Genomic DNA, 72,089 nt, shown 5'->3' with positions numbered 1-72,089 from the left:
AAGCAATTACAAATTAAAAAATATAATGAATATAAGAATCATTAATTAATTAGATTTTGGATATATAAAATATTTTTCTATCTTATTTTAATAATTTTTATTTTCATTTATTTTTACAATTTCATTTTAAAGAAAAAATCATATAGGACAAGTATATATATGCACCCATAAATCATTTTCTTTGCAAATCAATATTTAAGCCATGATTGCTACAGTTCAAATATTCAAGCCACAATTTTTTTTTTTTTTTTTTTGCAAATCAGCCCTAATTCATTTACATAACCCTAAAAATTCCATAAAACAAAGTTATTTTTATGAAATCTGATGAATAAAAAAAATATAGTAGTAAAGACCCACCCGAATAGTTAAACTCGCAATGAGTTGAACAGGTGACTGGCATTTTGTTGGTTAACTGCTTTTTATCTGTTTTAATACTACACGAGTTTTGAGGATGAGCCAAACCATTTGAATGGCTTATTTACAAGTTTTGCAATTCAACTGGTTGGACCAGGCCGGGTTTCAAAATTAGGTAGGGCTTGAAAATAACCTACCGATCATGGAACACGTGATAACCAAATGTAACATATGCACTTTTACTAATTTTAAGGAATATTAATTACATCAGTTAATTGATTTGATTTTTGATTCACAAGTGGCTCTCTTTTTCACATTAGAATTTTAATTTTACATGCTTCTATGAAAATGTGTTTTATAAAATTGATTTATTTAGGATGAATTTAAAAAGGCATAATTTAGTTTCCTAGCTATACAAATAAACAGATGATTTAAGATATTAATGACGTTATTACTTCTCATTTGTCTATTCAGCTACTCAAAAGATGAATTTTCCTTCTTGCTAATTACATTTTGCAGTTTCTATACTCTAATTATTTTTATGTATATAAAGGCATTGCTAGATTATCATAGAATTAATAACATTTTTTTTTCACTTTGGTTGTGGTATAATACTCGAAATAGATTTAATTTCTGTGTCTTTGAAAGACTTTACTGGTTCAACAAATGTTCCATTGGAAACTTTAATGCTGCACCATGAATTTCTAGCTTTAGCTCGAGAGGAGAGAATTCAGAAAATAAAACTCAAGAGATATGTAGTGAGCCAACAATGTAAAGAGAAAGAAGAGGAATTTATGCGTTTGCAGAAGTAGAAGTACCATTATGCTAGATTGAAGCAAAAAATTGCTTTGATTTAAAAGAAATACAAACATGATGTTCATAATTAGCTATGTTGACGCTGTAATTTATCAATCTTTTCAAACAGTCATTCAAATTCAATAATAGCCATAGGACCCATAGACTGATTCATCAAAATGGTATGTAATTTCTCTAATTTTTTAATTAATTTTCATAAGCAAAATACTTAATTGTTATTGAAAAATGAAGAGCTCCAAAGAGGAAATAATGATAAATTTAGTCCTAATGGTGAATTTATGATCACAACACACACACACATATATATATAAAAGATATTGCACTTCCTATTAATTGAATTGAAGAATGTTGATATACTTTGCATTGTTTCTGTTGGATTTGTTAATTGGATAATTTTTATATATTCATCTTTTTGGTAACATGGTATAATGACGGTTCTGTTGAATAATTGAGATAAATTTGCATTTCTTTTTCCCTTTTTAATTAATGGATATTAGCTTTAAATTGTGTGAATTTTTTCCCTATATTTATATGGATTCTTTTGCGGTCTAATTGGTTGTCTAATACAAATCAGTCATTATCTTAGTTTTAGATGAATGCTAGCTTAATTAGTAATTGAAAAGTAGAAGCTCATATACTACATATTTTCAATGGGTCTGATCCATAATAGATATCCAATTCTGAAATATATGGAGATTTTTCCTTTAGATGTGTCTTTTTATTTAGGATTGCTATTAGGCCAAAAACACAATATGTCATTTTGTCACTTTGATTAACTCCAATATATGCTTTCTTATATGTTTGCAACTGGATAATATCATAAAAACTAATATTAGTTAGACATTTTTTTTTTCATTTATCTGAGGATCAAAACAGATTTTTTTTCCCTTTTCATTTTTTTCTTCTTTTTGGCTTTAAGAAATTTGCATTTAGTTTATTTGTTTTTAGGTAATGTAAGTGACAAGAAGTCGTATTGGGTAGAAGTTGGAAATTAATTTGATAAGACTTGAATTGAGTGTTCAAGTATATATATATATATATTAGAGTCCAAGTCCAATTGGAATTAGGAAGTATAATTAATTTAGAAAGAATAATTAGTTTAGGAAGTTTAGTAGAATTTAAATTATGAAGTTTAATCATTAGAGTTGTAAAAAGACTAGGTTTTAGTGGCCTATATATATGAATAGTTAGTTGGTCATTATATAGAATGTATTGTAGAGAGACCATAAAATGGAGAGATGTGTTGAATTCCGTGAGTTTTGTTTGAGTGATTTTGAGGGTGAGAAAAATAATTAGTGGTTGTAATTATTTTTTCTTGATAGTGAATTTGTTTGGTGGAGTAGGCTTATGCTGAACCACGTTAAATTTTGTATTCTTTATTTTTGTGAGTGTGTGATGTGTGATTTTACACAACAAGTGGTATCAGAGCATAGACATGATCTTAGTGAGTTTGGTTAAAGGTGGAGCTATTGCAACATGTAGAAAATCGCACATGCAGTAATGGTGATAGTGGAGAGTTGAATTTAAGGTGGAGCTCTTGATGCAAAATCAAGATGGTTGATGACGTGAAGATTTTTTGAAGAATAAAGCAAGTTACACCCAAGATGAAGATTAAAGAATTGATGATTTGAAGGGTTCAAGCTCAAGCACGAAGATGTGATGATTTGATGACACCCAAGAATTTGAGGTATGCAATGGTTGATGGATTTTGAGTTAAGGTGGAGATTGTTAGAATTATGACTCAAAATCTTAAGGGGATTTGGAGAGAGATCTTTTCCTAATTTGAGTAGGAGAAATATTCCTCAATAGAATGGAGGAATATTTTCTATAATGAGTAGAACTCTTATTTTAGTATTATTCCTAAATTGAGTAGGACTCCTAATTAGATAAGAATTGAATGAATTAACGCTACAAATAAGAGAATGATGAAAAAGGTTATTTGACTTTTTCCCATTGAAGAAAATGGCTTTCAGCTCATGGAGTGAGGCTGTCGCCTATTGTAGAGAGGGGCTCTGCCAATAGCTGTGAATTTGGCTGTCGCCCATTAAAAGTTAATTTGATAAGACTCGAATTGAGTGTTCAAGTGTATATATATATATATATATATATATATATATATTAGGTGAATAACAATGTAAGTGACAAGAAATTGTATTAGTAGTAAGTTGAAAGTTAATTTGATAAGACTTGAATTGAGTGTTCAAATATATATATATATATATTAGGTGAATGACAATGTAAATGACAAGAAGTTATATTAGGTAGATGTTGGAAATTAATTTTTGATTTTTATATTTTTTTTAGGTGAATAACAATGTAAGTAATAAGAAGTTGTATTGGCAAAAGTTGAAAGTTAATTTGACAAGACTCGAATTGAGTGTTCAAGTATATATATATATATATATATATATATTAGGTGAATAACAATGTAAGTGATAAGAAATTGTATTAGTAGTAAGTTGAAAGTTAATTTGATAAGACTCGAATTGAGTGTTCAAATATATATATATATATATATATATATTAGGTGAATGACAATGTAAATGACAAGAAGTTATATTAGGTAGAAGTTGGAAATTTAATTTTTGATGTTTATATTTTTTATTTAGGTAAATAACAATGTAAGTGACAAGAAGTCGTATTGGGTAGAAGTTGGAAATCAATTTTTGATGTGACAAGTAGTTGTATTGGTAGAAATTGAAAGTTAATTTGATAAGACTCAAATTGACTGATCCAACAATATATATATATATGTATATATATATATATACTACAAAAGTCCAACAAATATAATCGTAGTGCAAGAATTGGTCATTTCTCACAAAATCCAACCACAGGTTTTTTTTTTTTTTCGAATTATGTATTTATATTGACTTATTAATTAAGCATTATGATATGTTGTCTCTAATAGACTTAGAATTGATTGGCTGGCATAATAATTGACTATATATATATATATATATATATATATATATATATATATATATATATATATATTATTGATGAACTAATGTTTATAATATTTGTAACATTTCGATTTTTTTTTGAAGTAATTATTTTGTGTAATTATGTGAGAATTGATTGTTGGTAGGCTCAAGAGAGGCCATATGATATTGATGAGATATGGATATGGGACTTGTGATTATAGAAGTGTGATTTAAGCTACTTTGCAGGTTGAGTATGTCTTAGAAGGCTCTGCTGGATTATTGACATAAATTAGAGCATCTTTTACCTCTTTAAAGTTTTATTTTGAATTGATACTGATAAATTTGTAACATAATTGTTTAGGTGATCAAGGTTAGCTATCCCCCTCTGTTCAACCACTATAATGATTCCCAGTGTACTATGAGCAGATATTTATTTTATTTATAATTTCAATATTATTATATATTCAAGGCATGCTCATGTATCACTTATACATATATGTATGTAGTTAATTATTAGGAATGCCTTGTGTTATATTTTTATTTGATGAAATTATTATGTAGGTCACCTTTGGATAATTTAGAGCTGCGTGGGTGTGTCAGCGTGCGTGTGTTGTAAAGGTACCGAATATGGGTAGGACAAACAGATCGGCTTGCGCTAGTCTCGCTTGGAGCCTAGTCCTTTTTGTGATAAGTCGGGGTGAATACAGCTTTGAGTTAATCTCGCTAACCCCCGTATTTAGATTATTAAGAGAAAGTACAGCTCGATTTGATATCGCTAGCAGATGTTGAAATTAAAAGAGCTGTATAGAGGATCGGCTCCCATATGTGTGTGTGTGTGTGTTTGTGTGTGTGTGTGTATATATATATATATATATAGGATTGATGTGACATATAGGTGTGTGAGTGCTCTAAATTATTTTTTGTGCGATTATTGTTTGAAATTGGTTGAATGTGATGATATATATTGCATTTCATCTTAGGAATGCGTTAGTTTTAGATAGTTATAGAAATTGTATTTAAAATTAATATCTTACTTGAGTCGAACGCTCACTCTTATTCACCTTATTTTTCCCAGGTTATAGGAGGGTCCTTATTTGTGATTAACCTGCTTCCTTCCTCACAGGTCGACTAGCGGCAATTATTGTGTTTCATCTTATTGAATTGAAATCTAGAACTTTGTATGTGTTAGAATATTTTATTTGATTTGGGACTGTAATACACTATTTTTTAAATTGTAAACATACCATATATGTGTTAGGGTGGTGGGGTCATCGTGAGGCAAAATATCATCCACTAGAATTATATAAAATGCACCAGGTAATGCCCAGGAAAGATGGTGGAGTCACAATGGTCTCACTTAAGTACCACCTCCTTAGACAATATTTTCTAGACATGCACTTCATACAACCCTAATAGAATCAAACCACTAGTAAGTACCGTCTTTCCATAACACTACCACAGTACTAAGGATTTATGCCACGAAGGCATGGATAGATAGGAGTCGCAACCCAGGTAATAATCGAGACATATTCAGTGTTTCTTTCGAGGGTCTTGGATGGCAACTTACTCATCGCAGAGTTTCCACAACCGTCATTACCATAATCCAATGTCTAGGTTAGGGATACTAAGTATGTAAGGGGAAGGTATTAGGCACTACTTACGCTTGGTCTAACCTCATTAATTCGAGTGCCAGTCCTCTACTAATGTTTCTAAAAGTCTTATTTATTATTCCTCTATTAACTTTTATCCTAAAAATACAATTCTAATCCTACACACACAAGTAATTCACAAAGGGGATATTGTTTATAAATAGTTTTCATGCACAAGTAATTCCTATCTATGGGGTTGCTAATTATTTAAATGATATTTACCATATGACTAAAATTAATTTATTATTGAGAATTTAATTTACAAACAAATTCGATTTCAAACAATCCTAAATTTCTATTTAACCTAATTAATTAATTTCTTCTCCACGTTCTCCTGGATAATTAAACTAAATTAATCATGTATATGTGTAATTTATTCTAATACTACATAAGGCCCAAACAATCATACCCTAATGAAGATTTCTAACATGTTAATTTATTTTACAGTTACCAAGTATTTAATTAAATTTATTTTACATACCAAGGTTAGTTTAATTTACAAACAAGATTAATTTTAATTTATCAAGTATTTATTTAAATTAATTACATGCAAAAATCAATTAAATTAAAAAAAAAGTTAATTTTAATTTACCAAATAAAAATTCTATTATTACTACAATTTCATGCCAATGGTTATTTGAGAAATTTAGGGCTACTTATCTATTAGTAAATGCAGTTGCCATTGGGGCAAACTACCCTTAAAAAAGGGCATTCTCTTCTAGTATGGTAATGATATCCCTGACTTACTCCTATTTAACTCCACATAAGCTCCACGCAAATGCCCTCTTTGGTACTTACCGTAGGGCTACTTATCAATTTTGTTTGTAATAAAAATAAAGAAACTAAAGAAAATAAGAAAATACTACTAATAATTCATATTGGATTCTAACTCTAGTATTCTAAGGGGTTAAAATTTCTAATTAGTTATAACTACCTAAGGGTCCAGGTCTTCTAACATGATCCAAATACTTCATAACACTTCTTGAATTAAAGAGAACTCAGAAAAATAGATCAAATATCAATTACAACTTAAGAACACACAAGAATATACATAAATATATAATTCTCATATTCTAGTAGATTGATAGTAGCAAGAAATTTGATTTTTGAAAAATATTTAGACATGCCTAAAAATCATGAAAAAATTACAGAAGACAGCCAAAGATAATAAAACATCATAAAATTCATAGATCAAATAAAACCCTAGCCAAATAATCTACACAAATCATAAATTTTCCTAATGACAGAATCGCACTACTTTTTTATAAAATTCATAACTCACCAACCATAACAGATATGAATGCGAAACTAATTGGAAAAGATCCACAAGATTTCAAACTTAATTTTAGACACCAGATTACCAAAAATATTAAGAAACATAAGAGATATGGGCTCCACAAGTCAGGTATCATACAAATCAGATTTTCTAGGAACCCTAACTTCAAATAGCCACAACTAGGATTGGAGAATTTGGGTGAGACTGGGATATGGGTGAGGTGTTTCAACCAATAGGAAGAGAGGGAGAGGGGATGGCACCAATAGGGAGTGAGGAAGAGAGTGGAGCCAAGTGGGAAAGAGAGTTTGTATGGGAGAGGGAGAGAGAACAAAAAAGATTTTTTCTTATTTTAATTTTTTTTAGAGAAAAATAATGGGCTCTATTTAAAATTCCTAACCAAGCTTTCTTAGGCGCATGGAGCTTAATTAAACTTAATTAGGTCTATTTAAGAACTACCCATATTAAATTTAAATAAAACAAAATTTCATTTAAATTTAATTAAATTATTATTATTATTTTCAAGATCATGCCACGAAATTAATAATTCAGCTCAATGCTTCTAATTACATCTTGCAGTCATACAATTTTTTTATCATCAGATTCCCCACGATCTCAATGCACATACTCATAATAAATCAAAAAATAAAGGTCTACAATATGCATGTGTGGATAGATGGGATGGATGTTAGCTTGATTGAGGGAGCTGAGCTCCCATTTGAATATATGGTTATGTTGAGTATATAGAGAGTGAGTTGAGCTCGCCAATTTGATATATCTTGTGATTACAAGTCAGAGGAGTCATAAACTCGCCATTGGATAGTCTAATTTATAACTGCACTCTGTCTAGTGGTTTTCTTCAAATTGGACTAAAGTGATGGCCCTTAGGTTTGGGCTAGGAATAGTTAAGCTCACTATGGGCCTCGGGGGCTTTATGTCAGCCCAGGTCCTAGTACTGGTCCAGCCTAAAATTTGGATCATGACAAAGTTGGTATCAGAGCTTAAGCTCCAAATTCATGGGAAGTGCATGTTTAGGGTTTTAAGAAGAGTCTTGTTAAGGGGTTACATGTGGAGTATAGGATCCTGTTTCATCTTCTTTTGTAATTCTTGTTTCTATATTCTATGTTATTTCTTGAATAGTGTAAAAGTGCTTTAGTTTAGTATCTCAATTTTCATGGAATACATGATGATTTAAATTTGAGCTAGTAGACGTATTGAGGTCTGCCATAGGGATAATTACTCTAAGAAATATTATATTTCTATTAGGATGGGGCTAAGTGGTATGTCTATCTAATACAAGGCGTGAGTTCTTAAAGGTGAGTTATGACGGTGTAGTTGCCCTGAATTGAGGTGAAAGTGTCACTGCTGGCAGTTGTCAGTGGATACCTCAGTCAAAATAAGTTTATGATATTAGTGGTTTCAAGAGAATAAGAGATTGGGAGACCTGGTCTATTAGGACGTATCATAGTTACTATGTAATATTCTCGATATTTGTGCTGCTGTAGAAGATAGTACGGACATGAGATTATTGTGTAGAGCTGCGTGCTTCCCCATGGTATTCCTTGATGAGGGTGTTTGCATATGGCCTTTATTTAGGTACATTTATGCTAAAATAGAGTTCTATTTTTGTAGAAAAGTTTGAAAATCCTAGTTAGAGGTTTAAAACCCTTAAGCTAGGATATAGAAGGTTACAGTTGGATGGTAACCAGAGTTAATGACTCAGTCACTCTCACATGAGCTAGAGTTACATCAGGAGTTGCCATAAGATTAGAGGTTTCAGTATAGTCATAAAGCAAAGGTAATACCTACAGAGTAAGACCATTTGGTCTCCGATATGGGGTTTTGACAGTTTTGGCATTACAAAAGACATTTTTCCTAAAGTTTAATGAAAATACAATATTTTCTTTAAGTGACAACAAGGCACTGAGTATAACCTTACTTCGTTAGAAGGAAACCGGATGCTATGAATGATGTTCATAGCCTGCGAAATGATACTTTAAGGGCTTTGTAGTATGATAAGAGAGCAAATAGCTTAACATGATTATGGCAAGTTGGCAGATGCAGTACCTCTTTTGCAGTCGGTGTGATATAGGGTGGTCTTATCCTTTCAGGAGTGACAGAAAGTTACTACTAGTGATGGTGACCTATGAAATAGTATCCCAAATGGGACTGTAGAATGTGGTAGAGAGAAGTTAGCTTGGGTATCCTCAAGAGGATACTGGTTTTATTATAGGAATCATAAGTGATCAGATCATGATAGATGTAAAGCCCTTGAATTGAATGACGAGTTTGGGTATCCAGTATCTTAAGTTTTGGCTAGTTGAGTGAATATGGGAAAATAGAATTGCTATAGATTCCCTCCTCAAGGTAGTATGTAGTCTAAAGGATAGGAGCAGAGATCACACAATGAGTGCATGGCTGTAATTCCCTGACTTCCTTTTTAACCTCATATTGCTCAAGACAAGAATATACTCTAAACAGAATAATATTGAGGGCAATAAGTCAGCGAAGATAAATTACAGAATGTCAGTAAATAAAGGAGGTGTAGAAATGAAAATTTGGACTGTTGTAGATGCAACATGTATAGTGGCCTATAGTTAGGCAGAGGAAGACATATTATATGCTTTCTTGGATTAAAGGGTTAACTTGGGCATAATTTTTGGAGTTCATAAATGGATTTGTGCTAGAGGGTTTTAGGGATCAATAATAGTGGAAAGTTTTAAAGCAGAATGAAAGAATAGTTAATGAGTATGCATCTGAGTTCTTAGAGCTGAGCAGGTATGCCCTGATTGCTATAGTCACTGAGGCTGTGAAAGTGAAGAGGTTTTTGAAAGGACTAGATATAAGGTATGAAAATTAGGCTATGCTGGCAAATCAACCTTTTGATGTAGTTGTAAACTGAGCTTGATAGATAGAGATAAGCTATATGGGTAATGATGGAAGTAGACCTAAGAAGAGCAAAGCTGAAGGGTCATCGGGTGTGTCTCATATGAGTACAGTGGGTGGAGGCAACCAAAGCAATTATAGTAGCAGAATTAGAGGCAACAAGAAATGGGGACTTAGCCACAGATCTAAAGGGGTTGAGATTAGGATCTCAGCTCCAGCAATGGGCAAAGCTCTGGTTATAGCAGTTCAGCGTTTGGTCCGGAAACCTCTTTTGCACCATGTACTCAATGTGAAAGAGTACACTCAGAACCTTACATGGTGAGTATAGGAGGATGTTTTAGATGTGGCCAGTTGGGTCACTTTATTAAGGAATATGTTCAGTAAGCATCAGATGGGATCCCAAGGTTCTGTAGCCAATGTACCTCGCTAGCTACACCTTGGTACTTTTAGTATGGTAGGCAGCCAGTTTAGTGGCCAACAGGACCAGGGTCAGGGAGGACACAGTTTTAGGGGTAGATCTAGTGGAAGGAGTTAGTTTCAGAATTCTGCATCTCATGGCAGAGGTTAGGCTCGGGTTTTCACCTTGACACACCAGGATGCTCAAGCTTCGAATACAATGGTGGCAGGTATCCTTCCAATCTATTCTTTTAAGGCATGTATTTTAATAGACTCGAGTGCTATACACTCGTTTGTTTTCCCTATGTTTGCTCTAAGATTAGGTAGAAATGCTATGGCTTTAGAGTGTTCCCTGTCTATAGCTACCCCTCTTAATGATAATATAGATGTGAATATGGTACTTCTGGACAATCGAATGATTATAGAAGGAAAGATCCTCCTGACAAATTTAGTTCTCTTACTGATGATGGACTTTGATATGATTTTGGGCATGGATTAGTTGTCAACTCATTATGCCACTCTGGATTATAGAAACAAAAAGGTATACTTCCATATTCCTGGGGTGGAAGAGTTCAGCTTTGATAGTGATAGGGGTATAGCTCCATACAATCTAGTGTCAGCCATAAATGTCAGAAAGATGTTAAGACATGGTTGTTAAGGTTATTTAGCATTAGTGAGGGACACCTATGTTGAAAGTACTGATGTGAAAAATATACCTATGGTTAGGGAATTTATGGATGTGTTTCTTGAAAAGCTTTCTGGATTGTTAGTGGATAGAAACATAGAGTTCTACATAGATATTGTGCCAGGTACAAACCTCATTTCTATGCCACCCTACAGGATAGCACCTGCAGAGTTAAAAGAACTAAAGGAGCAGCTACACGAGCTTCTGGACAAGAGTTTCATCCGGTTAAGTACTTCATCTTGGGGTGCTCCTATTCTATTTGTGAGGAAGAAGGATGGGTTATTGAGGTTGTGCATTGACTACAGATAGCTGAACAAGTGACAATTAAGAATAAATATTCGCTTCCTTAGATTGATGACCTCTTTGATTAGCTGTAAGGGCAAGATATTTCTCGAAGATAGACCTACAGTCGGGCTATCACCAGCTAAAGATCAGGAGCAAGGATGTGCCAAAAATGACATTCATGACTAGGTATGGTCATTATGAGTTCCTAGTGATGTCTTTTGAACTCACTAATGCACCAGTGGCCTTTTATGGATCTGATGAACATGGTTTTTAAGTCATTCCTGGATTGCTTTATCACTTTCTTCATAGATGACATTTTGGTGTATTTCTAAACCGGAGAAGAACATGCTTGGCATTTAATGATGGTGTTGCAAATCTTGAGGGAGCATCAACTATATGCTAAGTTTTCAAAGTGCGAGTTTTGGCTGGAGAGTATATCATTCTTGGGACATGTGGTCTCTAGTGGAAGTATTCAAGTGGATCCCAAGAAAATTAAAATAGTAACTGATTGGCTTAGGCCCATTACAGTCATTGAGGTGTGAAGTTTTCTAGGCCTAGCAGGTTTTTATGGGTATTTTGTGTAGGACTTTTCAAGGATAGTAGCTCCTTTGACACGATTGACTCAAAGGAATTTCTTATTTTTCTAGTCAAATGAGTGTGAGGTAAGCTTCCAAAGCTTAAAGACTATTTAACTATAGCTCCTGTGTTAACTTTGTCTATTAGTGGAGGTGGATATATAGTGTGCTATGATACTCCTAAAATTGGATTAGGATGTGTTTTGAAGCAGCATGGTAAGGTTGTGGCTTATGCTTTGAGGCAGTTGAAGAAGCATAAGTAGAACTAACCCACTCATGATCTGGAAATGGCAGCTATAGTCTTTGCACTAAAAATCTAGAGGCACTATCTGTATGGTGAAGTATGCGAGATATATACTGACCATAAGAGCTTAAAGCACATCTTTCAATAGAGGGATTTAAATTTAAGCAAAAGAGATAGATGAAACTTCTGAAGGATTATGACTATACTATCCAGTACCATCCCTGTAAAGCAAATGTTATGGCAGATGCCTTAAGGAGGAAGTCTTCTGGTAGTTTGGCACATTTCAGGGTAAGGTCTGATTTGTGGGATAGGATTAGGTTTTTCCAGCATAGAGACTCACAATTAATACAGATTCTGAAAAGGGCACAATAAGGAGAAAATTGTGAAATTGGATATGATGGAGATGGTACCTCTATGCAAGGCTCTAGGGTATGTGTGCTAGATGTGGACAACCTGAGAAATGAGATCATACAGGAGGCAAACTATACATCCTACAGTGCTCACTCTGGGTCTACAAAGATGTACCATGATGTGAAAGATGGGTACCGATGGAATGGCATGAATGGAGACATAGCAGACTTTGTGTCCAAGTGTTTGACTTGTCAGAAAGTAAAGTTTGAGCATCAAAGGCCAATAGGGAAATTGCAGGAAATTCCCATATCAGAGTGAAAGTGGGAAATGATCGCTATGGACTTTATGACTGGATTGCCTCGTACTACCTGAGGGTATGATTCCATATGGGTAATTATAGACCATCTAACCATGTCAGCTTACTTTTTTCCTGTACGGACCACCTACTCTATTACTTAGTATGCCAGGTTGAACATCCGTAAGATACTCAAATTACATGGAGTTCCTACTTCCATAATGTTTGATAAAAGGTCTTAGTTCACTTCTAGGTTCTGGAGAAAACTTCAGGAAGCACTTAGCACATAGTTGAATTTTAGTATTGCTTTTCACCCACAAATAGATGGGCAGTCAGAAAAGATAATTCAGATATTAGAGGATATGCTTCACATGTGTGTCCTGAATTTTGGAGGTCAATGGGATAATTAGCTATCATTGGTAGAGTTTGCTTATAATAACAACTATCATTTCAGTATTGGATTGGCACCCTATGAGACATTGTATGTTAGAAAGTGTAGAACCTCTTTGTGTTGGATAGAGATTGGAGAGGCGAGAGTTCATGATGTAGATTTGGTGCAGCTCACTTCAAAGATGGTTACTTTGATTAGGGAACATTTAAAGATAGTTTTTAGCATATAGAAAAGTTATGCAAACCCAAAGTGGAAAGACGTAGAATTTGCAGAGGGTAACTATGTCTTCTTAAAGGTTTTTCCCATGAAAAGGGTTATGAGACTTGGAAAGAAAGATAAGTTGTGACCCCATTACGTAAGACCTTTTGAGATCACAGACAGAATGAGAATAGTTGTCTACTAGTTGGAGTTACCACTAAACCTTACTAATGTCCACCTAGTGTTTCATATTTCCATATTTAGGAAATATGTTTTTGACCCTTTTCATGTGCTGCAATTAAACATAGTGAAGTTAAATAAGAACTTGACCTTTGAGGAAAAACCAGTGGCTATAGTAAGCTATCAAATGAGACAACTTTGATTAAAACAAATTCCTATGGTTAAAGTTTTATGGAGAAGTCAATCTATAGAAAAATGCATTTGGGAGTCAGAGTTGGATATGCGCAATAAGTACCTATACTTGTTTAGTGTGTAAAGCTTATCTCTTGAAGCTATGTAACTTAGTGATTTTTTTCTGCCTTGTATAAAAAGAAAAATTCAAGAATGAATTTTCTATAAGGAGAGAAGAATATAACATCCTGAATTTTTTAAAATAATTATTTTGCATAATTATGTGAGAATTGATTGTTGGTAGGCCTAAGAGGGGCCATATGATGTTGATGAGATGTGGACATGGGACTTGTGATTATAGAAGTGTGATTTGAGCTACTTTGCAGGTTGGGTAGGTCTTAGGTATAGGGGAGGCTCTGCTAGATTTTCGGTATAAATTAGGGCATTTTTTGCCTCTTTAAAGTTTTATTTTGAATTGATACTGATAAATTTATAACATAATTATTTAGGTAATTAATGTCAGCTATCTTTCTCCGCTCAGCCACTACAGTAATTCCCAGTGTACTGTGAGTAGATATAAATTTTATTTATAATTTCAATATTATTATATATTCAAGGCATTCTCATATATCACTTACACATACATGTATGTAGTTAATTATTAGGCATGCCTTGTGTTATATTTTTATTTGATGAAATTGTTGTGTAGGTTGCCTTAGGGTAATTTGGAGCTGTGTGGGTGTGTTGACGTGCATGTGGTGTAAAGGTACTGAATATGGGTAGGACGGGCAAATCAGCTTGAGCTAGTCTCACTTGGGTTCGGTCCTTGTTGTGATAAGTCGATGTGAGTACAGTTTTGAGTTAATCTCACTGGCAGATGTTGGAATTAAGAGAGCTGTGTAGGGGATCAGCTCCTGTGTGTGTGTGTGTGTGTGTGTGTGTCTATTAATGTAACACACGGGTGTGTGAGTACTCCAAATTATTCTTTATGTGATTATTGTTTGAAATTGGTTGAATGTGAAGATATATATTGCATTTCATCTTAAGAATGTATTAGTTTTAGAACTTTATAGCAATTGTATTTAAAATCAATATATTATTCTATGAGTCGAACGCTCACTTCTGTTCACCTTATTTTTCCCATGTTATAGGAGGGTTCCTTGTTTGTGATTAACCTGCTTCCTTCCTCACAGGTCGACTAGTAGCAATTATTGTGTTTCATCTTATTGAATTGAAATCTAGAACTCCACATGTGTTAGAATATTTTATTTGATTTGAGACTATAATACACTATTTATTTTGAAATTGTAAACATACCATATATGCACATGTGTGGATAGAAGAAATGGATGTTAGCTTGATTGAGGGAGTTAAACTCCCATTTGATTATGTGGTTGTGTTAAGTATATTGAGGGTGAGTTGAGCTCCCCAATTTGATATATCTTGTGATTACAGGTTGGGTGAGTCATACTCTGTTAGATATATCTGTTGGATAATCTAATTTATAGTCAGACTCTGTCCGTTTGTTTTCTTGAGATTAGATTAAAGTGATGGGCCTTAGGTTTGGGTTAGGAACAATTAGGCTTACTACGGGTCTTGAGAGCTTTATACCGATTCAGGTTTTAGTGCCGATCCGGTCCAGAATTTGAGTTGTGATAATATTAATATAAATTTATAGATAAAAAATTAATATTTTATATAATTAATTACATTTAAAAAATTAAAATTTACACATTAAAAAATGATGAAATTAAATCAATAATATTCTATTAAATAAAAAAAAATACTAAACGGTTGAATTAATTGAAGTAGAGAAAAGTGGCAGCAGAGATGCTGAATTGTGGCAGCCAACCAAAAATTGAGGTGCGTATCTTCAGATGACAAATGAAAAAATAAAAATTACATATGCTCCTTCGTATCTTTCCTTTGGTGGGCACTGTAGCTATGATTGTGTACGGTTTTTTAGCAATATAATCATTTTATCAAACTAATAGAAATTATATCAGATTGAAGCTATTTTAATATCTTAGTTTGATTTTAATTTTTTATTAAAAATTAAATTAAAATTATATCAAATTAAAAACGAATTGACAATCGAATTTATACATATATTTTTTATATATTTTTAATATAATTATATATACAACCTAATATTATATTATATTTTTTTATTTTTACCATATATCAAGAAAGAGACAATCGTTTAATTTTATTTTTCGGCCTCTTCACTGCACGCCCTTTTTTTTATGTTTATTTTATTTTTCAATCACTATAAATTATCATCATATGTCTTGAAATTATAGGTTATTTAAATAACAATTTTTAATTTATTAATATATTTTTACAACATAATTTAGTTACACAAATTATTTAATTTTTAATAAAATAATATAAGTAGATGGTATATTTGAAAAAAAAATTAAATAAAATTTATTACTTTAATTATATTAATTATATATTTTTTAATTTATTTGAAAATGGAAATATATTTCGATATAGGAAGTAATAATTACAACTCTTTCTTGTTATCATATTTCATGTGCTCCTGTTTATTAAAATTAAAAAAAAATTCCGAGAAAGAAAATGGTAAAGTAAAATTATTGTATTTTTTAATATATTTAATTTCAATTGACTTGAAAATTTCATAAATTTGAAAATAATTTCAATACAGCTGACTGTATGATTATTGTGCTTTTTAATTAAAGTTGGGGCTTGAAAATTAAGAGATTCTAAATTCTGTTGTTATTTATACGTTGGGCTAGCATTTTGATAATATATACTTATTTAATTGATTATTTTAGCTTTTGTAAAAACATGCATTAATTATTCCTTTCAATAAAAAAGCATTAATTGGCGCTGCTATGCCATCTATGTTAGGAGCAGGTAAAAATAAATATCTGTGAATGAATTAATCTCTTTTAATATAATAGAACAGAGTCTTGACTTTTATATATATATATATATAGAGAGAGAGAGAGAGAGAGAGAGAGAGAGAGAGAGAGATGTAAATGGAACAGTGTGGTTCTTGTTTCACTATATAAAGGAGGGTGATATTGGCACTCCGGCCACACCCTTCTAAATAGCTTCTTTCCCATATATAAAAGGATAATTTCTCATCCTTTTGATTACAATCATTTGGATCTGGTAGCCCTTGCTTTAACTGGTACGTACCTTTCAATATGCGGTAAACTGGTTAACGAAGACGACGGAGAATTGTACGTTTAAAAGAAATACAAGTTGAGGAAATTAAGGAACCATGGCTAGCAGCTATAAACTTCCTACTGCTTAATTTCGATACCTTATATATATGTATGTATGTATATAGTGATTATTAGCCTTTTCATGTGCAGCAAATCTATCCACACAAAAGAAAGCATATACAAAATATATTTGTTATTCAAGTGAAAGGAAGAAGAAGAAGAAAATGTGGAGGTAAAAGATTGCAGAGGGTGGGAATGAACCATACTTGTACAGCACCAACAACTATGTAGGGAGACAGATATGGGAATTCAATCCTGATGCAGGCACTCCTGAGGAGCGTGCCCAGGTGGAAGAGGTTCGTCAAAATTTCTACAAGAATCGCTATCAGGTAAAGCCCAGCGGTGACCTTCTCTGGCGCATGCAGGTAATTAATTATTTAATAATTCCCCCTCTAATTCCTTTTATATTAACTCATTTGTTCCTTAAATCATTCATCTTCGTGCGTGCTGTTTAATTTTATTTTCTTTTGAACAAAGAAATATATGTACTTTTATTTTATTTTCATCTTCGTGGTGAAGCTTTAATTTTCTCCACAGCATGCATCAAATATCATTAATTTCTTTCCTTGATCATCCAGAAATGCCCTCTGTGTATTTTCTCCTTTAACTACTTATGTATGCGTCATAGATCTTCAATAATTACTCAGTCGTCCACCACTTCTTTTTACTCTTAAATACATAGTAATCTTATTTTCATCGTCATATATGTTTTATTTTCTTAATATTATAAAAATTTCAAATTTAAATTTAATTTTGCATATATAAAATTCATCCCATCAAGCTGACTATTGATTTATACGCCTTTCACATTTACTGGGCCCACATATCCAACAGTTCCTGAAGGAGAAAAACTTCAAGCCCAAGATACCAGCGGTCAAAATAGAAGAGGGCGAGGAGATAACATACGACAAGGCAACATCAGCATTAAGAAGGGCAGTCCACTTCTGGTCGGCACTGCAGGCTACCGATGGGCATTGGCCAGCAGAGAATGCAGGGCCCTTGTTCTTCCTTCCTCCATTAGTAATGTGTGTTTACATAACAGGTCACCTGGACACTGTTTTCCCTGCTGAGCATCGTAAGGAAATCCTTCGCTACATCTACTACCATCAGAATGAAGATGGTGGTTGGGGCCTTCACATCGAGGGTCACAGCACAATGTTCTGCACCGTTCTCAGCTACATTTGTATGCGCCGTCTCGGCGTTGGACCTGATGCTGGTCAAGACAATGCTTGAGCCAGAGCTCGAAATTGGATTCGTCGACATGGTGGCGTCACATACATTTCCTCCTGGGGAAAGACCTCGCTTTCGGTACTTCCTCCATCAACAAATTAATACAACCTTTTCTTTTTTCCTCATCCAATTAATTCACTCATCATTTTCCTTTATTCTTCTGTTATAGATCCTGGGTGTGTATGATTGGTCTGGAAGCAACCCAATGCCTCCAGAATTTTGGATCCTCCCATCATTTCTTCCAATGCATCCTGGTGAATAAATGCTATCATTTCATACTCTGGTGTTTTGGTTTAATACATTCTTCTTATATTGATCTTGGAAATGCAGCAAAAATGTGGTGCTACTGTCGGTTGGTTTACATGCCCATGTCTTATTTATATGGAAAGCGGTTTGTTGGCCCCATTACTCCTCTCATTCTTCAGTTTAGACAAGAACTCCACGCTGAACCGTACCACCAAATCAATTGGAAGAAAACGCGTCATCAATGTGCCCCAGTAAGTTGTGACATCAACTTGATTAATTAAAATTTCAAACCCAAACCACTCTTCAAATTTCTTATTATCCTCATGATTAAATTGCTTCTGCAGGAGGATCTCTACTATCCCCATCCTTTGATTCAAGATTTAATATGGGACACTCTATACATATTCACTGAGCCTTTTCTTACTCGTTGGCCCTTGAACAATATAATCAGAAAGAAGTCTCTAGAAGTGACCATGAAGCACATTCACTACGAAGATGAAAACAGTCGTTACATTGACATCGGATGTGTGGAAAAGGTATTTCTCGCTATTAGCTTATTCTTTCTGCATATGACGGTCTCTAACGCTTCTTTTCCACTTCAATTTTACTCTACAGGTTTTACGCATGCTTGCTTGCTGGGTTGAAGATCCACAGGGTGACTATTTCAAGAAACAGCTTGCTAGGATCCCCGATTTCTTTTGGGTTGCTGAAGATGGAACGAAAATGCAGGTAATTATTACACTTGTATTCTTTTAAGCCATTTGTAATTACACTGTACCCCTAACACTTGTATTCTTTTAAGCCATTTGTAATTACAGGTAATTATGACTATTTCAAGAAGATCACATGTAGATTAGTTAGATAATTACTCTTTAGTTTGTTAGCTTTCCCACCACTTGCACAAAACTTGTATATAGAATCTTCAATCTTGAGTGTTCAATGAAAAGTAGTTGAATTTTCTATGCAATTTCTTTTCTTGTTATGGTATCAGAGCAATTCATTGTCACTGCTCTCTGGTTCTTGTGAATTTTTAGTTTTCTATCTGTTTCTTTTCAATCCTTGCTTGCTACTCGTGGTAGTTGTGAATCAGTTACTAGATCATTTATCAAGTCCATCTAATCCCTATGAGTGAAAATCCTGCACTTTTGTTGGTTTCTTCAGTTCTTACTGGACCAAACTATCACTCTTGGGTGTGAGCCATGACTATGGCTTTGCAATCAAAGAACAAAGTGAGATTTATTGATGGAACCCTTAGAATGACGGTCAACACTAATCCTCAGTTTACTGCAAGGGAAAGGTGCAACACTATAGTTTTATCTTGGATCACTCATTCATTGTAACAATTGATAGCTCAGAATATTCTTTTGATCGACATAGTAGCAAAAGTTTGGAAGGATCTTAAAGATCGATTCTCTAAAGGTGATATTTTTCACATCTCTAATTTACAAGAAGAGATTTATAGTTTTAGGCAAAGAGATCTATCAGTTACGGATTATTTTACTCACCTGAAGATAATATGGGATGAATTAGAGAATTTCAAGCCTATTCCTAATTGCACTTGTGCTATTAAATGTGAATGTAATGCACTCACTATGTCAGAACGTATAGGTAGAATGACTATGTCATTATATTCTTGAAGGATTTGAATGAACAATTTAATACTGTGAGATCTCATATCATGATAAATGATCCTTTGCCATCAATTAACAGAGTTTCCTCCTTGGTGGTTCAGCAAGAAAGACAGTTAATGCTAGGGATTATTACTAAATCTAAGGCTTTTGTGAATAAGTCTAGTCCAGGCAATTATCAAAGATTTGCATTTGGAAGAGGAGATGATGAGGGTAATAGAAGATATGGCGTTCAGAATAATAATAAAGTTTGTACTTTTTGTGGAAGGCCGAGACATACTGAAACAACTTGCTGTGGAAAAGCATGGTTTCCCACCTGAATTCAAGTTCAAGTGTGGTGCCACTACTAACAATGTGTTTTCTAGTCTCATTGAGAAACCTGCTGAAGTTGTCATATTGAGTGGTGATCATGAGAACTTAAGTAATGTTTTCACTCCATAATAGTATCAATAACTCATGGCCTTAATTTAGTAGTCCAATCTTACAAAAGAAATACATTCCACTAACCAAATAAGTACTAATTCTGTAATTCACTTAGATTCCAAACTAGATTTCAAACTAAATTCTGCATTACCGTTTGCTTCAAGCAATTCTTTTATTTTAGCTTGTTCCTCAAAGTCCCTTCTTTGGCTTCTTGATACATGAGCTACTAATCATATCAGTTCTTCTCTTTCTTCTTTTATTTCCTATAAGAGAATTAAACCAATTTCTATTAAACTTCCATATGGTTTTGTTCTTATTTCACATTTTGCTGGTGCAGTTCATCTTTCTTCTTTCTTTGTTCTCACAGATGTTCTTTACTTGAATTCAAGTTCAATCTTATTTCTGTCGGTAAGCTTGTTAATACCTTATCATGTAATCTAATCTTCTATCATGATCAATGCTATATTTGGAGTCTGACATCTTTGAGGAGGATTGGTTTAGCTAAAGCTCAAGCGGGCCTATATGCTATGGTAGATCTTATAGTTCCTACATCAACATTACCACCACCTGCTATCACACCTTCAATTATCACACCAATAGATCTTTCTTCTGCCAATGGTCACAATTAGTTCAATCGGCATTTCAGATTAGGACATCTCTCTACTGCTAGATTAGCCATTATACTAAATAAATTTCCTTTTGTTGATTCTTCATTGACTAAATTTGTATATGGCATATGTCATTTTGTTAAACAGAAGAAATTACCTTTCTACTCTAATGTATCTCAAACCAGAGCTATATTTGATATTATACATGTTAACATAGGGGGCCCATATTTTGTTACTGGTATACATGTTCATAGATATTTTCTTACCATTGTAAATTATTTCTCTAGACATACTTGGATTTTTCTCTTAAAACATAAATTAGAAACACCATCTCTTTTTTAGTCATTTACTGCTCTTGTTTTCACTCAATTTTCTGTTAAAGTAAAAGTTATCAGAAGTGACAATGGCCTAGTATTTTCTATGCCTTCATTTTATTCATTGCAAGGTATCATACATCAAACAAAATGTGTTGGAACCCCCCAGCAAAATGCCAAAGTAGAAAGAAAACACCAACATATCCTCAATGTAGCAAGAGCACTCTTGTTTCAAGCTAACCTACCCAAAACCTTTTGGACCTACGTTGTTCTTCATTCTGTTTACCTTATTAATAGAATTCCCACACCATTATTGAAAAATAGATCTCAATATGAAGTATTATACAATTCTCTTCTTGATTTGTCCAATTTGAAAGTCTTTGGCTCATTGTGATTTGCTTGCATTTTAACTACTCATAGAACAAAACTAGATCCCGGAGCAAGAAAATGTCTTTTTCTTAGATATAAAAATGGTACTAAAGTTTATGTTCTTTTTGATCTTGTCACCAGAGAAATTTTCTTATCTAGAAATGTCATTTTCTATGAATCTATTTTTTCATATTCTTCCTCATTTCGTGTCCAACCTTCTTCATTACTTCCTGTTTCTTTACCACAAGATATCACTATTTCCACTTCATATTTTCCTCTTCCACATTCATTTTCACCTTCTTCTACATCATCTTTATCTCCACCAAAACAATCACACAGACATCGAAAACCACATTCTTACCTACAGGACTATCACTATAACATGGCACCTTCAACTATAAAAACCATTTCTCCATGTATTCTTTATCCACTTTCTGCTTTCTTATCTTATAGTTCCCTTTCCTCAATATATAAACATTTTGTTTTAAATTCTTCTAGCTTAGTTGAACCTCGGACATGTTCCTAAGCTATTAAACAAGACTATTGGAAAAAAGCTATGATGACTAAAATAAAAGCTTTGGAGTAAAACAACACTTGGGAACTTATTGATCTTCTAAATGGTAAGACACTTATGGGTTATAAATGGTTCTATAAGATTAAGTTGAAATCAGATGGATCTATATAAAGCAAGATTGGTAGATGAGGGATATACCCAAACTGAAGGCATTGATTATTTTGACACATTTTCTCTTATTGCCAAAATGACAATAGTGAGATTGCTTTTAGCCATGGCAACTGCAAATAATTGATTTTTTTTAGCAGCTGCAAATAATTATTTTTTTCAGCAGCTGCAAGTAATTGGTTTCTTCGGCAGCTGAATGTGAATAATGCCTTTTTACATAGGAACTTTGTTGCACTCATTTCATATAGGCATTTTAGGGTAATTTTGTATCCATTTTGCCCTTATATTTTAGTATATTTTATATTTTTAGCTTTATTTTAGCATATTTTCTTAACTTTAGTTACTTTATATTTGATTTTTGTAATTTTATTATTTTTAATAGGTTTTTGTGGCAAATTGAGGATTAATGAGTGCATTAGGAAGTGATTTGAAGAAATTTGGAGTTCCCTAAGTATGGAGGAAAGTTGAAGAAATCAAGCCTTGAAAGATCAAGTTAGCCGAAATTTGCTTGAGACTTTACTTATGATGCTGCTCAAGGTATGTCATATTGCTTAACCTTAAGCCTGGGCAAGCCGCAAGTCAAGCACAGCTTAAATCATACACATTCAAGCTTTCATCCCAAAACCTGCTGAAAATTGCTTAAGATCCTGCTTGAGATCCTGCTTAGGGTAACCAGCAGTGCTTAAGGTGCAACACAGGTCAAGCTAAAAGTCAAGTATGAGTAGAAAAACTCATTTTATTCCAAACCTGCTGAGATTTGCTGAGGGACTACTTAACCTTAAGCAGACAGTACAACCACAAGCCGAAAATTATTGAAGAAGCTGCTTAGGGTAAGCAGTACCCGAAGCAAACTGTCCAAAACATGAATAACTCTGCTAACTTGGATATTTCTACACCTTATTTCCTATCCACTCCTTGACTCTTATCTATTTCTAGGGAAACTTTTGAGACCATATAAAAGGATCATTTTCTAGTTTTTGCCATAAGAGGAAACAATAAGGAAAAAAAGGAAAGAAAATTTACAAATATAGGGAGGAAGGAGGACGCCATCATTTCTGAGGAAGAGGAGCTACTGCAATCATCTCTAGAAGCTCCAAAAATCAGAGTTGTGGATTCTTTTACCTGGGTTTTTCTATTTCCTATCCATTCCTTGACTCTTATCTATTTTTAGGGAAACTTTTGAGACCATATAAAAGGATCATTTTCTAGTTTTTGCCATAAGAGGAAACAATAAGAAAAAAAAGGAAAGAAAATTTACAAATATAGGGAGGGAGGAGGATGCCATCATTTCTGAGGAAGAGGAGCTCCTGCAATCATCTCTAGAAGCTCCAAAAATCAGAGTTGTGGGTTCTTCTACCTGTGTTTTTCTACTTTTAGTCCTCTTATTATGTTTTTCTTTACTTTTCCATCAATTTCTCTTGTAAATACCAACATGAGTGAGTAAACTCTCTAGATTTTAGAGTTGGAAAATATGTTTTAGATTAATTTGTGGATTTGGAATTGTTATTTCCATATTTTATATAAATATGAGTTTTGATTCCTTCCTTGTGTGTTTGATTTACTTGCCTAATTTTAATACCCATTGGGTATTGTGTTAATCTTTGATTGAAAGACCAAAAGGTGAAGGTCATTGATAGATAATCAAGGATTGAAACTTAAAATTACCTAGATTTAGAAATAAACTAGGGTTGTAAGACGAATTAGTGATTGGTTATAAAACTTAATGGGTTTTAAAGTAATCAAATATAATACGAAAGTAGGTTTGGTTATTTTAGAACACACTTTGGTTCACTTGAAAAAGATATCAAAGGAATTTAGAATCAATCATCTTGAAACTCTATTTTCCCTTAAAATTGGAATACCCAAGACAAATCCCAATTAATTTATGCATAAACCCCCAACTCTGGAATCATTTTTATCATAATTAGACTTTAATTTAAATTACCCGCTATTAATTTAGTTCAATTGCATCTAGATTTAGATTTTATTTACTTGCTCTTTACTCATTCCAATTAGATTTATCAATTTACTTTGCTCGTTTACATTTACCATTTATTCATCAATCATTAGCCCAAATAATCGCTTCATTCATAGTTTAGTACTCAAATTGCAAATTCTTGTAGAAACGATACTTGACTTATCACTCTATTACTTGATACAACCCGTATACTTGTGGATACAAGCATCAAGTTTTTGGTGCCGTTGTTGGGGATTTGATTTTTGTTTGATATTGAATGATTGTTTTTTTGGTTAATTTGAGCGCTTTATTTATTTTTAATTTCTTTTACCATTTTACTTTGATATTTTGTTTAATTTGTTTTTCAGGTATTTTTATTTTATGAGAAGGATAAAAAGTAAAGAAATTAATTTATTCTTTGATCCAGAAATAGAAAAGACAGTAAGAGCTTTAAGAGCAAAAGCTAAGAGGAGAAAAGCTAAATTTAAAGCTCAATAATAGCAAGAAAGAGCACAAGAGCAAGGGCAACTACAAGAAGAAATGGCCAACAACAATAACAACCATTTTGTGAAGGATCACACCTATCCTAGCATTGGGGATCTCATGCCAAGTATCACAAGACCAAAAGTAGAAGCTAATAATTTTGAATTGAAGCCTGCACTATATCAGATGGTACAACAATCACAATTTGGGGGAAGTCCAAGTGAAAGTCCACATGTTCATTTAGCACACTTTCTTGAGATCAGTGATATGTTGAAGATAAATGGAGTTTCTGATGATGCAATTCGTCTAAGATTATTCCCTTTCTCTTTGAAGGACTGAGCTAGAGAGTGGTTACATTCTATGCCATCGGGTTCTATCACAACATGGGATGAACTTTCTCAAGCATTTTTAGCTCAATATTTTTTACTAAGCAAGACAACTAAGCTAAGAAATGAGCTTACTTCTTTCAAACCTAGAGATGATGAGAGCTTGTATGAAGCATGGGAGAGGTACAAGGATTTGCAAAGGAGATGTCCACATCATGGGATTCCTAAGTGGATGCTTGTTTAACACTTTTTCAATGGAGTTTCACCAGCTATTAGAAGTACAATTGATGCATCTTCTGGAGGTGATCTTATGGAGAAATCTAAAGATGAAGCTTTTTCTACTCTAGATAAAATTGCTTATAACAACTACCAGTGGAGTTGTGAGAGGAATGAGATCAAGAAATCAGCTGGTATGTTTGAGCTTGATGCCATGAATATGATTAATGCTAACTTTGATACTTTGACAAGGAAGATGGACAAGCTAAGCATGAAAGTAGATTCTTTAGTTGGAGGTTCAAATAATTTAGTAGATGTTGAAGCTGCAAATGTCAACTGTGCAACTGATTTTTCTACACTTAGTCAAGACTTTTCAAGTGAGCAAGTGGATTATGAGGGGAACTATAATCAAAGACCAGGTGGTAACCCATTTTCTGCAACTTATGATCTAGCATGGAGAAACCACCCCAATATCTCTTGGGGTGGTAGATAAGGACAACACCAAAATTTTTAGCAACCTTCTAGGTATCAACAACATCAGCATTTTTAGCAAAATAGAGGTCCTCCTCCTAGAATTCCTAAACCTCAAAATGCACCTGCTCCACCACAACCACAACAACCTCCACCACAACAAGCACAACTAGACAAGATAGCTAGATTGGAAGCCATAATTGAGACACTACTAGTAAGCCATCAAAGTCAACAAGAAATGATTCCTCAATTAGCATCTAAAGTGGATCAAATGGCAACACACAACAAGATGTTGGAGAACCAAATAGCTCAACAAGCTAGCTTTTCAAACAATAAAGGATTTGGGAAGCTTCCTAGCCAACCAGAAAAATCAAGGGAGCATTGCAAGGCTATTACATTGAGAAGTGGAAAAATTTTAGAGAGTGGAGATAAAAAGATTGAAGAGAAAATTGAGGAAGAGAAAAATAGAGAAAGAGATGAAAAAGCTGAAGCTAAGATTAGAGTTGAAGTTGAGAAAGAGAGTTCAATGGAAGAAAAAGGAAGTAAAGAGAGAGAGTGAAGAGGAAGAACCTAAATATGTAGTACCTAAAGCCTAAATGCCACCTTTACCATTCCCACTAAGGTTCCATAAAGTAAAGTTGGATAAACAATTTGGAAAGTTTTTGGACGTATCGAAGTCTTTGCAAGTGACTATTCCTTTCACTGATGCCTTAGCACAAATGCCTTTATATGCTAAATGTTCCATAAAGCAAAGTCGGATAAACAATTTGGGAAGTTTTTGGAGGTATTGAAGTCTTTGCATGTGACTATTCCTTTCACTGATGCCTTAGCACAAATGCCTTCATATGCTAAATTTTTGAAGGAGATTTTGTCTAACAAGAAGAAGTTGGAAGAATTTGAGACTGTAGCTCTTACAAAAGAAAGCAGTACTATCTTGCAAAATAAGTTTCCACCCAAACTAAAAGATCTTGGTAGTTTTTTCATACCATGTCACATTAGAGATATCAGTATAGATAAGTCTTTATGTGATCTTGGAGCTAGTGTTAGTCTAATGCCATTATCTATCTATGAGAAAATAAAGATAGAAGAAATGAAGCCTACCACCATTTCACTACAATTAGCATTAGGTCTATTAAATTTCCAATTGGGGTGATTGAGAATGTTCCTCTGAAAGTTGGAAAATTTTTCATACCGGTGGACTTTATAGTATTGGAAATGGAGGAGGATGTACACATTCCTATTATTCTTGGTAGACCTTTCCTTGCTACTGCTGGAGCTGTGATTGATGTAAAGAATGGAAAGCTTACATTAGAAGTTAGGGAAGAAAAATTTGAATTTAATCTGTTTCAAGCAATGAAAAAGAAAGATGATTCAAATTCATGCTTGAGAATTGATGTGGTAGATGAAATGGTCAAAGAAGTGTTCAAAAAAAAAACATCCTAAAGATCCCTTAGAAGCTTGTTTAGTTCACAACATCAAGAAGGGGGATGAGATTGAAGAAGCTGAAGAATATGCTCAAATTTTGGAAGAAAATTCACCGTTGCCTATGGCTAGTGTTGAGAAGATTGGAGATTTAAAGCAAGACGCAACTTCACCACCATTGCTTGAAAGAAATGAAGCATCAAATGTAGAGTTGAAACCTCTTTCAACAAATCTCAGGTATGCTTTTTTTGGTCAAAATTCAACATATCCTGTGATTGTAAGTGCTAAACTAAATGATTGTGAAGTTGAAAATTTATTAAGAATTCTTAGAAAGCATAGAAGAATAATTGGTTATACCAATGATGATATTAAAGGAATACATCCTTCTGTGTGCATGTATAGAATTTTGTTGGAAAATGATCACAAAGCTTCTAGAGAGTCACAAAGAAGATTGAATCCAAATATGAAAGAGGTTGTGAAAAAAGAGATCTTAAAATTGCTTGATACAAGTATCATTGACCCTGTTTCTGATAGCAATTGGGTAAGTCCAGTTCATGTTGTACCCAAAAAAGGGGGCATCACAGTAGTGAAAAATGAAAATGCTGAACTAATACCTACTAGGATTGTAACTGGATGAAGAATGTGTATAGACTATAGGAAGTTGAACAATGCAACTAGAAAGGACAATTTTCCATTACCATTTATAGATCAGATACTTGAGAGATTAGCTCATCATTCTTATTTTTGCTATTTGGATGGCTATTCAGGGTTCTTTCAGATCCCTATTCACCTGGATGATCAAGATAAAACCACCTTCATATGTCCCTATAGTACCTTTGCATATCGAAGGATGCCATTTGGATTATGTAATGCCCTAGCTACATTTCAAAGATGTATGATGTCCATATTTTCGAATATGATTGAGGATATTATGGAAGTGTTCATGGATAATTTTTCTGTGTATGGTAAATCTTTTGATGATTACTTATCTAACTTGTCTAAAGTTTTGCACTACCTCAGAGTGCCATCCTTTTTCTTTACAAATAAAACAGGAGCTCTCCAAGGTGATACACTAGGCCTTATAAAGCCCTTATCAAGCAATTCTTGCAATTGTACTTGTAACTCCCTTAGTTCTACTGGAGCCATCCTATATGGTGCCATTGAGATAGGGGCTGTACTAGGATTCAAATCAATGGAAAACTCAATCTACCTATTAAGAGGTAATCTAGGAAGTTCATTAGGAAAAACATCAGGAAACTCACATACAACTGGAATGTCCTCCAACTTAGGCACTTTTAGGGTAGTATCAATCACATGAGCTAGGTATGCTTGACAACCCTTCCTAAGCATCTTCCTAGTAGTCATAGTAGAAATCACAAAAGAAGGAAAAGGACATCTTTCTCCATAAAACATAAACTTGAACTCCCCAGGACAATCAAATACTACAGATTTCTCGAAGTAATCAATTGTGGCATGATGGCGGGATAACCAATCCATGCCTAGGATAGCATCAAAATCCTAAAGATTCAAAGGGATTAGATATGCTAGCAACTCATGACCACCCACCTTAATCACATAATCATTGTACACATGCTCACAAATAACAGAATTCCCAACTGGAGTATCATCAATTAGTCCACAATCTAAAAATTTTAACTTTTTATCAGCATGCACAGAAAATGATTGTGACACAAAAGAATGAGTGGACCTAGGGTCTATTAGAATGTGTGCATCTTTACCAAATATGTTCAACATACCCATCACAACTTCTGGAGATGCTCATGCCTCCTGCTGTGTTATGGCAAAAACTCTAGCTTAAGTGTGGGGTCTACCAAGCTGTGTTACAGGTCTAGATTGGGCAGTTGAAATAGCTCTACTGGCCTTACTCATGTTAGATCCAGTATCTATTATGGATCTACCTCGTGGGGATGTTGTACCAATTTGCACACTCCCAGGTGCTATTGAACCTTGCCCAGAAACACTGTTTTTAGCTACAAGTAAAGGACAATTTCTTTTAAGGTGTCTTGGATCACCACACTCAAAACATCCTATGTCAAACTTTCTACATTCCTCTTCGTGGTGCTTGCCACAAGTGACACATTGTGGATATGATCTTTTCTTCTAATTTAACCCAAAACTATCTCCCTATACTTGTCTCTATTTCTGTGCCCCAGAAGAACCACCCATTGACTGTACCACTGATCTCTGACTAGCTTGGGGTCTAGCAATCTGTTGCCATGTACTCAAGTATGAACCCCTACCACTGCCACTATACTCCGCCCTAGGCTGAAATGAACTACCTCCTCTCTTAGCTGATCTCTCCCAAAAGCTTTGTGAGGAACCCTGGCCATGTTTCTTACTTAGCTTTTACTCATATTCCTTCTCTTCTTGCTTTACCTTTTCAACATTTAAAGTAGCTTCTACTAATTCACGAAAATTGTTGTGCCTAAACCAAGTCATGGATGCTCTAATTTCAACATGCAATCCCTATCTGAATCTATCACACTTAGCCTCCTCAGAAGGTAAGATATCAGAAATAAAGTAATACAGATCCTTGAACTGATCAACATATTCCCTCACTGTAAGACTACCCTGTATTAATATGAAAAAGGCATCTTGTTTCCCTTTTCTATAACTCTCTGTCAGATATTCCTGCTGAAACTCAAATATAAATCTATCCCAAGTCAAGTTAACTCCATATCTACAGCGTATGCTATCGATCCAGCTATATGCCCTTCCTTGCAATAATCCATGCACATTATTCACTCTATCTGCATCAACTAGCTTCATCAGATTAAACACCTTTATTATCATCCTTAACCAATTTTTTGCAGCATCTGCATCTAAAGAACTGTCAAAATCATATGCACCCAAACATCTGGCTCGTTCTACTACCTCCCACGGATCCCTAAGTTTGGCTGTAAGAGCTACAGTAACCACTTATGCGATAAATGCACCCAAGTTAGGGTTTAGTTAAAAAGGAACAGCTGGGACTGTAGGTGGTATAAGAGTTGTAACTACTAGAGGAACAAGACGTACTGTTGGTGGAACAGGAGGTGCTACTAGTGGAATAGGAGGTGATGCTATAGGTGGAATAGGTGGTGCTACTATAGGTGCTAGTGGATGTGGTGGTGCAAGAGCCACATATGCACCTGATACAATGCCATGAGAAGCAGAATCACCATTCTCATCTCTGCCCTCATGTAACTCATCATGATCTGCCACCTCTTCTAGAGGCAGAGGTGGGACTGCAGGATCCCTATGAGGTCGGCCAACATCTGATAATCTAATTCTACGAATACCATGGCCACGGTTAACACAATGGCCTCTACTAGCAGCTGTTTTGGGCGCCATTGTCCTATAAAACAAAGATAAGGAACCGAATATCAGGATATATAATTAACAACACTAACACTAAATATAGAAGGGTCTACAAAACTTATAAACCTATGCTCTGATGCCACAAAATGTCACACCCATCTCTAACCTATAGAGATTAATGTAACTTGAAAAACTGACAGAGTTTTCCCTAAATCTATAGCTAAATGAACATGTGAAACCTGTTAAAATACATCTGGCATATAAACAGGGCTCCATGCCCATCAAACATATTTAAATACACAACTACAAATACATCCTCTTTGTGAGGATCAAAAGAGCATATATACAATTCAAACTTCTAGCTGTCTATACATATGTACAGCAAACTATAACAAAATAAACATCCAAAAGAAGCATATTGGCCCGACCTCCTCTAGATTCTATATTTGGTGAAGTGGAAGACAGGAAAACATTGAAAGGGAGGCTGTTATTAATGGAATCAGCAAAAGAATCTAAAATATTAAAAATTAAGAGAGAGAATACAACTATTCAGTGAGCAGATAAATAAATAACAAAGGGAAACATATAATGTTTTGGTACTTAATAGTACCAATTCTGCTATATTAGAATAGGTCAGCTGAATAAATATCATTTAATCTAGATCATATTGCTAAGCTAAAACACAATTCATGCTGTAACAATATTACTGAAATAAATGTATTAAAATCATAAAATCTATAATATCCTTATACGCTCGCAATATGCTTCCTGTAGATAATGTTGGCATCTCAGGCACAATAATAAACTCTGGTAGTCTGAGAGCAATGCTAGTATCTTGAGCTCTATAATGATAAATATATTCCAAGAGTGATAAATATACTGGTCATACACATTTGCAGAGCTACCCCCAAAGGGTGACTACCTGATATACACCCCAAAGGCTATATGTATATCAAGTGTTGTCCCAAAGATAGTATAAATATATGCTGAGCTAAAATTAAATCACCTGTCATCAAAGTGTTATATATTCAATGCATATATTGAGTGTATTCGGTCATTTATTCAACTATAATTATAAATTTCATTTTATTTAATAATAAAACATGAAATTACCATTTTCTATTCTCATTTATATAATTGAAATTAAGAATAATATAAATAATTTACAGTTAATAAAATACTAGTATTATATATTTATCCACTCACCTGTACTGAAGACAGACCGAGACCTAGACCGTTGGAGCACCTCTAGTATCTACTATAGGAGCTGGATCATCGTCTAAAGTTAAAAGATAACAATGCATCAAGAAAGGAATTTAAATCCTATTTGAAATTGTAAAATATAGAATGTATAATCTATGTACGAAAATTTTAAAAGAAAGTTGGCAGTATATCGGCATAACTTGAACGTTCCCCAAAATTTCAATAGCTCAACAAGCCTTCAACCATTTACCACATATCACAAATAACTTTAAAACATCTTCTCAAAACCTACACAAAATCATATAATATATTCTAACTTTTCTTCATTTATTTCTCCTCCTCCCTTTAATATTGTTGGAATTATGACTCAAAATCCTAATGGGATTTGGAGAAAGATCTTTTCCTAATTTGAATGGGAGAAATATTCCTCAATAGGATAGAGGAATATTTTCTATAATAAGTAAAATTCTTATTTTAGTATTATTCCTAAATTGAGTGGGACTCCTAATCAGATAAAAATTGAGGGAATTAACACTATAAATAGGAGAATAATGAAAAAGGTTATTTGGCTTTTACCCATTAAAGAGAGTGGCTTTCAGCTCATGGAGTGAGGCTGTTGCCCATTGTAAAGAGGGGCCTTGCCAATTGCTACGGATTTGGCTCTGCACATTGATGAGGGGCTTTTGCCCATTACAGTGGAGAGAGGCTTCGGCCTAAGGTGGTGAAAGGACATAGAATTCAAGAGGAAGGGATTCTTATCCATTGGTGAGAGGGCTCTTGCCCATATAGTTGAAGACACCCTTTATGGTGTAGTGTTGTAATAGTAAATATATTGGGTTATGTCTAGAAGAGATTGAGAGGGACTAACTAATGTATTTACTATGAGCTGTTTGATGGAGTGTGGGTTCTCTTGGGTGTAATTGGGTTGATGGGTAGTATAGCTATGAGCTTGTAATGATGATTTATTATTATTGATAGTAGAAGATAGCATGCCCACGGATGTAGCCCTATGTTGAGAGGGTGAACTACGTAAACATTAGTGTTTTATATGTTTGCTTTGTTTCTTTACAGTTTGCACGCTTCCGCGGTGCACAACAAATTGGTTTCAAAGCATGGGGATGATCTTTGTGAGTTTGGTTGAAGATGAAGCTGTTGCAACATGTAGAAAATCGCACATGCAATAATGGTAGTGGTGGTGGAGAGTTGAAATTGAGGTGGAGCTCTTGATGCAAAATCAAGATGGTTGATGACGTGAAGATTTTTTGAAAAATGAAGCAAGTTACACCCAAGATGAAGATTGAAGAATTGATGATTTAAAGGGTTCAAGCTCAAGCATGGAGATTTAATGATTTGATGACACCCAAGAATTTGAAGCATACAATGGTTAATGGATTTTGAGTCAATGTGGAGATTGTTAGAATTATGACTCAAAATCCTAATAGAATTTGGAGAGAGATCTTTTCCTAATTTGAGTGAGAGAAATATTTCTCAATATAATATAGGAATATTTCCTATAATTAGTAAAATTCTTATTTTAGTGTTATTCCTAAATTGAATAGACTCCTAATCAGATAAAAATTGAGAGAATTAACACTATAAATAGGAGAATAATGAAAAAGATTATTTGGCTTTTGCCCGTTGAAGAGAGTGGCTTTCAACTCATGGAGTGAGGCTGTCGCCCATTGTAGAGAGGGTCTTGCCAATTGCTGTGGATTTGGCTCTACCCATTGATGAGGGGCTTTTGCCCATTACAGTGGAGAGAGGCTTAGGCCGAAGATGGAGAAAGGACATAGAATTCAAGAGGAAGGGATTCTTGTCCATTAGTGAGGGCTATTGCCTATATAGTTGAAAAAACTTTTTATGGTATAGTATTGTAATAGTAAATATATTGGGTTATGTCTAGAGGAGATTGAGAGTGACTAACTAATGTATTTAATATAAGCAGTTTGATGTAGTGTGGGTTCTCTTGAGTGTAATTGGGTTAATGGGTTGTATAGCTATGAACTTGTAATGATAATTTATTATTATTAATAATGGAAGATGGCATGCCCGTGGATATAACCCTTGAGAGGGTAAACTACGTAAATATTAGTATTTTATATGTTTGATTTATTTCTTTGCGATTTACACGCTTCCGTGGTGCACAACAAATATATATTTATTTCTCCTTTAACATTTCATGCCAAAATTTCTTTCCCTTAATACATCAAAATTGTTGCTAATTTGAATAAAATTAATCTCCATTAATAGCTCCACAATAATCATATCATACTTTAAATACTTCATTATCCACCTGGCAATTAAGATATAAACTTAAATCCACCTCTCCACTTACAATTTTTCCTATTTTTAATAAGACTTGAAAATTTTCACTAGCTTATAATTTCCAATAATACTAGAGATATAATATTTAACTCTATTTTTTTTCATAACATGCTAAATTTCTTGCATATTTCTATATTATTAGTAATTTAATATATTTTTATTATATCAATAATAAAAATTATATTTATATATTTTTTAAATAACATTATTTTCTTATTAATCTAATATATTTTCTGTAATCTAAATACATAAATTATGATATAAAATATAAAAATTTTATGAAATTTAAATTATTTTTTGAATAAAGTAATTTTATTACATTTTAATCGATTTAATAATAGAAACTACTATTAATTTATGTATAAAAAGAATTAAATAGGTATTTTAATTCATTACATCATATATTAATTAAAAATTTATTATTATAACATCTAAACATTTTTTTCAAATTAAATCAAATAGGAGAGAAATTTTAGTTAAAAATTAATTTAATAGTAATAATTTATCTTATTTAGAATATAATTAAAAATAAAATAAAAAAATAAAAATTATAAATTATCTATGAATAGCATGAGCATTATGCTGGTTAACGCATAAAGAGTTAGTCTTCGCCTCTAAAGAAGTCCACGTCCACAATAATTATTTAATACTTTTTTGGTATTTACCAAGTTCAATAATTAATTAATATTTTTTAGGTGATATTAAAAATGCTAACGCATTTAGAATATTATAATGCCTTTAGTAGAGTCGAACCATGATATTGATAAAAGAATGAAAATTATCACTCTTACCAACTGCAGAATTAATATTTTTTTTTAATTATTAAAAGGTTTGAAATATATGAAAATAATAAAAAAAAACTATTTCTTATTTAAATTTCAGTATATATAAAATAACAAATTAAAAGATAGCAAGTGATTAAATCGAAAGGATCATGGAATGAAATTTGATGCAAAGCTTATGAAATTGTAAGAGAATGTATGTTGATGGAAATAATTTCCCAAATTTAATATGAAACCGGCCAGGAAGAATCTTTTACGAGTGTCATCTTCTAGTGTGTATGTGCATTAATAAAAATCAATTAATCCTTGCAACTGGGAAAAACTCTATCATGCGATCGAATAATCAATTACGTATTTGTCTTGTATTGCTAGAGAGAGAGAGAGAGAGAAAAGGATGAGATTTGACTATTATTGTATAAATTGAAAATTAATTTTCAATAAAAAAAATCTAGTGGGAAGTTAAAAGTTTATTTGATGAGTATTTAGGTAAATAATAATGTATTACTTTTTTTATTTTTATTTGTTATATTTAAATTTTTTTTATTAAAAATTATTTATTGTATTTAAAAAATTAATGTTTAAAAAATCAATGAATATTAACTATTTTTTCTTAATTTTACTTTTTATCTCTATTAAATATAATAAATATTTATATAAATAATAATTATGTGAGATAAAAAAAATTTAGCTAATTATTAATATGATTTTATAAAAAAGAGGTTATATAATTATTTTCTTAATTATCAACTGGCATATAAAAATAAACAGAAATAATAACTGACAAGAGGGAACGTCCAATGTGTATTTATACCATAATTGTGATTTAGTGTGAAGTCGTATTGGATAGAAGTTGCAAATTAATTTTTGATGTGATAAGAGGTTGTATTGGTAGAAGTTGGAGTTCAATTTAATAAGACTTGAATTGAATATATATATATATATATATATATATATATATATATATATATATATATATATATATATAACAATGAAAGTTACAAGAAGTTATATTGGGTGGAAGTTGGAAATTAATTTTTAATGCTTATTTTTTTATAGGTGAATAATAATGTTAGTAACAAGATGTTGTACCGGGTAGAAGTTAAAAATTAATTTTTACTATTTATATTTTTTATTTAAGTGCATAACGATGTAAGCGATAGGAAGTCGTATTGGATACAAGTTGCAAATTAATTTTTGATGTGATAAGAGGTTGAATTGGTAGAAGTTGGACTTTAATTTAATAAAACTTGAATTGAGTGTTCTAATATATATATATATATATATATATATATATATATATATATATATATATATATATATATATATATATAATTTTTAATGCTTATTTTTTTTATAGGTGAATAATAATGTTAGTAACAAGAAGTTGTACCGGGTAGAAGTTAAAAATTAATTTTTACTATTTATATTTTTTATTTAGGTGCATAACGATGTAAGCGATAGGAAGTCGTATTGAATACAAGTTGGAAATTAATTTTTGATGTGATAAGAGGTTGAATTGGTAGAAGTTGGACTTTAATTTAATAAGACTTGAATTGAGTGTTCTAATATATATATATATATATATAACAATGAAAGTTACAAGAAGTTACATTGGGTAGAAGTTGGAAATTAATTTTTAATGCTTATTTTTTTAAGGTGAATAATAATGTAAGTAACAAGAAGTCGTACTGGGTAGACGTTAGAAATTAATTTTTAATGTTTATATTTTTTATTTAGGTGCATAACGATGTAAGCGATAGGAAGTCATATTGGATACAAGTTGGAAATTAATTTTTGATGTGATAAGAGGTTGTATTGGTAGAAGTTGGAGTTTAATTTAATAAAACTTGTGACGCCCCTCACCCGTTTACAGTGTAGCCGAGCGATGAGTGCTACATTCGGTGTCGGAGCACCCTATCTTATCTTGTCACGTCTATTGTAAATTTTAATGTCATTTAAATTAGGTAATTTATGTGTAGAATTTTTTTTATATATATATCTTATTTCTGTGGAGACCTGGATAGATCTTCCTCTGTTTTATTAGCATCTGGCGGGTTTCACTATCACCTGTTAACATATTCATAGTCATCTCACATATTTCTATATCATATTCTCTTTTATCATATCATTCACAACTATTTTTGAGATCTCAAAATGAAGTACCATCTATTGCATTCATATGGAAATTCATAAATAATAAATTACAAGTTTTCATTTCAATCTCAAGTTTAATTTCAAGTCCAAAATGAAATACATCATAAACTAGTAATTACATCATGACTAAACATAATGAACCAAAATACCAGTCTATACATGGGCCCTACCAAAATATAACTATAGAGGTGACTTGTAAACACTGGCAGATCTGATCGGTCTCTGTGTGAGCACTACTACTGCTGCTGCTGTGGCTGCTGGGACTGATCTCCAGCAACTACGCGATGGAAAGCCAACGCGCTAAGCATAACGCCTAGTGGTGCATAATTTATAATAACAATAATTTAACAATTGAAATAATATCTGCAAATCATAATTCCTGGGTTTTTTACTTTTTTTATTGCTCTTTGAAAGCAATTAACGTTATCGGGATCTTTTATGATTAATTATTGTATTTTAAGTCTTAATTAATTTTTATCAATGCCCAAGAAACCTATAACAAATTATAAAAGCTGGATGCATGGGTGTATACTGGTTAGATAGCCATATGTCTATCCAAAGATATCGTCACATGCTGCACGAGGCGGTCACGAGACGACACGGACATTGTCGGGCTTGTAAAGCCAGAAATAAAGTAGGCACAATGGCCAGTAAGTAGGCATATAGCCTGTAGAACAATCATACCAGACATATATTATCAGTTTATGATTTTCTCGGTAGGCAGTACTGTTATCTGTAGTCCCTAATTGGTATACCAATTTATCTAAACTAAATAAATAAGTCTAGGTATACTATGGGCAATTAAACATTTTTAATTATTTTAGCACTATTCACTGTTACTATTTTCTGGTACTGTTCATTGGTATCATTAATTTCATATTAATAGGACATTAGTCCCAATTTACATATTCATATCATTTTTAATATTTAATTATCCTTATGAGTATTTTAATTATCATATATAGCATTTTTCCCATGAACCTTTCTTTAGGTTCATTTTGATGTGTTATCTTTTATCTAGGAATTTGACTAGGTTAGTATGTCTATTTAGTCACACTTTCTTCTTAACAATTGCTCCTCTATGTTTAAACTTGAATTTCAGTTTTTGAATCACTGAATTTGGGGTTATAGAACTCAAGTAATGGTTAAAATACCATAACTGGTCCCTTTGCCTCTAAGCTGTCCAGAATTTACAATTTCTGGTCAATAAACTTTGATCAGTCATTTGATCATTTTATGGTCATTTTTAGACTTAGGTTCCTTCACAAGATATGTTCCTCTATGTCTTAGGGACTTCCAAGTACAATTTCATAATTTTTCAAGCTTGGTATAGTGAGTTATAGTCAGTGTATTAACCTGGACTCTCAGTCCTATAAGGGCACTAGCCAACTTCAGGGTAACATGTTTGACCCTCTTTTTAGGGTCTTTACACTTAGAATTTGGCAAAGGTGTCTAAATCAATGTTGTATCCCTAAGTATCATGTTTCCATTGATGTAATTTTAGGTCATTTAAACCAGTATAGAGAGAGTTATGACCAAATGAACACGTACTGTTCATTTGGTCATTTTCTGGGTTGGCAGTTTTTTAGTGACTCAACTTATGCTAATAATTTGATTTGGTTAAAAGCAAAACTGGGTCAAGTGGTCTTCATGAAAAGTGTAGCCCTATGTCTAACCTTTTCATTGATGTAATTTTAGGTCATTTGGACTAGTATAGAGAGAGTTATGACCAAATGAACACGTATTGTTTATTTGGTCATTTTCTGGGTTGGCAGTTTTAGTGACTCAACTTATGCTAACAATTTGATTTGGTTAAAAGCAAAACTGGGTCAAGTGGTCTTCATGAAAAGTGTATCCCTATGTCTAAGCTTTCCATTGAGTAAATTTTAGGTCATTTGGACCAGTATAGAGAGAGTTATGACCAAATGAACAGGGTTCATTTGGTCATTTTCTGGGTTGGCAGTTTTAGTGACCCAAATTGTGCTAACAATTTGAATTGGTTAAAGGCAAAACTGGGTCAAGTGGTCTTCATGAAAAGTGTAGCCCTATGTCTAAGCTTTCTATTCAGTAAATTTTAGGTCATTTGGACTAGTATAGAGAGAGTTATGACCAAATTCATTTAGTCATTTTCTGGGTTTCAATGTTTGGTCATCCAGGTTTGGGCAGAGAATTGGTCATGATTTTGGCAAAATTTGGGCATGGTGTCTGCATGAAAAATGGGCTATTTTGAGTCTATTTTCACCTTCAATTGGCCTCATACCAATTGAAGTCACACATTATCAGTTATGGGTCAATAAACCCATTGGACTCATTGAGTCCAAACCTGCAGAAAATTGAACACTCCCAATATCTCAATTCCTTCAACTTCCTTACTTCAATTTGCATGCAATACACTTCTATAAGCAACAATTTCAACTCAATAGGTCAATTTCAACATTTACACCAAGTCCTCAAGCATTTACACAAATCCTAGTTTTCAAAGTTTTAAATTTTCACAAACACTACACAATCAAACACCCAAACATTTCAACTCATCACACATTCTCATTGAACCATTTTTCATCACTTAAAAGCAATAAACTTCAAGTTTCATGGCTGCCAAAAATTCAAGGGTTCTTTCCTCTAGATTTTCTTTTTGTTTTAATGATATTTATGCTTGGCTAAACATGCTTTTCATGTTTAATAAAGAGAAGAAGAGGGATTAGTGTACTAACCTTACTTGAGCTTCCCAAACCTCAACTTTCTATGGCTTCCTTATGGAGTTGGGAGTATTTTTTTGTGAATGGTGCTAAAGGTTTTGATGGGTAGAAGCTTGGGAAATCAAGCTTGGAAGCTTGACAACAATGGAGGAAATGAGGGAAAGAGAGAGAGAAGAAATTGAGGAAGAAGATGGAAGTGGGTTGGAGTTTGTCCTCTAGTACCTATTTATAATTTTTTTTGAATTTCCTAAGCTTTTTCTTTTCTTCTCTTTTCTTTTCTTTTTTTTTCTCTTCTCATTTTCCTAATCTATTTCATAAATTTTAATTAATTTTAATTATTTTATTCTCTAAATTTTGTTATTTTGACATTTAGGTCAAAATTCACCTTTGGGGGTGAAATAACCAAAATGCCCTTAGTAGTGCATATTGGGTTATTTTTATTATTTTTGTATCAATTTATAAATTCTCTAAACTTTAATTTATTTTTTTTCTCTACATTTTTCCTATATTTTTTTAATATTTATTTCATTAATTTATGCCTCCTCACTATAGTTTAAGTGTAGTTTTAGACATCTTGACTGTCCGAACAGACATTAGTCGTCGGAACAGTGAAATGTACGGACTACCTACAGTGAGGGCGTTACAAGACTTGAATTGAGCGTTCCAATATATATATATATGTAACAATGAAAGTGACAAGAAGTTATATTGGGTGGAAGTTGGAAATTAATTTTTAATTCTTATTTTTTTTTAGGTGAATAATAATGTAAGTAACAAGAAGTCGTACTGGGTAGACGTTAGAAATTAATTTTTAATGTTTATATTTTTTTTTATTTAGGTGCTTAACAACAGTAACGAAGTTAAAAAATTCATTTTGAAGGATCAATTAAAAAAATATGTAATTTATAAAAATAATATAAATTTAAAAAAAATTAAAAATAAAATCTACTTGCTAAAAATTAAATGAAATTATTATTAATTAAAAAAATAAATACTTAACATTAATAATTATTGTAATTATAATATATATATATATATTATTTTTACCATAGAGCAGGAAAGGGACAATCGTTTAATTAAAAATTTTAATGGGTTTGGGAGTAGGGCCCTAAAAATTATGCACTTCTCAGTTCCAGTGTTATTATTCGGCCTCTTCACTGCACGCCCTTTTTTTTATGTTTATTTTATTTTTCAATCACTATAAATTATCATCATATATCTTGAAATTATAGGTTATTTAAATAATAGTTTTTAATTTATTAATATATTTTTACAACATAATTTAGTTACAACATAATTATTTGGAGGTCAATGGGATGATTAGCTATCATTAGTAGAGTTTGCTTATAATAACAACTATCATTTTAGTATTGGAGTGGCATCCTATGAGACATTGTATGGTAGAAAGTGTAGAACTTCTTTGTGTTGGATAGAGATTGGAGAGGCGAGAGTTCATGATGTAGATTTGGTGCAGCTCACTTCAGAGATGGTTCCTTTGATTAGGGAACATTTAAAGATAGCTTTTAGCGAATAGAAAAGTTATGCAGGCCCAAGGTGGAAAGACGTAGAATTTGCAGCGGGCAACTATGTGTTCTTAAAGGTTTTTTCCATGAAAAGGGTTATGAGACTTGGAAAGAAAGATAAGTTGTGACCCCATTACGTAAGACCTTTTGAGATCACAGACAGAATGAGAAAAGTTGTCTACTGGTTGGAGTTACCGCCAAACCTTACTAATGTCCACCTAGTATTTCATATTTCCATATTTAGGAAATATGTTTTTGACCCTTTTCCTGTGCTGCAATTAAACATAGTGAAGTTAAATAAGAACTTGACCTTTGAGGAAAAACCAGTGGCTATAGTAAACTATCAAATGAAACAACTTTGATTAAAACAAATTCCTATGGTTAAAGTTTTATGGAGAAGTCAATCTATAGAAAAATGCATCTGAGAGTCAGAGTGGGATATGCGCAATAAGTACCTATACTTGTTTAGTGTGCAAAGCTTATCACCTGAAGCTATGTAACTTAGCGATTTTTTTTTGCCTTGTATAAAAAGAAAAATTCGAGAATGAATTTTCTATAAGGAGGGAAGAATATAACATCCTGAATTTTTTAAAATAATTATTTTGCGTAATTATGTGAGAATTGATTGTTGGTAGACCTAAGAGGGGCCATATGATGTTGATGAGATGTGGACATGTGACTTGTGATTATAGAAGTGTGATTTGAGCTACTTTGTAGGTTGGGTAGGTCTTAAGTATAGGGGAGACTCTGCCAAATTTTTGGTATAAATTAGGGCATTTTTTTGCCTCTTTAAAGTTTTATTTTGAATTGATACTGATAAATTTATAACATAATTATTTAGGTAATCAATGTTAGCTATCTTCCTCCGCTCAGTCACTACAGTAATTCCTAGTGTACTGTGAGTCGATATAAATTTTATTTATAATTTCAATATTATTATATATTCAAGGCATTCTCATATATCACTTATACATACATGCATGTAGTTAATTATTAGGCATGCCTTGTGTTATATTTTTATTTGATGAAATTGTTGTGTAGGTTGCCTTAGGGTAATTTGGAGCTGTGTGGGTGTGTTGACGTGTATGTGGTGTAAAGGTACTGAATATGGGTAGGACGGGCAGATCGGCTTGAGCTAGTCTCACTTGGGGTTCGGTCCTTGTTGTGATAATTCGATGTGAATACAGCTTTGAGTTAATCTCACTGACCTCCGCATTTGAATTATTAAGAGAAAGTCTGACTCAAGTTGATCTCGTCGGCAGATGTTGGAATTAAGAGAGCTGTGTAGGGGATCAGCTCGTATATGTGTGTGTGTGTGTGTGTATATTAATGTAATACACGGGTGTGTGAGTGCTCCAAATTATTCTTTATGTGATTATTGTTTGAAATTGATTGAATGTGAAGATATATATTGCATTTCATCTTAAGAATGTATTAGTTTTAGAACTTTATAGAAATTGTATTTAAAATCAATATATTATTCTATGAGTCGAACGCTCACTCCTGTTCACTTTATTTTTCCCATGTTATAGGAGGGTTCCTTGTTTGTGATTAACCTGTTTCCTTCCTCACAAATCTACTAGTAGCAATTATTGTGTTTCATCTTATTGAATTGAAATCTAGAACTCTACATGTGTTAGAATATTTTATTTGATTTGAGACTGTAATACACTATTTATTTTGAAATTGTAACATACCATATATGCACATGTGTGGATAGATGAAATGGATGTTAGCTTGATTGAGGGAGTTGAACTCCCATTTGATTATGTGGCTATGTTGAGTATATTGAGGGTGAGTTGAGCTCTCCAATTTGATATATCTTGTAATTACAGGTTGGGTGAGTCATACTCTGTTGGATATATCTGTTGGCTAGTCCAATTTATAGTCAGACTCTATCCGTTTGTTTTCTTGAAATTAGATTAAAGTGATGCGCCTTAGGTTTGGGTTAGGAACAGTTAGGCTTACTACGGGTCTTGAGGGCTTTATAACGATTCAGGTCTTAGTGCCGGTCCGACCCAGAATTTGAATTGTGATAATATTAATATAAATTTATAGATAAAAAATTAATATTTTATATAATTAATTACATTTAAAAAATTAAAATTTTTATATAATTAATTACATTTAAAAAATTAAAATTTACACATTAAAAAATGATGAAATTAAATCAATAATATTCTATTAAATAAAAAAAATACTATACGGTTGAATTAATTGAAGTAGAGAAAAGTGGCAGCAGAGATGCTGAATTGTGGCAGCCAACCAAAAATTGAGGTGCGTATCTTCAGATAACAAATAAATAAATAAAAATTACATATGCTCCTTCATATCTCTCCTTTGGTGGGCACTGTAGCTATGATTGTGTACTGTTTTTCAGCAATATAATCGAGCTACAAAATCGTATCAAACTAATTGAAGTTATTTTAATATTTTAGTATAATTTTAATTTTTTATTAAGAATTAAATTAAAATTATATTAAATAAAAAATAATTAAAAATTAAATTTATATATATATATTTAAATATTTTATATATTTTTAATATAATTATATTACAACCTGATATTATATTATATTTTTTTATTTTTACCATAAATTAGGAAAGAGACAATCGTTTAATTTAAAATTTTAATGGGTTTGAGAGTAGGGCCCTAATAATTATGCACTTCTCAATTCCAGTGTTATTATTCGGCCTCTTCACTGCACGCTCTTTTTTTATGTTTATTTTATTTTTCAATCACTATAAATTATCATCATATATCTTTAAATTATAGGTTATTTAAATAATAATTTTTAATTTATTAATATATTTTTACAACATAATTTAGTTACACAAATTATTTAATTTTTAATAAAATAATATAAGTAGATGGTATATTTGAAAAAAATTAAATAAAATTTATTATTATTAATTATTCCTTTAAAAAAAAAAAGCATCAATTGGCGCTGCTATGCCATCTATGTTAGGAGCAGGTAAAAATAAATATCTGTGAATAAATTAATCTCTTTTAATATAATAGAACAGAGTCTTGACTTATATATATATATATAAATGGAACCAATGGAACAGTCTTGCTTCACTATATAAAGGAGGGTGATATTGGCACTCCGGCCACACCCTTCTAAATAGCTTCTTTTCCACATATAAAAGGATAATTTCTCATCCTTTTGATTACAATCATCTGGATCTGGTAGCCCTTGCTTTAACAGGTACGCACCTTTTAATATGCGGCAAACTGGCTAATGAAGACGACAGAGAATTGTACGTTTCAATATATAATGATTATTAGCCTTGTTCATGACAGCAAATCTATCCACACAAAAGAAAGCATATCCACACATTTTCAATCATCTGGATCTGGTGGCCCTTGCTTTAACAGGTACGTACCTTTCAATATGCGGTAAACTGGTTTAATGAAGACGACAGAGAATTGTACGTTTCAATATATAGTGACTATTAGCCTTGTTCATGACCGCAAATCTATCTACACAAAAGAAAGCATATTTATATTTTTTGAAAATATAATTTAAAATTATTTTAAATTAAAAAAAAATTTATATAGTTAATTTTAAATTTTGAGATAAAAATTTAATTAAGTTGAGTTATATTCTAGTAAAAAGAAGAAAGAAAGAAAAAGGAAATGTGGAGGCTAAAGATTGCAAAGGGTGGGAATGACCCATACTTGTACAGCACCAACAACTATGTAGGGAGACAGATATGGGAATTCGATCCTGATGCAGGCACTCCTGAGGAGCGTGCCCAGGTGGAAGAGGTTCGTCAAAATTTCTACAAGAATCGCCATCAGGTAAAGCCCAACGGTGACCTTCTCTGGCGTATGCAGGTAATTAATTATTTAATAATTGTCCATCTAATTCCTTTTATATTAACTCATTTGTTCCTTAAATTATTCATCTTCGTGCGTGCTGTTTAATTTTATTTTCTTTTGAACAAAGAAATATATGTACATCACGGATTTGTGGTGAAGCTTTAATTTTCTCCACAGCATGCATCAAATATCATTAATTTCTTTCCTTGATCATCCAGAAATGCCCTCTGTGTATTTTCTCCTTTAACTACTTATGTATGCGTCATAGATCTTCAATAATTACGCAGTCGTCCACCACTTCTTTTTATTCTTAAATACATAGTAATCTTATTTGCTCGTGCATATATAATTCGCAGGGAAGAACGAGCACAGGCTAAGAGAGCGTGCACATCACGGGAAATAAACCTCTAGGAAGGTAGAATATTGTAGTAGATAGTGGAAGGCTAGGTGAAGAAGAAAGCAAATGCTGAAATCTTATATATATATATATATATATATATATATATATATATATATATATATATATATATATAAGATTTCAGCATTTGCTTATATAATTCGCAGGGAAGAACGAGCACAGGCTAAGAGAGCGTGCACATCACGGGAAATAAACCTCTAGGAAGGTAGAATATTGTAGTAGATAGTGGAAGGCTAGGTGAAGAAGAAAGCAAATGCTGAAATCTTATATATATATATATATATATATATATATATATATATATATATAATGGTAATTAATGGAACAGTTTTATCTATTTATTCAGACAAAAAAAAAAATCTTACCTATTGAAGTCAATGCTGAAATGATAGTAAAAAAAACTAGAAAGCCAAAGACGAAGGCGTGTGTTAATTAGTGTTAGGCAATTTCTTAAGTAGCATGTTAAAAATTATAACATATGTAAAAATTTAATTTAATTTATTTCTTTTTTATTAATTTTTATATTCAGAAACATGAAAGAATTTAATTTTTAATTAAAAGGAAATTATTTAAAAAAATTTGAATTAAAAATAATATAATTATTTAAGAATTTAATTCAATTTTTTTATATATGATTTATATCAAAGTAAATCAATAAAATATAAATCTTAAAAGAAAATAATATGAGAGAAGAAACACCAACGTTCATTTAATCAATCTTAAATTATTTTTAATATTATAAAAATTTCAAATTTAAATTTAATTTTACATATATAAAATTCATCCCATCAAGCTGACTACTGATTTATACGCCTTTCACATTTACTGGGCCCACATATCCAACAGTTCCTGAAGGAGAAAAACTTCAAGCCCAAGATACCAGAGATCAAAATAGAAGAGGGCGAGGAGATAACATACGACAAGGCAACATCAGCAATAAGAAGGGCAGTCCACTTCTGGTCGGCACTGCAGGCTAGCGATGGGCATTGGCCAGCAGAGAATGCAGGGCCCTTGTTCTTCCTTCCTCCTTTAGTAATGTGTTTTTACATAACAGGTCACCTGGACACTGTTTTCTCTGCTGAGCATCGCAAGGAAATCCTTCGCTACATCTACTACCATCAGAATGAAGATGGTGGTTGGGGCCTTCACATCGAGGGTCACAGCATAATGTTCAGCACCGCTCTCAGCTACATTTGTGTGCGCCTTCTCGGCGTTGGACCTGATGCTGGTCAAGACAATGCTTGTGCCAGAGCTCGAAATTGGATTCGTCGACATGGTGGAGTCAAATACATTCCCTCCTGGGGAAAGACCTGGCTTTCGGTACTTCCTCAATCAACAAATTAATACAACCTTTTCTTTTTTCCTCATCCAATTAATTCACTCATCATTTTCCTTTATTCTTCTGTTATAGATCCTGGGTGTGTATGACTGGTCTGGAAGCAACCCAATGCCTCCAGAATTTTGGATCCTCCCTTCATTTCTTCCTATGCATCCTGGTGAATAAATGCTATCATTTCATACTCTGGTGTTTTGGTTTAATACATTCTTCTTATATTGATCTTGGAAATGCAGCAAAAATGTGGTGCTACTGTCGGTTGGTTTACATGCCCATGTCTTATTTATATGGAAAGCGGTTTGTTGGCCCCATTACTCCTCTCATTCTTCAGTTGAGACAAGAACTCCACGCTGAACCTTACCACCAAATCAATTGGAAGAAAGCGCGTCATCAATGTGCCCCAGTGAGTTGTGACATCAACTTGATTAATTAAAATTTCAAACCCAAACCACTCTTCAAATTTCTTATTACCCTCATGATTAAATTGCTTCTGCAGGAGGATCTCTACTATCCTCATCCTTTCATTCAAGATTTAATGTGGGACACTCTATACATATTCACTGAGCCTTTTCTTACTCGTTGGCCCTTGAACAATATAATCAGAAAGAGGGCTCTTGAAGTGACCATGAAGCACATTCACTACGAAGATGAAAGCAGTCGTTACATTGACATCGGATGTGTGGAAAAGGTATTTCTCGTTATTAGCGTATTCTTTCTGCATATGACGGTCTCTAACGCTTCTTTTCCACTTCAATTTTACTTTACAGGTTTTATGCATGCTTGCTTGCTGGGTTGATGATCCACAGGGTGACTATTTCAAGAAACACCTTGCTAGGATCCCCGATTTCTTTTGGGTTGCTGAAGATGGAATGAAAATGCAGGTAATTATTACACTTGTATTCTTTTAAGCCATTTGTAATTACACTGTGCCCCTAACAAACATACGCTATCTGTATGCAGAGTTTCGGAAGTCAGCTGTGGGATGCAGCTTTTGCCACTCAGGCCTTAATTGCTAGTAATCTTACAGATGAAATTGGAGACGTGCTTAAGAGAGGCCATGACTTCATAAAGAAATCTCAGGTTTATTGTACATGTCTTTGCACAATAGTCAAGTATTTTCCTTTTCTTATTAGTTTTCCCTCACACTTATTGTTCTGTTTGAATAAAACAATTGCAAAGGTCAAGGACAATCCTTCTGGTGACTTTAAGAGTATGTACAGGCATATTTCTAAGGGATCGTGGACTTTCTCTGACCGAGATCATGGATGGCAACTTTCCGATTGCACTGCAGAAGGTTTGAAGGTAACAAAAACTTTGTTTACGCATGCCCTCAAATAATGCATATGAGTTCTTTTTGCAGCATCATCACGTGCCTTACTCATATTGCAATGTCTCACCAGTTTGTCCTATACTGTGCAGTGTTGTCTGCTATTCTCAATGATGCCACCAGAAATTGTTGGCGAGAAAATGGAGACCCAAGAGTTGTACGATGCTGTCGACAACCTACTTTCCCTACAGGTGTGGATCAACCAAAGCTAGTGTGCAGCTTTAAATGTGTTCCCTTGCACAAGTAGTTTATGCTCTGGTATCTTTGAAAATACGTAATCTTGATCATTGCATACATTGCAGAGTAAAAATGGAGGCTTAGCAGCATGGGAGCCAGTTAGGGGTCGAGAATGGATGGAAGTAAGTTACTTTATGACGTTTTGGTGATGCTTCTAGATTCACCTTCGATCAGCATGACCAATTAATTAATGTATTTTTATCTTGAATCAGATGCTAAATCCCATGGAATTTTTGGCTGACATTGTAATTGAGCACGAATATGTGGAGTGTACTGCTTCTGCGATCCACACTTTTGTTTTGTTCAAGAAATTATACCCTGGGCATAGAAAGGAGGAGATAGAGAATTTCATTAGTAATGCTGTCCGATACGTGGAAAATATACAGACTGTGGAGGGTGGATGGTAAGTTCCCATAGCCAATGGCTACTGGACTTTCAATAAATTATTTGAGAAAATAATTACATAAAAATGCAATCTAACAACGACAGGTATGGAAATTGGGGAGTTTGCTTCATTTATGGTGCATGGTTTGCACTGGGAGGCCTAGCATCTGTTGGCAAGACTTACAACAATTGCGCAGCAATGCGCAAAGGTGTTGATTTTCTTCTTAAAATACAAAGCGAGAATGGAGGGTGGGGAGAAAGCTATCTTTCATGCCCCGAGATGGTAAATTTATTTGCATAATGAATTGTTGACTTAAATGGTGAAAGTGTAGACAACATATATAAAATTCTGAATGTTGTTGGTGATCGATGCAGAAATATGTACCTCTGGAAGGAGGCCGATCCAATGTGGTACATACTTCTTGGGCGATGATGGGTCTAATTAGTGCTGGCCAGGTCAGTCATTAACTAAGTTTTATAGGTAGGATTATATGAGACTTTGTAATGCTGTTTCTTTTCATGAATAACAGATGGACAGAGACCCTACACCCCTTCACCGTGCTGCAAAGCTCATAATCAATTCTCAGTTGGAAGATGGTGATTTTCCTCAACAGGTAAAATTGTTTTAATCTCAAGACAGGAAAGCATTTAAACAATTAACAGTTTTTTTTTTTTTTTTTTTTTAATAAATGAGCGCTGATATGGTAGGAAATCACGGGTGTGTTCAAGAAGAATTGCATGCTACACTACCCAACATATAGAAACAGCTTCCCACTGATGGCTCTGGCAGAATACCGCAATCGTGTTCTCCTGCCTTCCAAAGCTATATAAATCCATCGCATGAGTCTATATATTTCCATCACAGGAAGCAAGACCATTGCAAGAGAATGAAAAGGTTGAAACTTGTAGTTACGGATTGATAACCTGGAAACTAAAGTCAGATTGATGAGCTGGAGTTGTTTATTCTAGAAGATCACGCGTAGATTAGTTAGATAATTACTCTGTAGTTTGTTAGCTTTCCCACCACTTGTACAAAACTTGTATATAGAATCTTCAATCTTGATTGTTCAATGAGAAGTAGTTGAATTTTCTGTGCAATTTCTTTTCTTGTTATGGTATAAGAGCAATTCTTTGTCGCTGCTCTGTTGTTCTTGTGAATCTTTGCAATTCTCACACTGCTCTCTGGTTCTTGTGAATTTTTAGTTTTCTATCTGTTTCTTTTCAATCCTTGCTTGCTACTCATGGAAGTTGTGAATCAGTTACTAGATCATTTATCAAATCCATCTAATCCCTATGAGCGAAAATCCTGCACTTGTGTTGGTTTCTTCAGTTCTTACTGGACCAAACTGTCACTCTTGGGTGTAAGCCATGACTATGGCTTTGCAATCAAAGAACAAAGTGAGATTTATTGATGGAATCCTTAGAATGCCGGTCAATGATAAGTGCAAAATTTATTAATTTTACTCCCATCGCATTTAGTATTTCTAGGGTATCTTTATGCTTAATTCAGTTGATTAAAGTATAATTATCTATTAGCCATATGTTTAGAGAGTTGTTGAAATAATTATGTTAAATGGAGAAATTTTTAGCTTTTGCATTAATCTGACTCTTTCTGTATTTTTCAGCGTTTTGGTGAAGTTCTAGAGCATAAAAGTGTGGAAGGAAACTTGGAAAGGTCGAAAGATTGAGAAGCGTTGTTGATATAAAGTACACGGGTCGTCTAAGCACAACCACAGACCCATATAACATTTTGCCAGAAGAAATCCAAAGAACCGAGGAAGAAACAAAGTACACGGGCCGTATAACTTGACCCGTGTAAATCCTAGAGCCCTGTGTAACTTTCTGTGCCAATGCAAGACAAACCCATTCTGCTCCAGTAAGTTACACGGCCCTAGGCCGTGTAGTGATACACGGGCCGTATATCCGTCGATAATCAGTTTCCTGATTTTGCTTCAGTTGCAGTTTTTGATAGATTGGTCCAGTGATACACGGGTCGTGTATCCTAACCCTAGACCATTTATTGTAAATAGAAGAGGTAGCAGCCGACGCAAAGAGACCATTCATATGCCTCCAACACAATTAAGCAGCCTCTCCATTCGTCTTTTACAATTCTTCTTTATTTTTCCTTTATTTTTCTGTGAGCCATGAACATGAGTGGCTAAATTTTTAATTTAGTTTAAGGGATTCAAGTTCTTTTGTTTGATTTGTGAGACCAGGTTCTTAATTTAATTTATGTTTTTTTTAATATCTATTATTTTCTGATTTTATTGTCTTTGATCTATTGAATGATTTGCTAAAAAAGCCTATTAGTTAATTCTTTGATGTGATCCATTGCTAGTTCATCTTCATAATTCGTAATTGTTGTGTAAGATTGAACATGAGTAGTAATTAGGTTTTACTGATTATTATCCCAGTTTTCGATAATAACCTAAGGAAACAAAGGTGAATTAAATAATTTATGCTTCACAAATTGTTGTTCAGCTTAACTACTTCCTATTCTTAAAGCAGTTATTAATTTGATGAGAATTGCTTAATACCAATTCAGTTAATAATTAGAGTCAACAAGAGTGCTGGGCTCGAATTGATGAGTATAGGGAAGTCAGGGGTTTACCTCACTGTTTGGTAAATCTACGTTAAGTATTCTCTAAGAGATAATTGCATTTTTTTTTTTATCTATGATCAAATCAATGCATTGGAATGAGAATTACCTTGGATTGAAGTTTGTTTAAATTGAGATTTTCATGTTTAGTTCTTTAATTTCTGATTACTTCTTATTTTGCGTTACAAACCACCACCCCCCCCCCCCAAAAAAAAATCTTTGTTTCTTTCATTTTCCATTATACAAAGTGCACGAAATTTAATAATTCAGTCTCTAGGGTTCGACTTGGATTTACCACTTGCTATAGAAAATATTTCATAATTGATAATTTCAGTTAATTTAATTTCTGGTGGATTCGACAGCCATCAAGAATTTTGGCGTCGTTGCCGGGGACTGATATTTATTGGAATTCGTGTTTTTGATGTTACATATTCTGTTATTAACTTTGTTTTGTGGAGTGTTATTGTTTTCAGGTTTTCGAAAAAAGAAAATAAAAATTTTATGGTGTTACTATTCATTAAGAATTTTGGTTGAATTTGGAGGGCGGCCTATACCTATTTTAAAAGAAATGACGCTCTGATCAAGACCAATCAATCCACAGGATTTCCTTGGCCCCACCCTCTTGACCCCAAATTTCATCGTTTTCTAGGGTTTTGAGGCATTTTTCTATTTTTACTTTGATTTCTTTTGTTTATGATAAGAACTTCTCAATCTAGTGAGTTGATCATTGATCCAGAAGTAGAAAAAACAGCTAAACAGTTGAGAAAATTGGCTAAGCAGGCTAAGCAGATTTCGAGTACATCTGAAGGAGTCCAATCTCCAAGGGAGTTAAGTTCATATTCGGATTTAGATTCAAATTCTGAAAAATGAAACCATGGCTGCTAGGACTTTGAAAGAGTTGGCTGCTCCTGATCTAAACCAACAGCCTTTGTGTATTCAATACCTTACTTTAAATGTTGCTTTTGAGTTGAAATCTGGACTAATTCATTTGTTGCCTAAGTTTCATGGTCTTGCAGGTGAGGATCCACATAAGCATTTAAAAGAATTTCATGTTGTTTGTTCCAGCATGAAAACTCAAGGAGTTTCAGAGGATCAAATCAAGTTTCAAGCTTTTCCCTTCTCACTAGAAGGCACAGCTAAGGATTGGTTGTATTACCTTCCTTTCGGATCTGTCAACTCATGGAATGAGATGAAGCATATATTTCTGGAGAAGTATTTTCCTGCTTTCCGTGCTGCCAACATAAGAAAAGAAATTTGTGGCATCCAGCAGTACAATGGAGAGAGTTTGTATGAGTATTGGGAGAGATTTAAGAAGCTGTGTGCAAGCTGTCCCCATCATCAAATAAGTGAGCAGTTATTGATTCAGTATTTCTATGAGGGACTTCTACCAATGGACTGCAGTATGATAGATGCTGCTAGTGGAGGAGCTTTGGTTGACAAGACACCAGAAGAGGCAAGGAGGCTGATTGCTAACATGGCAGCAAATTCTCAGCAGTTTGGAATGAGAATGGACCACATACCTATGAAGGTTAATGAGTTAAGTACATCTAACCTTGAGAAACAAATTTCTGATTTAACTTCTTTGATGAGGCAGTTGGCTGTAGGGAATATGAAAACTGTTAAGGTATGTGGAATTTGTTCGGGTTCGGGTCATGCTACTGACATGTGTCCTGCGTTACAAGAGGATGAATCAATGCAACATGTTAATGCAGTAGGACATTATGGACAACCACAACGCAGGTATGATCCCTTTTCTAGTACTTATAATCCAGGATGGCGAGATTATCCCAATTTGAGTTATGGGAATCAACCGGTGCAAAACCAATACCAGCAGCAAAGACCACAAGTGAATCAACCACCCCCACCTCCACCTCCCTCAAATCAAGCTATGTCACTTGATGAAATTGTTAAGGCTTTGGATAACAATACCCAACAGTTTCAACAGGAAACCAAAAATAGCATTCAAAACATAGAGAGGCAAATTGGTCAGTTAGCCTCATCTATGAGTAAGCTGGAAGCTCAAGGTTCTAGAAAGCTTCCATCACAAACAGTCATGAACCCCAGAGAAAATGCAAGTGCGATATTGTTGCAGAGTGGGAAAGAAGTTGATAATCAGACTCCACATGAGTCAACAAAAAAGAAGAAGCAAAGAGAAAGAGTCTGAAGTTCCTAAAGTTGAGGTAAAAACTGAACCTAACTTGAATAAGGTTAATAATTTTGTTCTTCCTCCATTCCCATGCAGATTGTCCAAGACGAAGAAAGAAGAATAAGAGAAAGAAATTTTGGAGACCTTCAAGAAGGTAGAGGTGAATATACCTTTACTTAATGCGATCAAACAAGTTTCCAAGTATGCTAAATTCCTTAAGGAATTATGCACTACAAAGCACAAGTTGAGGAATAATGAGAAGATCAGTGTGGGGGAAAATGTATCAGCATTAATTCAGCAAAAATTACCCCCTAAGTGTAAGGATCCAGGTTCATTTTCTATTCCCTGCAGAATAAGTGATTCTAAATTTAAATGTGCAATGGCAGATTTAGGAGCATATATTAATGTTATGTCAAATTCAGTTTTTCAAACTTTAAATTTGGGTCCTTTGAAAGAAACCAGTGTCATTATTCAGTTAGCTGATCGTTCTAATGCTTACCCATTGGGAGAAGTTGAGGATGTGTTGGTGCAGGTTGGAGAATTGATTTTTCCTGCAGATTTTTACATTCTGGATATGGAGGATAATGTTCCCACATCAAAGTCAGCTTTGATTTTGTTTGGAAGACCTTTCCTAAAAACTGCCAAGACAAAAATTGATGTGGATGATGGTACCTTAACTATGGAGTTTGATGGAGAGACTGTCAAATTTAACATCTTTGATGCTATGAAGTATCCTGCTGATGATCATTCTGTCTTTTCTATTGATGTTGTTGATACAATTGTGCAAGATGTTTTTGAGTTAAGCATGGAGGATGAGTTAGAAGTGGTGTGATTAGTCAAGGAATTCAAGAAATCAGTATCAATCCACCATTAAGTGTAGAGGTTCAAGAGGCAGTAATGGCATTGCAGTCATTACCTCCTATTCAAAAAAGGTATGGAGTGTCAAAGATTCACTTACCTGTATCTCACACAAAATTTTTACCTTTTGTTTTGCAGTCCTTAAACTCAAGCCTTTACCTGAGCATTTGAAGTATGTTTACTTGGGAGACAATGAGACACTTCCAATTATCATCTCAAGTAATTTAATAAAGATTCAAGAAGATAGATTGATTAGAGTTCTGAGAATACACAAGGAAGCAATTGGATGGAAAATAGCTGACATCAAAGGTATAAGTCCATTAGTGTGCATGCATAGGATTTTATTGGAGGATGAGGCTAAACCGAGTAGAGAAGCTCAAAGGAGATTGAACCCACAGATGATGGAGGTTGTGAAGAAGGAGATGCTACTAGATGCAGGAGTTATTTACCCAATTTCAGACAGCAAATGGGTAAGTCCAGTCCAAGTAGTGCCAAAAAAATCAGGAGTCACTGTGGTAGCAAATCAAGATAATGAACTTGTTCCAACAAGGATTCAGAGTGGATGGCGAATGTGCATAGACTACCGCAAGCTGAATTCAACAACAATGAAGGACCACTTCCCACTGCCATTCATTGATCAGATACTTGAGCGGTTAGCAGGTAAGTCTTATTTCTGCTTTCTCGATGGCTTTTCTGGATATAACCAAATTGTGATTGCACCGGAGGATCAAGAGAAGACTACCTTCACTTGTCCTTTCGGAACTTTTACTTTTAGAAGGATGCCCTTCGGCTTTGTAATGCACCTGCCACATTTCAGAGATGCATGATGAGCATATTTTCAGATTACATTGATACTTGCATTGAGGTGTTCATGGATGATTTTACTGTGTATGGTGATTCATTTGATGCATGTTTACATCATTTAACTTCTGTTCTTGAGAGATGCATTGAGAAAAATCTTGTTTTGAATTATGAGAAGTGTACATTTCATGGTGGAACAGGGGATTGTTTTGGGTCATGTTGTCTCTAGTAGGGGTATTGAGGTGGATAAGTCTAAAATTGATCTAATTGTGAACTTACCCTACCCCACAACTGTGAGGGAAGTACGCTCTTTTCTTGGTTATGCAGGTTTCTATCACAGGTTCATTAAGGATTTCTCTAAGATAGCATTGCCGTTGTCCAGACTCTTGCAAAAAGATGTTTCTTTTCAGTTCAGTGAAGAGTGCAAGGAGGCTTTTGACAAATTGAAATCTGCATTGACATCACCCCCTATTATCCAAGCTCCTGATTGGACTATATCGTTTGAAATTATGTGTGATGCGAGTAATTATGCAGTGGGAGTAGTTTTAGGGCAGCATATTGGGAAGCTCTTTCATGTGATTTATTATGCATCCAGAACACTCAATTCAGCTCAGCGCAATTACTCTATGACCGAAAAAGAGTTTTTGGCTATAGTTTTTGCTGTAGATAAATTTCGGTCATATTTGCTTGGTTCTAAAATAATTATCTTTTCTGATCATGCAGCGTTGAAGTATCTCTTGCCAAAGAAGGAAGCAAAACCAAGGTTGATTAGGTGGATCCTTCTGCTGCAAGAATTTGATCTTCAAATCAAGGATAAGAAAGGAGCTGAGAACGTGGTAGCAGATCATTTGAGCAGGTTAGTGACACAAGAAGATCCACTTCCTTTGCAGGAATTTTTTCCTGATGAGCAATTATTTAAATTACAAGGTATGATCCCTTAGTATGCTGATTTGGTGAATTATTTGGTTACTAAGGTTGTGCCTTTTGATTTGAGTAGAGCTAAGAAAGGAAATTGAAAAGTGAGGCTAAGTATTATATGTGGAATGACCCATATTTGTGGAAATTTTGTTTAGATCAAATTATTAGGAGATGTGTTCCTGATAATGACATTCAATCTATTCTTGTTTTTTATCATGCTTATGCATGTGGAGGTCATTTTGGACCCAAGAGAATAGGTAGAAAAATATTATATTGTGGTTTTTACTGGCCCACTATATTTTGTGATTCATATTTGATTTGCAAAAATTGTGAACAATGTCAAAGAACAGGAAGTTTAACCCATAGGAATGAGATGATTCAGAATCCAATTCTTGTTTGTGAGATTTTTTATGTGTGGGGTATTGATTTTATGGGTCCATTTCCTTCTTCTTTTGGCTTTGTTTATATATTACTTGCTGTTGATTATGTTTCGAAATGGGTGGAAGCCAAAGCCACCAGGACTAATGATTCTAAAGCTGTCATAGGTTTTATTAAGTCAAACATTTTTAGCAGGTTTAGAGTTCCTAGAGCTTTAATCAGTGACCGAGGCACACATTTTTGTAATAGAACTGTTGAGGCACTGTTGAGGAGATATGGTTTTTTCCATAGAATATCTACAGCTTATCATCCTCAAACAAGTGGGCAAGCAGAGGTGTCTAATAGAGAGATTAAGTCTATTTTGGAAAAAACAGTGAAGCCAAATAGAAAAGATTGGAGCCTTAGACTTGATGATGCATTATGGGCTTATAGGACTGCTTATAAGACACCCATAGGTATGTCCCCCTTCAAATTGGTATTTGGTAAGCTGTGTCACCTTCTTGTTGAGTTAGAACATAAGGCTTATTGGGCTATTAGACAATGTAATTTGGATTGTAATTTGGATTTGGATACTGCTGGTGTGGAAAGAAAATTACAATTGCAGGAATTAGAGGAAATTCAACTTGAGGCTTATGAGAACTCTAAGATCTATATAGAAAAGACCAAGACATTCAATGACAAACTAATTCTAAGGAAGCAGTTTGTGGTTGGGCAAAAAGTTTTATTGTATAATTCCATATTGAAGCTGATGCCTTGTAAGTTGCGTTCTCGTTGGATTGGACCCTTTGTTGTTACTAATGTGTTTCTTTATGGTGCAATTGAAATTCAAAGTTTAGGAACTAACAAAGTGTTCAAGGTCAATGGTCATAGACTCAAGCCATTTTATGAAGGGTTTCAGGAGCATACAGTGGAGGAACTCAAATTGAGTAACCCAATTTATGAGGATTAAGGAGTTTTGCCATGTCGAGCTAACGACGATAAACAAAAGCGCTTCTTGGGAGGCAACCCATGGATGGCTTGTTAGCCACAATTAGATTTGTTTTCTTTTCCTTATCTTATTTTATTTTCTAGCATTCTTTTGTTCTTTTCTTTTACATTTGGGCTTTACATTTAGGACAATGTAAATTTTAAGTGTGGGGGAGGAGAAATTTGTTGCTTTAATAAAATTAAAAAAAAAATTATTCTTATAAGCTTGATTCATGATTCTATATTAACTCCCGAAGAGAAGTGCTTTGTCCTTAAATGACTTTTCTATTTTAGATTGAATTTTTGAAATTTTAGGCAAGGTAATAGTAACTTTAATGATGGATTTTCCCTCTTCTCCATACCATAGAGTAATTTTTTTGTCCTGCATAAATCATTTAGGCTTGATTTAATGGTGAAATGATTAATTACGTGTGCTTTAAACTAGTGTCAAGCATATTTCAAAACTTTGTTTAATCTATCAGGGCACTTTATAATTTGTAGATGCATAAATTAAAGGAAATAAAATGTTGAACTTGAAAATTACTCCGCTATTTTAGTTAAGCAAACTAACCAGGGGTCTTCATGAACCCCATGTCGATTCTCAGGCCAAAAGCTAGCTAGAATATGAGCAAAGTACTTTTCTGAAGGTGATGGTTGAAATAAAAAAAAAAAGTAACTGTGACGAGAGAGAAGTACCAATTTCAAGTATATATATATTGATGTGGCCCAACCGCAAGTGCACGGGTCGTACAAGTAATAGAGTAAAGATATCGTTCCCACGAGGAGTTGTGTTAATGATTGAATTTTTGATATAAAAAGTTGACTAAATTGAACTAATTTCAAAATTAAAACAATAGATTGAATGGGTATTGGAGTATGAAATCTATATGTGCAAAATTAATAATCTATCTAACAATGTATTAATTAAACTAAAATTGCATCAAATTGAAATAAGCAAGTTCAAATATGGCAGGGTTTAAAATGGCAAGCAATTAAATTCAATTGAAAATTAGCAATAATAAAAAGGCGATTCCGGAGTTCGGGATTTCATATTCGAGCTATTTTGGGATTTTAAATTGGTTATCCAATCTCGTGGAACTTACGAATTTTAAGGAGATTAATTCTTAAATCCTTTGAATACCCTTTCGAGTGAGACAAAGAGTGCCTTAATCAAACTAATCCTACTTTCGTGGAGTTAGAATTAATTAAGACCCATTAAGTTCTTTAATTAATCTGTGAATCCTCTTAATCCTTAGTCTATTTCTAGATCTAAGTTAATTAAGTCCAATTCCTTGATTATCTATCACAAGGCCTTCTCCTTTCGGTGCCTCAACCATGGATTAAGAACATCACTTAATGGGATCCTACACTAAGCATGTCATTAAGCACACAAGAAATGAATAAAACTCATTAAGACCACAAAATATGGATTACCCAATCAAAATCCACAAAATATCTCAAATATTACAATCCTTACTCCAGAATCAAAGGTAAACTACTCACTACCCATAATGCTTATAAGATATATTGAGTTTAAATGGAAATAAAGCTTTAATCTAAGCTAAGAAACAAGAAACTAAGCACTAGAAATGTAAGGAAAGAAAGAAATCTGCAAATCTTGGTTGAAAATGGTGTGGAAGGTGAAAGTGACTCTTCAGCTGCTGCCTCCCTCTTCCTTTCCTTTTCTGCTCGTTGTCTCTCCTTTTTTCCCCCTTTCTAAAATGGGAAATGGGTCTATTTATAACATTTTCTAACATGGAGCCCTAAAATAGTGTGTTTGAGGAGGGATTTTCTGAGGGAATCTTCTGCCAGCTCATTAATGAACTCTTTATGGGACTGCATAAGTGGACTGCATAAGTCATGCAGTCCCTTATGCGATTTCATTGCTTCAGGTCACTTGTGCGAACCTGCATGACTTGGTGCATAGGTTATGCACAATTCCGTGAGAGTGCATAAGGGAGGCGTGAATGTGCATAAGCTATGCAGTCTTCTTATGCACATTTCGGCAGGTATTGGAACAGTGATTTTTCTCCTTATGCAGATCTGCATAGCTTATGCGGCAAGTTATGCACAATTTGGTCAATGCACATTTCAGCTTGAAAACTTGTTTTTGACATCTTTGGCTGTAGAACTCACTTCTCAATGGCAAAATTTCTCTTCAGTCCTTCAAAAACACCATTTTTCCTACAAAACAAAGTAAAAATTACAAATTAATCTAAAATTGACAATTATGAAAAACTAACTAAATAACTAATGAAATTAGCTAAAAATGACTAATAATAAAATAGAATAGCTATGAAACTAGACCTAAATGACTATGCAAAATGTATGCATCAAATACCCCCAAACTCAAGCTTTTGCTTGTCCTCAAGCAAACTTTAAAATGTGATGCAAAAAATTTTAGGGGTGCCTTATCCAAAGAGCTATGAAAATCACCTATTAAAGTAACTTAACACACCTTTAGCCATACCAGCAATCCATATACCCATCCTTCAAAATGCAAAGAATCTAATGCTTATCCAAGCTTTCACCGCTTAGCCATTAAGTCAATTATCATTCAAAATCCCCAAACCAACCAATCAAAAGAGAAAGTTATGCTCAAAAGGAATTCTAGGACAATCAATAGGCAAAGTGTCTCTATGATGGAATTAAATGAATGAATAGATAATTTTCCAATCCCATAGGCAAATTCCCTACTCCTATCTCCACTAATGTAGCAAGTACTATCAAGAAATCAAAGGTCTTTTTAGGGATGCAATGGGGCCATGGGGTTTAAAATGAGGCTAAGAAGAAAGATGGGTAAAAAGGATTCAAAGCATGAGAATATTTTCAATTTTGACAACATAAGGTACACTTTTTTATTTTATTATATTTTTTTTTCTTTTTCTCTCTTTATATATATATATATATATATATATATATATATATATATATGTGTGTGTGTGTGTGTGTGTGTGTGTGTGTGTGTGTGTGTGTGTGGAGGAGAGAAATACACAATGAGAGTTGTCAAGTGCTAGCACATTTTACAAGACACATAAAAATGGAGGGACATTTTGATACTTTAACTTGTATTTTGCATTTTCTTTTGATGATTGTCCCTAAAATTTGCCACCCCCAAACTCATTTCTTTTAATACTTTGGGTGGATTTCTTTCATTTTGAATGACAATGGTAAAAAGCACATATACTAGCACCCTTTTTTACAAGATGACAAGCATTTCTTCTCCCTTTTATTGTATTTTTTCTTTTCTCTTTTTTTCTTTTTTTTTGTGTACCTAATATTATGAATAGTTATTCTCATGAAAAAGGTTGGAGTGTTTGGTTCATTGGCTAGGTAGTAATAAGGATTTCAAGAAAAAAAAAATTAGGGACAAAAAGGCTCAAAGGGGTTTGCAATGGTCAATTTTAATTGGGAAAAAGGGCCAAAGGTTTAAAATGAGAAGGTTTAAATCAAAGAATGCCTAATCATTTCTCTTTTCAAGTACAAGCTAGTATTTCGCCTTGAAAGGTTTAGAAAATTTATTCTAGGATTGGTAAGACATCATTTGACTACCTTATATCCAATAATTCCCTCTAAACACTTCCATCTCCAAATGACTAGTTGGGTGGCTTTTTGGCTAAGAAGATATAGGCGAGGGATAGACACTTCAAAACCTTGCATCTCTTAGGAAACTTTCAATCCACAAACCCAACTAAAGGTAAGTCAAATCACTCTCATAGGTAGCTTTTCAATACTCAAGGGATTTGGCAAAAGATTTGAATGCATGATGCATGATTCCTAAAAATGAGTAATGCATTAACTAAATGGAGGGAATCTATTTGTGTGCAATATGTACAATTTCTAAGTGATGTATAATGTGTGTGTAAATGTGTAATGTATATGTATGTATGGATGTATATGTAAAATATTTACAATATATGTAAATGGAATGGGATGGGATGCTCTATACTCAAAATGTGAAAAATGAAGCAAAAATCAAAATGCACCCCCAAACTCAAAATTAGACATTGTCCTCAATGTCTCAAGCAATGCAATATCAAAACTCAAAGCAAAGGGAATAACCAGGATTAGTGAAAATTAAGAGCAAAAAGAAAGAGTTTCCTGGTATGGAGCAGAGGAGAATTCAAGATATAAAGGGATGCATAAGAAGCTGCACAGGTTATGCAGAGTAAAGTGCTGTCCAGAACATGTGCATAAGTAGGGTGCATAAGCCATGCGGTTCTGCATGAGTGGCAATAAGGGCTGCACAGGCTATGCAGGACATTTGCATAAGGGGATTACAGCCTGTGCAGTTCTGCATAAGTTGCATAAAGGGCTACACAGGCTATGCAAGATAATTGCATAAAGGAATTCACAGCCTGTGCAGTATGTGCAAAAGCTGCTGCATGATGCTGAGTAAGGACAAATGTGCAACCACCAGTAGAAGCATGCAAATATAGACAGAGTATGGACAAATATGCACAAAAAGGGCAATAAGTGCAATGAAAATCAAAGAAAACTAATGTAAGAGCTATCCAATAAAACTTTAAGAAAAACAGAATTCAAAACAAACTAATTCAAAACAAACAAACATAATTCAAAACAAACTACAATTGTTTGAACATATTTACAAAGAAAAGGTCCTATAAGATTGAACAAAAGTAAAACAGAAGCTAATCTAGTTCTATTGTTTTGCCCTTGTCCAAAGATGTTGCTAAGGGGCTGGTGGCTGCTGCTTGCTGTCGAAATGATGGTGCTGGAGGAGGTGATGGAGGTGGAGGTGGCATTCCCAGAAAGATCATGAGCTGCTTCATCATCTCCTTCAATTCTTTCTGCTTATCTCTGGTTTCCATGACAAGGTCAAATAGGTGATCATGACGATCCTTGAGGGTATCAAGACCAGTGTCAAGCTTCCTATCCACAAAGTATATATCGTCACTAAGCCTTTCAAGATAGGTGAATAAGGCTTTAGTGTTGAATGCAGGAGGGGCTGTGGATGAGGAGGGTTCAGCTGTAAGAGGTGTGGGCTGTGCAGAAGCTGCTGGGGTGTCCTGTGCAGTTTGAGGGGGTGGGATAGTTTCAGTTGAGTGTTGTGGGACTGATGGGACAGGTTGAGCTTCTGGTCGTGCAATGGGTTGAGTTTCTATTGCTGGTTGTGCAATGTCAGAATATAGCAGGTTGAATCCTGTTTTAGATAGGTGTGTAGCATCAAAATATAAGGTGTCTACAAGTGATGGTATTGGGTGCTCTTCAGGATTAAAACCAAAATGCTTGGCTATGACAGTTATGAGCCCACCCAAAACAATGTCACCTATGGATTTGGTGGCAATATGCAACACATGCTCACAAAAGAAATAACCAGGAGAAACTTTGACCTTGTGAAAAGCACACCATAACATGAATAATTCAGATTTCCCCACAGCACCAGAACTAGTCCCTCTGCCCAAGATAGTGCTAGCAATCAGTCTATGAATAAACCTAAGTGCAGGGTCTAGTATTTGAGAAGTTTTGGATCTGCCAGCAGAAAAGGGTTGAGGTTGGTTTGTGATAACTCTCCAAAACTGAGTAGCATTCCAAATACCTTTGTTTGCTACCTCTACTCCAGTATGTGGCACTCGAAATAGCCCATCAATTGCAAACCCAAAAATGCTATGAAATTGGTCCAATGACAGCTCTCTATTTTGCCCCAAACATCTAAATTTAATAATTGGCTTATGGTCTACATCATGCAATTTGAGGGTAGCAGAGAATGAAGAAATAAACTACAAAACTAGAGTTGGATAAACTATCTCCTGCTTATGCACAAATTCCATCCAACCCATACCATCAAGATATGCAACTACATTGTCAAATAAACCAAGAGATTGTAGAGAATCGGCAGAAATATACCTAGTGGGTTGTACCCTCCTATCCTTGAGTATCTTAAAAGCAGCCTTTTGAATTGTATCAGGAAGAGGCCAAGGTAACTTTGATACCTGTGAAGCTACTGAAATTGGCTTTTTGCTGGAAGAGGGTGTGGAGGCTGAAATTTTTGGCTTTTTGGGTGGTGGTTCCGACAATGGGGTGGGTGGTTCCTTGCGTTTGGATAAAGGAGGTGCAGAGGACATGGGCCTAGTGGATTTCGACCTGATTTTTCGTTTATACGTGGTTGTGGACGGTGGTGGGGGTGTCGCTTGTGGAGGGGAATCGGGATTGGGAGGTAGCGTTGACAATGGTGAAACCTGGAGAGGAGAAACTGGACAGGAATGGGGAGGCGACTCCATGGTTCTTGATAGTGAGGATGGAGGAGATGAGGACAGAAATGAGAACGCAGGGAGAAGTTAGGGTTTGTCCGACGAAAATGCGAGTGGAGAAGAAGGGGAGAGGAAGGGTTATGCCGGAATGAGGATCCTGAGAGGAGAAAAACAGTGAACAGGGATATTGGGGTGAAGGTGGGAAAAGAAAAAAAAAATTGCTGAAAAGAAAAGTTTGATTTAAACGGGTTTTGTAAAAACTGCATAAGGGGAAAGTGAATGTGCATAGCTTATGCACTAGCTTATGCAAGTTTCGCCCTATTTTGAAGTTCAGAAAAATATGTCATGCAGAAGTGCATAGGTCATGCACTCTGCTTATGCAGGTCTCGGCAACTTTCGAAATTTGGGGAGTGAAGTCATGCGGGAGTGCATAAGTCATGCACTCCCCTTATGCACCTTTCGGCAGATTTGGTTTTTCAGAGAATCGGGTCATGCAGAAGTGCATAGGTCATGCACTCTGCTTATGCGGACTTCGACAGCTTTTAATTTTTGGAGAGTTCGGTCATGCAGAAGTGCATAAGTCATGCACTTTGCTTATGCACCCCTCGGCAGGTTTGGAATTTTTGGTTTCTGGTTATGCAGAAGTGCATAAGTCATGCACTCTGCTTATGCACCCCTCGGCAAGTTTGGAATTTTTGGAGTTTCTGGTTATGCAGAAGTGCATAAGTCATGCACTCACCTTATGCAAGTTTTGACAGATATGAAATTTGACAAAATGAGGTTATGCACAATTGCATAGGCTATGCACTCTCCTTATGCACTTGCAATAAAGGTGAAAAATGGCAAGAATTGTGGTTATGCAGGATTGCATAAGCTATGCAGTTGCTTATGCACAATTCAACAAGATTGAGATTGCAATGGAAAATGATTTGCAAGTGTGAAAAATACCCTAGGATGAAGAAATATAATTCTATGAAGCATAAACTATGAGAAATTTTCACCAAAAACACATCAATATATACAAAGTCCATCAAAATTTCATCACACAAGCATGTAGAAATGGATCCTACATAAAAGACCTTTGTGAACCATGCCATTTTTTACTCAAATTCTGCAAATCAACATTTAGCACAATAAGAACTCAATAAAACCTGCATAAGATTGCATCTATTCACAAATGATGAAATGAACTCTCCAAGTTATGCCAAGAGAATGCAATATTGTCCACCTTGAATTCCACAACCCAAATAAGCTCATAACTGCAAAAATGGCTCACTTATATTAACATTAAAAGCACATATACTTAAAAGTTACACACCCAACCTCACCAAAAACACAAGCCATCTGCTGCAGACACCCTTTTTGCTGCAGATTTCATTTTTCCTCTGCATAAACCAGATAACAGCTCCTGCACAGGTTATGCAGCAAAAACCAATCAGTTTTTGGGAGAGTTTGAAGGACAAAATTTTCAAGTTAAGAATCACTCCCCAGCAGTTCACCAACCTTCCTCCATTGAAATACATCTACTAGGGACAAAATTCAACAATGTCAAAAATTGAATTTGGGGAGATTCAGGATAAAAACAAAAACAATGAAAATAAAAGTAAATCAACAAAAAGGAAAATAAAAGAGCTTGGGATGCCTCCCAAGAGGGCTAATTTATAGTCCTTAGCTGGACCTTTCATGAATTTCACTGAAAAGAGGTGAGGGATTGGAGAGCTTGTAACAGCTTGCTCCCTTTATTGGGTCTCCAGTTATGTAATGCTTCAATCTATGCCCATTGACCTTAAAATTCCCAGATTTTTCACTCCAAATTTCAATTGCTCCATAAGGGAAAACCTTAGAAACTCTATATGGACCAGTCCACCTTGATTTAAGTTTTCCAGGGAACAATTTCAATCTTGAGTTGAACAATAAAACTAAATCACCTTCTTTGAATTCCTTTTTCCTAAGATGCTTATCATGCCAAACTTAGTTCTTTCTTTGTAAATACGGGCACTTTCATAAGCATCCATCCTTAATTCTTCAAGCTCATTAAGTTGCAATAGTCTCTTTTCACCAGCTTGCTTAAGATCAAAATTCAAGGTCTGAATGGCCCAATATGCTCTATGTTCTAGCTCCACAGGTAAATGACAAGACTTACCATACACCAACCTAAATGGAGTAGTTCCTATAGGGGTTTTGTAAGCAGTCCTATATGCCCATAAAGCATCATCTAGTTTGATAGACCAATCTTTCCGAGAATTGTTTACTGTTTTCTCCAAGATATGTTTGAGCTCTCTGTTAGAAATTTCAACTTGTCCTGAAGTTTGAGGATGGTATGGGGTAGCTATCTTGTGCACTACACCATACTTCCTCATTAAACTCTCAAATTGCTTATTGCAAAAATGGGAACCCCCATCACTAATTACAGTCCTAGGAGCTCCGAATCTGCTCAAGACAAATTTCTTTAAGAATTTCACTACCACCCTAGCATCATTAGTTGGAGTTGCAATAGCTTCCACCCACTTTGACACATAGTCAACTCCAACTAGAATGTATTTATTACCAAATGAAGGAGGAAATGGCCCCATAAAATCTATTCCCCAGACATCAAATAATTCTACTTCAAGAATACCATTTAGGGGCATTTGATCTCTTTTTGACAAGTTTCCACTCCTTTGACATTTATCACATTCTAACACAAATTTCCTCACATCCTTAAAAAGATTTGGCCAAAAGAAACCAGCTTGCAAAATTTTACTAGCTGTTTTAGAGAATCCAAAATGTCCTCCATAATCAGAAGCATGGCAATGATGCATAATACTCTGTGTCTCCTTATCAGGAATACATCTCCTTATTAAACCATCACAACATCTCCTAAAGAGTAAAGGATCATCCCATCTATAAAATTTTGCCTCATGCAAAAACTTTTTCTTTTGTTGCCTTGTCATTCCTAGAGGTAAAACTCCACAAGATAGATAATTCACAAAATCTGCATACCAAGGTAGTTTAGCAACAAGAGAGAAAAGTTGTTCATCCAAGAAAAACTCATCAATAGGGATTTCATCCAATTCTTCATCATCCAATTTCAGCCTACTAAGATTATCTGCAACTACATTTTCAGCTCCCTTCTTATCTCTAATCTCCAAGTCAAACTCTTGTAGCATCAGAATCCACCTAATGAGCCTAGGTTTAGCCTCCTTTTTACGGAGCAAATACCTGATGGCTGCATGATCTGAAAATATAACCACCTTTGAGTCAATGATGTAAGGTCTGAACTTTTCCAATGCAAAGACAATTGCTAAAAATTCCTTTTCAGTTGTTGCATAATTTGTTTGAGCCTCATCCAGTGTTCTACTAGCATAATAAATAGCATAAGCCTTTTTGTCCTTTCTTTGACCAAGAACAGATCCAATTGCATAGTTGCTAGCATCACACATAATTTCAAAAGGTAGGCTCCAATCAGGTGGTTGCATGATTGGTGCAGTGATAAGAGCTTGCTTCAACCTGCAAAAGGCATCCAAACACTCTTGGTCAAATACAAATGGTGTGTCATTACTTAACAAATTAGACAAAGGTTTGGCTATTTTAGAAAAATCCTTGATAAAGCGTCTGTAGAACCCGGCATGTCCTGGGAAACTTCGAATTCCCTTGACATTGGTAGGAGGAGCCATCTTCTCTATCACTTCAACCTTAGCTTTATCAACCTCTATTCCTCTGTTAGATACTAAATGTCCAAGCACTATCCCTTCCTGGACCATGAAATGACACTTTTCCCAGTTTAACACAAGGTCAGTATTCGCACATCTCTGTAAAACTTTAGAAAGGTTAGCCAAGCATATGTCAAATGAAGATCCATATACAGAAAAGTCATCCATAAAAACCTCCATTATATCTTCAATGAAATCTGAGAAGATTGCCATCATGCACCTTTGAAAAGTGGCTGGTGCATTACACAACCCAAATGGCATCCTTCTATAAGCAAAGGTTCCATATGGACAAGTGAAAGTGGTTTTCTCTTGATCATTTGGATGGATAGGGATTTGAAAAAAACCTGAGTATCCATCTAAATAGCAAAAATAAGAATGCCTAGCCAATCTTTCTAACATTTGATCAATGAAGGAAAGTGGAAAATGATCTTTTCTAGTGGCAACATTTAATTTTCTGTAATCTATGCACATTCGCCAACTAGTCACTGTTCTGGTGGGAATTAATTCATTATTTTCATTTTTGACAACTGTTATTCCACCCTTTTTTGGGACAACATGTACTGGGCTCACCTGGCATCGCTCGAGATGGGATATATGATCCCTGCATCAAGCAACTTCAAAATTTCCTTTTTAACAACTTCTTTCATATTTGGATTCAACCTCCTTTGATGTTCAATAGATGGCTTACAATTTTCTTCCAAAATAATTCTATGCATGCAAAAGTGTGGGCTTATTCCCTTAATGTCATCTATGGTGTATCCTAAAACTTTTCTGAATTGCCTTAACACTTTTAACAACTTATCAGCCTCTAAGGTACTCAAGTTTGCATTTACAATTACTGGATAAGTGTTATTGGTGCCAAGAAATTCATACCTGAGCTGAGAAGGAAGTTGCTTAAGTTCTACCTTAGGTGCATCTTCTTCCTTGAATGATGGTTGCTTAGATTCGACTTTTTCCTTTTGTGTGAGTTGAAAAACTGGAGCAGAAATGAATGGTGGACTACCCTCTAAGTGTTGAGCATATGCAGCCACATGAGGGTTGTCATAGTTTATGCCTCCTCCATGAACCAAACAATTTTCAAGTGGATCTTCTGGATATTTCTTTCTGAAGTGTTCTTCAACCAGCTCATCAATGATATCAACCCTCAAGCAAGTATCAGCTTCAGAATGATGCTTCTTCATAGTGTTATTAATATTGAAAACCAATTGCTCTTCACCAACTCTAAGAGTCAATTTTTCTCCCTTAACATCAATCAATGCTCCTGTTGTAGCGAGAAAGGGTCGTCCCAAGATAATTGGAATATTAGAATCTTCCTCCATGTCCAAGATGACAAAGTCAACAGGTATATAGAACTTTCCAACCTTCAGAGGCACATTCTCCAAAATCCCTTTAGGATACTTAATTGATCTGTCAGCTAGCTGAAGAGAAATGTGGGTTGGCTTAAGATCTCCCATATTGAGCTTCTCATAAATTGAGAGGGGCATGAGGCTTACACTAGCCCCTAAATCACATAAAGCTTTTGTAGAACATGATTCCCCAATGTGGCATGGAATTGAAAAACTCCCTGGATCCTTGAGCTTTGGAGGAAGTTTCCTTTGGAGGATAGCACTACATTCTTCTGTCAAAGCTACAGTTTCATGGTCTTCAATTTTTCTCTTGTTTGAGAGAATTTCTTTTAAGAATTTCGCATAAGAGGGCATTTGTGAAAGAGCATCAACAAAAGGCACATTTATGTAAAGCTTCTTCAAAATTTCTAAGAACTTCCCAAATTGCTTATCAAGCTTGGCTTTGTGAAATCTTTGTGGAAAGGGAAGCTGTGGCTTATAAGGCTCTGGAGGTATGTATTTCTCTTCTTTCTCTTCAACCTCCTCTTTACATTTTTCTGCACTCTCTTGTTTTTCACTCTCATCAGTTTCTTTCTCATTTTCTCTCTTTTCACTATTTTCACTTTTCTCATTTTTTTTCACTCTTCTCATTATTTACAACTTTCCCACTTCTTAAAGTAATAGCTTGACATTGCTCTCTTGGGTTTTCTGGTTGACTTGGAAGTTTTCCAAAAGACTTGGTACCTGAGGAAGATGATTGTTGTGCAATCTGATTTTCCAGCATTCTGTTATGTGTTTGCATCTGTTCTAGCCTTGCTTTCATCTCTCTCATCTCCTCATCATGCTTAGTTTGGTTAGCAAGAATCTGTTGTAATAAAGCTTCTGTGGTGGGACTTTGTTCTTGCTGTTTTGGTGGAGGGTTCATATTTTTCTGCTGAAAATTAGGCAATGGTTGCCTATTTTGCTGATATGGAATTCCTTGTTGCTGTTGTGGTTGAAAATTCTGATTTGAAACTTGACTTTGTTGATTTCCCCATGAAAAGCTGGGATGATTCCTCCAAGTTGGATTATAGGTTTGAGAGTAAGGATTCCCCATTTGCTTATTTCCATAATTACCAATATATGCAGCTTGCTCTCCATAGTCTACTCCACAGCTGGTAGTTCCCTCTGCATAAGCCACTTGTTATGAACTTCCAGATGATGATGATGAACTAACCAACATACTCAAATCTTCCATCTTCTTAGCCAAGACATTTGTAAGTGCATCAAACTTTGCATTAATCATGTTGAACGGATCAAGATCATACATTCCAGCAGCTTGCCTTTTTTGAGTTGGAGCTGGTCCTCTTGGACTACTCCAAAGATGAGTATTCTTTGCAATTTTCTCCAATAGCTCATAAGCTTCATCTTCATGCTTCATAATAAATTCTCCTCCTGTTTGAGCATCAATAATCCCTCTAATTGCAGGAGTAACATTTGTGTAAAAATTCTGATTTATCATCCATTTCGGAATGGCATGATGTGGGCATTGTCTCTCTAATTCCTTCCATCTCATCCATGACTCATATAGAGTTTCATCTTCTCTTGGTCTGAAAGCTGTCATTTGATTCCTCAATTCTAGAGTTTTTCCAGGTGGAAAATATTGTGCAAGAAATGCATCAGTGAGTTGCTCCCAATTTGTAATGGAGTTGTGAGGTAAAGAATCAAGCCAATCCAATGCTCTATCTTTCAAAGAGAATGAGAATAGCTTTAATCTTGCTGCATCATCAGACACTCCAGGTTGTTTTTGCATATCACAAATCATAGCAAACTTCTTCAGATGTGTGTGTGGATTTTCAGAAGGATGTCCTCCGAATTGGGAATTTTGAATCATTTGAAGAACTCCAAAATCCATCTTGTAACTATTTGCATCAATTCTTGGTCTTGCTATGCTCTCTCTCAAGTCATCAAAACGAGGAAAAGCATGATCCATCATACTTCCCCTAGGCACATTAGCATTAACAATTTCTTCACCTTGGGCTGCATTTTCATTGTTTTGATCATTTCCAGCATTAACACCAATTCTCATTCTTTCATCAGCCATGACTTCTTCTAATTCAATTTCTCTCAATGCTTCTTTTCTTCTTCTGGTTTCTTTCTTGTTGGCTTTACAAAATTTCTCAATTTAGGACAATGTAAATTTTAAGTGTGGGGGAGGAGAAATTTGTTACTTTAATAAAATTAAAAAAAAATTATTCTTATAAGCTTGATTCATGATTCTATATTAACTCCCGGAGAGAAGTGCTTTGTCCTTAAATGACTTTTCTATTTTAGATTGAATTTTTGAAATTTTAGGCAAGGTAATAGTAACTTTAATGATGGATTTTCCATCTTCTCCATACCATAGAGTAATTTTTTTGTCCTGCATAAATCATTTAGGCTTGATTTAATGGTGAAATGATTAATTACGTGTGCTTTAAACTAGTGTCAAGAATATTTCAAAACTTTGTTTAATCTATCAGGGCACTTTATAATTTGTAGATGCATAAATTAAAGGAAATAAAATGTTGAACTTGAAAATTACTCCGCTATTTAAGTTAAGCAAACTAACCAGGGGTCTTCATGAACCCCATGTCGATTCTCAGGCCAAAAGCTATCTAGGATATGAGCAAAGTACTTTTCTGAAGGTGATGGTTGAAATAAAAAAAAAAAGTAACTGTGATGAGAGAGAAGTACCAATTTCAAGTATATATATATATTGATGTGGCCCAACCGCAAGTGCACAGGTCGTACAAGTAATAGAGTAAAGATATCGTTCCCACGAGGAGTTGTGTTAATGATTGAATTTTTGATATAAAAAGTTGACTAAATTGAACTAATTTCAAAATTAAAACAATAGATTGAATGGGTATTGGAGTATGAAATCTATATGTGCAAAATTAATAATCTATCTAACGATGTATTAATTAAACTAAAATTGCATCAAATTGAAATAAGCAAGTTCAAATATGGCAGGGTTTAAAATGGCAAGTAATTAAATTCAATTGAAAATTAGCAATAATAAAAAGGCGATTCCGGAGTTCGGGATTTCATATTCGAGCTATTTTGGGATTTTAAATTGGTTATCCAATCTCGTGGAACTTACGAATTTTAAGGAGATTAATTCTTAAATCCTTTGAATACCCTTTCGAGTGAGACAAAGAGTGCCTTAATCAAACTAATCCTACTTTCGTGGAGTTAGAATTAATTAAGACCCATTAAGTTCTTTAATTAATCTGTGAATCCTCTTAATCCTTAGTCTATTTCTAGATCTAAGTTAATTAAGTCCAATTCCTTGATTATCTATCACAAGGCCTTCTCCTTTCG

General features: G+C 34.1%; 1 protein-coding gene, 3 non-coding genes and 1 pseudogene across 4 annotated transcripts; 3 read left to right on the top strand and 2 right to left on the bottom strand.

Annotated features, from left to right (window-relative positions):
• Positions 1-17,100: 17,100 nt before the first annotated feature.
• On the top strand, positions 17,101-23,977 carry LOC110654192 (beta-amyrin synthase-like; annotated as a pseudogene).
• Positions 23,978-25,317: 1,340 nt separating this feature from the next.
• LOC131182731 (small nucleolar RNA R71) lies at positions 25,318-25,424 on the bottom strand. The gene has a single exon (XR_009150991.1). It is a non-coding gene; the product is annotated as a small nucleolar RNA R71 (small nucleolar RNA).
• A 19,525-nt stretch (positions 25,425-44,949) lies between these two features.
• On the top strand, positions 44,950-49,947 carry LOC110634126 (beta-amyrin synthase). Its single transcript, XM_058151409.1, has 15 exons — positions 44,950-45,162; positions 46,412-46,885; positions 46,977-47,061; positions 47,138-47,304; positions 47,398-47,589; positions 47,669-47,782; positions 47,862-47,981; positions 48,081-48,203; positions 48,321-48,419; positions 48,531-48,587; positions 48,678-48,868; positions 48,955-49,132; positions 49,225-49,305; positions 49,380-49,463; positions 49,558-49,947. Exons 1-15 carry the CDS (start codon positions 44,962-44,964, stop codon positions 49,678-49,680), a joined length of 2,289 nt encoding a protein of 762 aa, XP_058007392.1. The 5' UTR covers positions 44,950-44,961; the 3' UTR covers positions 49,681-49,947.
• Positions 49,948-52,685: 2,738 nt separating this feature from the next.
• On the bottom strand, positions 52,686-52,792 carry LOC131182589 (small nucleolar RNA R71). The gene has a single exon (XR_009150853.1). It is a non-coding gene; the product is annotated as a small nucleolar RNA R71 (small nucleolar RNA).
• Positions 52,793-70,255: 17,463 nt separating this feature from the next.
• LOC131182642 (small nucleolar RNA R71) lies at positions 70,256-70,362 on the top strand. Its single transcript, XR_009150904.1, has one exon. It is a non-coding gene; the product is annotated as a small nucleolar RNA R71 (small nucleolar RNA).
• The last annotated feature ends 1,727 nt before the right edge of the window (positions 70,363-72,089 follow it).

Source organism: Hevea brasiliensis, chromosome 8, assembly GCF_030052815.1.
Source record: "Hevea brasiliensis isolate MT/VB/25A 57/8 chromosome 8, ASM3005281v1, whole genome shotgun sequence".
NCBI lineage: Eukaryota > Viridiplantae > Streptophyta > Magnoliopsida > Malpighiales > Euphorbiaceae > Hevea > Hevea brasiliensis.
The sequence above is the reverse complement of the archived record's forward strand: the minus strand, read 5'-3'. Positions and strand labels throughout refer to the sequence as shown.

Excerpts from the sequence above, each read along its gene's own strand:
- LOC110634126 (XM_058151409.1), top strand. The coding sequence starts at position 44,962 with ATGTGGAGGCTAAAGATTGCAAAGGGTGGGAATGACCCATACTTGTAC. Across the intron at positions 47,783-47,861 it reads AAGATGGAATGAAAATGCAG|AGTTTCGGAAGTCAGCTGTG; the intron begins GTAATTATTACA and ends ATCTGTATGCAG. Across the intron at positions 49,133-49,224 it reads ATCTTTCATGCCCCGAGATG|AAATATGTACCTCTGGAAGG; the intron begins GTAAATTTATTT and ends TGATCGATGCAG.